This window comes from Homarus americanus, unplaced genomic scaffold (assembly GCF_018991925.1).
Source record: "Homarus americanus isolate GMGI-L3 unplaced genomic scaffold, GMGI_Hamer_2.0 scaffold48354, whole genome shotgun sequence".
In the NCBI taxonomy this organism is placed as follows: domain Eukaryota; kingdom Metazoa; phylum Arthropoda; class Malacostraca; order Decapoda; family Nephropidae; genus Homarus; species Homarus americanus.
In genome coordinates, this window is record NW_024723833.1 from 1,999,507 (window position 1) to 2,071,595 (window position 72,089).

The 72,089-nt window shown below is 38.8% G+C and overlaps 2 protein-coding genes across 4 annotated transcripts in view; one reads left to right on the forward strand and one right to left on the reverse strand.

Annotated features, from left to right (window-relative positions):
- Positions 1–593: 593 nt before the first annotated feature.
- Positions 594–35,061, forward strand: LOC121863727 (probable 18S rRNA (guanine-N(7))-methyltransferase). 2 transcript variants are annotated; one of them, XM_042362476.1, is made up of 7 exons: positions 594–680; positions 7,437–7,474; positions 8,519–8,697; positions 15,684–15,877; positions 22,413–22,541; positions 24,635–24,738; positions 33,283–35,061. In XM_042362476.1, exons 1-7 carry the CDS (start codon positions 642–644, stop codon positions 33,422–33,424), a joined length of 825 nt encoding a protein of 274 aa, XP_042218410.1. In that variant the 5' UTR covers positions 594–641; the 3' UTR covers positions 33,425–35,061. The 2 variants fall into 2 exon arrangements, with proteins under 2 accessions (XP_042218410.1, XP_042218411.1); XM_042362477.1 differs by lacking the exon at positions 594–680 and adding an exon at positions 1,890–1,947.
- Positions 35,062–45,304: 10,243 nt separating this feature from the next.
- The window catches only part of LOC121863731, a 36,548-nt gene continuing 9,763 nt past the window's right edge, over positions 45,305–72,089 (reverse strand). Inside the window, exons 2-9 of one of the 2 annotated variants that reach the window (XM_042362480.1) lie at positions 66,121–66,229; positions 57,315–57,564; positions 54,496–54,588; positions 54,211–54,270; positions 53,764–53,897; positions 53,213–53,339; positions 52,383–52,516; positions 45,305–45,473 (exon numbers count right to left, since the gene is read on the reverse strand). In XM_042362480.1, coding sequence (XP_042218414.1) covers positions 45,316–45,473; positions 52,383–52,516; positions 53,213–53,339; positions 53,764–53,897; positions 54,211–54,270; positions 54,496–54,588; positions 57,315–57,564; positions 66,121–66,172 — 1,008 coding nt within the window. In that variant the 5' untranslated portion in view covers positions 66,173–66,229 and the 3' untranslated portion in view covers positions 45,305–45,315. The remainder of the gene's footprint in view (positions 45,474–52,382; positions 52,517–53,212; positions 53,340–53,763; positions 53,898–54,210; positions 54,271–54,495; positions 54,589–57,314; positions 57,565–66,120; positions 66,230–72,089) is intronic. The other variant, XM_042362482.1, reaches the window with a different exon arrangement.

Sequence of the window (72,089 nt, forward strand, 5' to 3'; positions counted from 1 at the left end):
GGACTGTCAGTTTGTTGAAAATGTTCAAAGGAGGGCCACCAGACTGGTGCCTGCACTTCAGTACCTCAGCTACCCTGAGAGATTGAAGCGCCTGAACTTGCCTAGCTTATACTACAGACGGGCAAGTGGTGACCTAATTGAGGTGTATAAGCATCTCAAGGGGCACTACTCAGTCGAGTGTCCTTACTTGGAGCTGGCGGACGCTCGCCCCACAAGGGGTTACAGCTTGAAGATTGAAGAAGCTGCAAGTCCAGAAAACTGTGAGGGCAAACCTTTTCGGAGTGAGGGTTGTAAATTCTTGGAACAATCTACCAGAAAGTGTTGTGACGGCACCGAGCGGGTTCAGGTACATTCAGGAGCCGGTGCATGCCCAGTACTTGCCAACAATGCGTAACAGAGACGTGACCGATCGCCCAAGCGGCTAACGAGCCGATCAGTGGTGAAGAGGATAAAAGTAAAAGTTAAGGTGCTCTATTGTTTCCCTTTTTAATGTGTGATTTTATCAATATATATATATATATATATATATATATATATATATATATATACACTATATATATATTCGGTAATTCTAGTTTGTGATGCTGTCAAAAGCACTGTTAAAATAACTTGCACGTGTTATTGTTTACAATCTGAAGAACATGTCGAAAAGGCCAGAGCTACAGGCCCCTCCTGAAGTGGTGTGATGCTGACACTTTATATATATATATATATATGTGTGTGTGTGTGTGTGTGTGTGTGATAAGCTGTATTTTATTATTTTATTTGTTAGTTGTGAAGGGAAGCGGTCAACCCTAAATGCTACGAATTCAAAACTTTTGGATAATTGACCAAGTGTTTTCACTCATGGTCGCGTTACCTTATGGTACCAAACCCCATGTGGAGAGGCCGTAAGATTTACGTAGTGGATATTTTGCCGTGACCAGCAAAATTCGCACTAACGCTATTGGTAAAATTACATATTACATCAACCAAAGAATCTGATGAAAAAGGTATTATCTTATTTAGGACATAGCGCGCCAGAAAGTTATAAACGGAAACATTTAGTTCTCGCTATTCTGAGCATTTTGAACCCCAATTTATACCATTCGGAAATGGAAAATAGCGACTCAATTGAATTTAATTGATTTTACGTAGCTCTCGGTCCGCCTGTGAGATGTTAACGGCGCATCACGCATGCACAATTTTGTGACCAAAGATGTATTATTGATATCATCATCATGCAAATTTTTTTATTACCAATCACATTTGATTTATTCAAAGGAAGCAGCCTGGGTAATCCATTGACCAGTCTCACAATAGCCATGGTGGAGGTTGGTTGTCGTTTGTGCATCTATGATTATTTTAAGGGTATTATTGCGTTTATACACTGTTCATTCCTACCACTAATCTATTATCATATTCGAATAAGACGTCTAATTCTAAGATAATTTTCATATATTACATTACTGGGGGAAATGTATAATAACGGAGATAGCGTATCCAAAATTTTCTTTATTTTCTTCCATTAATCTTCCGCCATTATCGTCTGCCTCTCCTCCAACACTGCTGGTCTCTTGCGTCTCCTTCATAAATCATCACACGACCAATCAAAAGCGTTTTGTTTTTTAAACCAATTAAAATGATTTTGGGTTTAATTCGCGGTATATTTGGCCCAATCAAATTCGAGTTTTACTTTGGGTCTCATATTTCGAAATTCAAGTTCAGTAACTTCAGTTCCGATCATGGCAGTCTGCGATGGGTGTCACTTCAATCATATGGAGCTGATTGCGAGTTTTTGGGAAAAAGACGAAGAAACTGTAGCATTTTTTCGATCGCATGGTGTTCTTCCAACCTCAGTAAAGTGTACTAAGAGCAAGACTGAATGTAAATATCGCAAAGACCAACATATGTGACGTTATGTAAGAATCTCAGAATCCAATGGCGCACAAGAACCAGGCCAATAAGGTAAGAAATAGGTGATTCCATCATATAGTGAGATTCAGTTAGATTTGGTTTTTGTTTTTCTAGTGTTTTTTGGTGTATTTTGCCATGATTTTTTTCGGAAAACGTCCAATGAAAAAAAAATCGAAAAAAACCCGCTAATATCCCCCAGAAATGAAGGTCATATTCGGTCTAAACACACACAAATACAATCGAAAAATATATTTTTGACTTTCTAACAGAGAACGGTGTGACAATGCAAATTTACCATTTTAAGTTTATGGCCGAGTCTTACAAGAAAGATGATCATTCTATCCAGTTCTTACGTATCCCTGGTCCTTCCACTTCTAACTAAGGTATTGTACTTTCGAACGTAGCGCGCCGCAAAGTTTTTAACTACTGAAACATTTAGGTTAGTTTAAGCTAGGTCTACTGGGGGTTTGGGGTCGGAGCCCCCGGTTAGAGGTTAGGTTAGATGATTCGTTTTCGTTTTCTCTCCCACCCAAAAACCCCAATTTCCCAGGCTTTCCCCTGTTATTGTTGGGGTGGGGGGGCAAAAAATGAGCAATTTCCGCCAAAAATGAAGGTCAGATTCGTTTAAAACACACCAAAATACAGTGGGGTATGCTATAACGAATCTAATTGGTTCTAGAACCTTGTTCGTTATAGCATTCGTTCGTTATAGGATTAATCCGTTCCAGGCCCCCAAATACAACCACTTAACACTGAAAAATATAATATAAAATTGTAAAAATTGTAAAAAAAGTGCATAAATATCATTAATATTTGTAATAAAAAAACAATAAATTAGAAAAAAAAAAATTAAATAATGTTCATTGTAGGAGTTTCGTTCGTTATAGCATTCTCAATTTTATAGGTAAAACCGTTCGTTATAGGAATATTCGTAGTAGGATCCGTTCGTTATAGCATACCCCACTGTACACTGTAAAAACATATTGGTCAACTCCTTGGGACTCATGTTCTAAAGTTAAAATTTACCCATAATAAAAAATGTTTTTCTGATGCGATTGGTTCAAATCTGAAATTCGTTTTTATCGAAAACCACTCGTTTTGGATTTAGCCCCCCTCCCTCAACAGAAATTCTGTTATTTATGAAAAATAGGGGGTAAATGTTTACAATACAGCTATCACTAGAAGTTGTTTGTTGATTTACTTTATTTTTGCTATACTTATTATTTTGATTTTAAGTACCGGGTATATTAAAAGAAACGACAACTTTCTATTATAATTTTAAGTATTTTTTAGGATTTTTTTATTTATTCGGTCAGTTTTTACTTATGCACCGGTCTTTGTTTGAATATTAAAAATATGTTTTTCTGATGATATTTGATGAGTTTCTAACAAATTTGATATTCATTTCCGCCGAATATCTTTAATTTTTGCCCCCCCCAACAATAATGGGGGGAAAGCCTGTGAAATTTGGGGTTTTTGGGTGGGGGAGAAAATGAAAATGAATCATCTAACCTAACCTAACCCCTAATGTCTCGGTAGTTAAAATTTTGGGGCACGTCATGTCCGAAAGTACTATACCTTAATTGGAAGTGGAAGGACCAGGGATAAATACGAATTGGATAGAATGATCGTCTTTCTCGTAAAACTCAGCAATAAACTTAAAATACTCGTAGGAGCACAAATGACAACCATCCTCCACCACGGCCATTGTGAGACTGGTCAATGAAATTACCCAGGCTACTTCCTTTGAAAAAAGTCAAATGTGATTGTTAAGTCAAGTTCTATGCATTGTCATTTCCATTTCTGTGTTTAATATCATGTTAATAGTGTGTATAAAGAATTTAAACCAAATCACAGATTTCCTTTTGATGATAGCTGTTTTGTAACCTTTATGAAATAGAATGTGTTAAAAAATGGATATTTTTAAAATATATGTTACTTAACATTTGTGGTTATGAAGAACAGACCTAACCAACCTAATCGAACAAACTAACCTAACCTTACCTAACATTCTCACCGGGGACCTTCCGGTATATTAAACGGAAAGAACTTACTATGACATGGTGAAATTTAAGGCATTTTCTGGACATGAGATGATGCGGGCGTTTGCGGCGAAGTGAATTACTGTGATGGCAGGAAACGTCGAGCCACGGTGTTGAGGAAGCTATGAAGGATTATGCCAAACAAATTTCTTTCCAGTAGGAAAGCACAGGGATTTCCACAGTGTGGACAGTCTCTATCTAAAGGAATAATGCCGTGATCTTTAAACAATTGAAGGGTCTCGTTGTCTTTATCCCTAAATTCGCAAATTACGTCCATGTAAGACTGGCGACAACCTTCACACGACATGCTGAAAAACAAACTGCCCTGGACGCGGGCGAAGCGCCTCGGCTAAGCACGGCCTCGTTATCCCCCGGAAGACAAACTAGTGTGCGCCTCGTCGCCTAATTATCTGTGAAACGAGAAATTTGCACAATAAATGATAATCACATCAGAACTGACTGATGAAAATAATGTAAGAAAATAAATAGTAATAAAAACAACTCATCTGCGGGTTATTCCTATACAGTATATTAACAAAAAATAGTAGAAATAATAGTTCTATCGATTGCGTGTTCTGAATTCCCGGTACTCTGTGCTTGCTAACTTATACAATATAACCAAACTAAATCTTACCTAACCCCCTATCCAGGGGCCCTGACCCCGGATCCCCGGTGGACCCCCAGGCGCGCTATGTAATAACCCAAACGAACAAACAATTTGAGCAACAGTATAGGGACAACAGGTGCTCTAATTATATTCTTTTTAAAATTCAATAACATCCTTATTATCAATTTGTGACGGAAGTGTAATATAAGAAAATGATCATAGAAAAAAATAGTTCTATCGATTGAGTGTAGTAAATTTCCGGAATTCTTTGGTTGCTGTTTACTGCAATATTACCACGCTATTTAATTACCCGCCATTTTACTGGGAGTGCGCTCTGATTGGCTAAGTACTTTCGGTAAAATTATCGTTTCGGTCATCCAGCGAGTTTTAGGAATTTAAGTTTCGGAATCAGTAGTTTAAACAATTCTAAGACACTTTTCTTCTATAGCATTTCTTCCACTCATGATTACTTTCAGAGAAAATCACAAAAAGGAAAATTTTCATAGTTTCTCTAAGTTCTTGGAAGATGAAATTATGTTCTTCCAATGGTTTTTGATGTGCTTTGAACGAATCTGATCTCCATTTCTACTGCTATTTTATTGAGGTCTCCCCCCTTGTCTAAGTATTAATATTTCTTCTAATACCTACTATATATACAGTACCTGCTTTTATTGTACCATCAAAACCGTTTTATCGGAAATTATCATGTAAATAGATAAGAAATTACCATTGCAATAAATATATTTGCCAACTAAACATAATCCTGACAGCTCTGTCCTCTTGCTCAATCTTAATACTATACAACCCATGTTGTACTGCTTCCCCATTATACTTATGTTTTTCAATTCCACTGTAATTTATGTATATACTTATAATATAAATACAAAATAAATAAAAAATAATAAATAAATAAAAAAAATAAATATTGGAGTGATAACCGTGGTAACATTCTGAGATGTTCTTATTATCACCATGCTATTGTACTGTTCCAGATGATACAAAAGGTTACATAATACTTCTTTGAGATAAATGTATAGTATATATCAGGTGCCTACAGGAGAGCTCAGGTTCTCAACTGGCTCAACCATGTTAATATTGTTATTATTATCCACTCTGTATCTCTGTTTTTCTGGCTAATTAAACTGTTTCAATTCAATTCAATTCAATAATGGGGGACCCCCAGTGGGAACCAGTAGTTTTGAGTGGGGAAAAATCACCAAAAAGTAGTAATTTGCTATAGAAATGAAGGTCAATAATGCAAAACCTAACCAAACCTAACCCCACTCATTTGTAATGATACAAACGTCTGTGGAAAAAATTAACAAAATCAAGCAACTTCTGGTGGGTAGTGGCATTCTCAGACATTACCATATTTTTAAACTTTTTACTTTTATCCTCTTCACCACTGATCGACATCATTAGCTGCTTCGGCGATTGGTCATTATCTCTGTTATGGACTGATGGCAAGTACTGGGCATGGCTGGCTCCTGAATGTATCTGAACCTACTCCAGTGCTTGTCCAGTCTGGTCTTGAAAGAGTTCACACTCAGTGCCGTCACAACACACTCTGGCAGATTGTTTCAAGAGTTCACAACTCTCACTTCAAAATAGTTACCCCTCACAGTTTTCTGAACTTGCGGCTTCTTGAACATTAAGCTGTGACCCCTTGTGGGGCGAGCATCTGCCAGCTCCAGGTAAGGACACTCGACTAAGTAGTGCCCCTTGAGATGCTTATACACCTCAATTAGGCCACCCCTTGCCTGTCTGTAGTATGAGCTAGGCGATTGCAGGTGTTCTAATCTCTTAGGGTAGCTGAGGTGCCGAAGTGCTGGCACCAACCTGGTGACCCTCCTTTGGACATTTACAATCAACTGACAGTCCCTAGTGTATCTGGGGACCAGATGGGGTGACAGTACTCCAGACAGAAAAGCACTTCACTTTTGAAAATCGTTACAAGGGACAGACCATCTACATATCTGAACGACCTTCTTATAAGACCTAATAATTTAGTTGCCTAATTCACCTTGTTCTCACAATGACCCGAGAACTTCAGCTCATTGTCACCATACACACCTAGGTCCTTTTCACATTCAGTCTCAATTAATGTATTTTTTTTCGTCCCGTTGGGACATATGATACTCCTCCTTACCTTTGGTAGGTCCCAGGTGCAGCCTTTTACGCTTCGTGGCATTGAATCTCAGCAGCCATTTCTTCGACCATTCTTGAAGATCACAGAAATACTTCTGCAGCTCTTCACAATCTGCTTGGTTCTTAATTTCCTGAAATAACTTGGTATTATACGCAAACATTTGTATGGAGGAGTGTATACCTTCTGGCATGTCACTTAGGAAGCAAACAAACAACAGCGGGCCCAATACACTGTCCTGTGGTCCCCCTCATGGGTACACAGGACGATTTCATGCCATTAATCACCACACACTGCTTGCGATCATGGAGAAAGTCTCCGATCCATGCAAGAACATAAATAGAAGAACCTAACTCACCTATTGGGTAATTATTCCACAAACATTGGCATAATATCAAGCTCATTTGATGACGGATAAATCATATACGGTAATGTATTATTACAGGGGGTATGTGGCCTTTCGGAAAGTTTCCATTTTTTCCAAACGTCATCAAAGGATTTCGTGATTTTATGCTTGTTAAATGCAAGATTACGCAAGTTGGTTTTGCAGGCAAACAGCATTTATTGAAGAAATTGCATCAGTGCAGGGCAATACAGTACTGCACTGTACGTAGTTTATAACAGCGCTCACTATTATGAGCCACTGTAGGGAAAATATAGAAATGAAAAGTTGTTTCTTACCTTGCAATTATCAATGAAAGTTGTGACAGATTGAGTTGTAATGTTGTTTTTAATTTTCTTGCAGTATTATGGAGTTGATGAAGCTCGCAAATACACTCAAAAGTAAGTAACAATATGCTGTTATTGTATATTGTCTATTTTAAGCCATGTTAAAAGAAGAGTTTAACTCTGCATTTTAACCAAGATATTCATCAGAATAAAAAAAATCCTATGTTACAAGAATTACAATAATTTTTATTAGGGTGATGAAAATTCATTGGAATCATTGCATTGTTAACCCTTAAGCCCCGGGTTAGGGTGCTGCTGGCAGTACCCTAACCCGGGGTTAAATCGAGAAAAAAAATCAACATTTCCAAAAATAATAAAAAATAAATAAATCTAAAAAAGATGGTGGGAAAATAGGCGGATGTTCTGGAACATCACCCGGGGCCTAAGGGTTAGTGTCTGTTTAGTGAAGAAATTTGGTGGTATACAGTAATTTTATTTACCGGTAAAACAATAATGATTCCCAAGTTTCAAAATACAGTACTGTACAGTAGTACTGTATTGGTCAAGATAGGTATTTTTAAGTATTGTACAGTACAGTATAGGGACATACTATATGTGTTTACAAAGATGTTGCTAGTTTAAACTCAGTACGTATTTGTACACTCGCTCCAAAAGGTATCTTTACGGAGGGTTCTGATGAATTTCAGAATGAACACTGCAATTCCTGTTGTCTCAGTAGTACAGAACTGCATTGTCAAAATCTTTCGTTTATTGTGTCATATTGTATCACATAAAATCTTAGATACATTTTTGTCCAGAGCAAATGTACCTGTGCTCTAATTTTTGCACCTTCATTTGTTGTTGTTGTCTTTGAAACCTTCATGTTATCTTCCATAATTTTCCGTACTCTCTCAATGTTATAACAATTCTTTTTAGGATATTCCTGACAGATGCCATCAAGGCAAGGATTTGAAGATACCAGTGGATAGAGACCCTAAATTTGCCTCTAAAATATTGATTTAATCACTAATATGATAACCATAACCTGATGCTGCTCTGTACTCCATGAGAGACCTGTTTTATATAGACAAATATTAGATCCATGTAAAAATGCAATTACAGTAGATAATACTAAAAAGCATTTAATTCTATCAACAGTACTCGAGTGATTGAGGTCCAAGAAAAATGTACGGAGCGTGCACTAGAGTTGTTGGCCCTCCCAGATGACACTTGTGCCCTACTGCTGGATATAGGTTGTGGCTCAGGGCTCTCTGGTGAAACTATAACCGAACAAGGGCACATGTGGGTTGGCATGGATATATCTCCAGCTATGTTAGGTGAATTTGTTGGTTTTGTTGCATGAAGAATAATTTGTATTTGTAGTTAGTAGGTAGTAGGCAGCTATAAAACAGGGAGGTACTACCGCCTGGGAAGATATTGGAAGCATAATGTATTGTCTAATGGTAGACCCTGCTGCCATATGTGACCAAGTCCTGGGTTGGTGATCTGACTTTCTGCCCCATTTACACACAACTGCAGGGTGTCAATTGTTTCTCTTACTATTGACAACACAACATACATGCTGTATATTGTTTCTCACTCTCAATCTTTTTTTTTTAAATTATTAAAATTTTTCTATTATTAAAATTTTTATTTTTATTATAATTTGTATATATTTTTATTAATTGTTATTATTATTATTAATACAGTAAACCCTTGTTATTCGCGGGGTTTAGGTTCCAATGAATGGTGCAAATAGGCAAAACCAGGAATGGTAACTTATACGGTACTACCTTAGTGCACTACAGTGAGTTCTGCTATAACGCGTGTTTTGATAACGCGAATTTGCTCTAACGCGATTTATGAATTCGGAACAATATTTGTATAACGCGATCGCTTGTTTGCTATAACGCGATTTTTGCTTACTATTTCTCCAATTTTGTGGTATTAACTGTGAATATGGTAAAGAAGAATATCTCCAAAAAGCATTCTGATGATAGAATTCCCGGTGATTATCGTAAAAGAAAGGATATAACACTTGAAGAGAAGCTTGATGTTATCAACCTCAAAATCACCCTTCTCCCCCATCAAGTTACATTCATATTTTTTCAAGGTAAAGTGTTAAATTTACTGTATGATTTCATTATTAGATATGAATGTAACATTTATTTAGACTGTGCTATCCTTTGTGTTAGGCTAACTACTAAATTTTTTCGATTTCGAGTAATCTGCACCTAACCCTATTTTCTCCATAAGCCCTGTTATTTCTATTACGCGATTTTCTATAACACGATATTTTACAAGAACACAATTATCGCGTTATAGCAGAACTACCTGTACTGTACTGTATACCTATACCGTACCAAACAACCAACCAGCCGCGGCAACACTCATCCCCTCTTTTTACTTATCTAATAATTCAAATTTCATTGTCAGGGTCATCACTGACTTCTGCCTTTTACATTTCACTCCACTAGCATCACTAGCACTGACACAAGATAGTCTTTTAGGGGCCATTTCACACAGAAACACTAAAGTTTTGAGAGTACATACAACATGAGATGGTGCATCGCAGGCAATGGTTGAGCGCAAACAGAGGAAGAAGAGACACTTCTGGCACATGTGGTGACTCATTGTGCTGCGGGAAAAGGCTTACAAGCTAGCCACCATAGCAACCATCTGCTTACCACGAATGGCAAGGGTCTACTGTATTATTATTATTACTATTAGTATATTTTCGCCTTCTAGGTTCCGATGTGGGCTTTACCCTGTTAAAAAAAAAAGTCATCCTCTGTTAAAAGGGCAATGACTCGGGCTGTATTAGACATTACAATATTACTGTACTATATGCAAAACATCTTGTGTGTGTCTGCTAGACCAACTTGCACTGTTCCATAACTGAATAACCTGTTATAGTTTCCAGAAAATGTGTAGAGGTGTACAGTGTCTGATTTACTTCAGAAGATTTTATGTTAGAATTCTTCCTTGATTTTACTCTGTATTTAATGAAGTGATTAAACCAATGTGTACACTCTTCTTTTGCATGTACTTTACTTTACTGTACTGTACAATACTCGTAGTATCTGTGAGAGTTTGGCTGTTCTATATTCCTTGTACACCAAACCATATTTAACAGCCACTGTATTGTACAACTATTTGATTATGCTGGACAGTTAGTACAGGTTGTGTTATCGTATCTTTGATGGTGTAGCTCTTCCAAAACGTTGTTGCAGTCATATTGTTGTCCTTGTTCATAGCTTCAGCCATTTGCCTCATGGTATTCTTGAGATAATATCTCTTGCACAAGGCAATAACACCTTGATCTAGTGGCTGAATAAGTGAAGTCACGTTCGGAGGGAAGAAGGTCAAGTTTTCGTCATTATTCACACTGCACAGGTGTTTAGAGTGGCGAGATGCGTTGTCCACGCCTTCTTGTTTGATCGCCAAATTACTGAGGGTGTGAGAGGGTGGCGGGCAGCCGTCTAGCGTGCCCAGAGACGCGTCTGGTGGGAAACGTTAGGCGCAAAATTTAAAATATGATGCGCCTTGATTGACTCGCGCAAAATAGGAAAGATTCGTTTAAATTAAAACATTGTTCCTTAATTGTGGGTGTTGCTTTAAATCAATAATCTTAAATCGATTACCGTTAAATCGACGTTCTACTGTTCACTACGTACATTGAATATTTTATGTGGTGTTATTCACTAAATTTTGGTTTAAATTTGATTTTTTTTTTACAGGATTAACCCACCAAGGCACAGGTCACTGACCCACATCAGGGCATGGGGGCAAAAATATAATAATAATAATAATAATAATAATAATAATAATAATAATAATAATAATAATAATAATAAAAATAATAATAATCATACAGGTTGTACCTCTCTAGTCCGGCAACCTCGGGACCTGACCGGTGTCGGACCATGGAAATTTCCGGACCATGGGAATTCACCCTTTTCCTGGATAGATAGTGACTTGTGCTTATGCTTGGAAGCACTAGCACCATTTTCTCTGCTTCATGGTCTCTTTGAAGACATATTGAAGGGTTAAATGTCGTACAGTAGCTTCTCAAATTTCGCGAGTTTTTAATTCGACGTTTTCTATTTGAACACAAAAAAAACAACACATTTAAAAATTTTGACGGTGGAAACTCGAATTTCGACGGGTTTGAACGGCCCACCAACGTTCAGACGATGTGCACAATCGTGTAAACAACGTCATTTCTCTTAAGTACAAAAGATTCATTATTGTTTATTACTGAAAGTCTTTTTGATTGAATTAATGTTTGTGTGTGCAAAATGAGCAATACAATTCATTAATAATACGTAGAATATTAAAACACGAGGAAATGAGACAGCATTGTTTTCGTTGATTACACATAAAACTGAAGAAAATAAGACCCTGGTTGTAGCTGTAGTAAAATTAATATGGTTGTTTTAAGTAATGTTATTTAATGTTAATAAATGGAACAATAGAAGTAGCTAACGATAATGGTAAAGAAAAAAGAGTGATCATGTATGTAAGTGCGCACATGTGAAAACATATCGTCATTACTTTACATAAGAATATGAAAGCAACACTTATTTACTGTTCATATATATTTTAATTAATGTTTCTGAATTTGTTTTTATTGAATTAATGTTTGTGTGTGCAAAATTAACAATACAATTTATTAATAATACGTGGAATATGAAAACACACGATGAGACGAGACCGCTGCCTGCATTGTTTTTGTTAAAGCTTACAAAACCAGTGACTGATTGGTTCTACATATAAAACTGAAGAAAATAAGACCCTGATTGTAGCTGTAGTAAAATTAATGTAAAAAGATTAATATGGTTGTTTGAAGTACCTGTAATGTTATTTAATGTTAATAAATGGAACAATATAAGTAACTAACCATTAATGGTAAAAAAAAAGTGAGACTGCACGTATGTAAGTGCGCACATGTGAAAACATATCGTCATTACTCTACATAAGAATATGAAAGCAACACTTATTTACTGCTCATATATATTGAAGGGTTAAATGTTGTACTCTGTATAGACAAGCAGAGAGAGAGAGAGAGAGAGCAGCCGAACTGCTGGATGTAAACAAACCTTAATTTCCCGCGGCTTTGTTTTTTGGTTTTTTTACGGGGATTAGGCCACCCGGGCACAGGTCACTGACCCACATTGGGGCCTGAAGGGAAAAAATGTAATACTCCTGTAATAATAATAATAATAATTCAGATAAGTAAAAAAAAAAATAATAATAATAAATGGCTATCTACCTATTGGACAAACTAAAATCGTTCCGGACCACAGAATGCCGGACTAGAGAGGTACAACCTGTATTTATAAAAACTAATAATAATAATAATAATAATAAAATAAAGGACCACAAGCAAATACACACAAAAAAGATCAATGGTAAGTAACAATATATGTATGTTTTGTTGTCAATGAGAAACAATTGAGACCTGCAATTGTGTAAATGAGGCAGAAAGACAGATCAGCAACCTGGGACTTGGTCACAATTTTTGTGATGCTCTGGGGGTAATATATTTAGCCTTAGTTATGAAACCTCTTAGAAAGATTCATTAATACATACAATACTGTACAGGTTATCTCACATCACATCTAAAGTTTGTACAGGATAAATGGTGAAAATATAAAAGAATTTTATTTGTAAAGTTACTTTCTGGCTGGGTAGGTGAATGACATCTTGCTATTTGAAGCCTTCATCTAAAGCATTTCGTAATTTTTTTAATTCTTTAGATCTTCAGTTTTTCAAAATTGGTCCATTGTACTACTGGGCCTCCAATAATTGAAGGATAATGGTGAACTAACTCTTGATTTAAAATGCCCATTATTTAAGTATTTGTTTGGAAATACTGTACAGTATAGTATATGCACTGGGTAGCCCTAATCCATTGCTACCCAGGGCTCATCAATATTTGTACAGATCAATATATAATCTTTGACATTGAAAAATGAGTAAATTGAAAGAACATTTTACAATAGTTAGTCCCCACTTAACGCGGTCAATTGAACCCAGAGGGTCCCGCAAGTATGAAATCCGCATTAAGTGAACAACAGAACATATGGGATTAATTCCAATAGAAACCGGCCCGACCCCCAAACTCCACTTTTTGAAGGCACATACCTATGTTGTAGTAAAAATAACATCTTAATTTTATGATGGTACATGCACACAATTAATACTTAAGAGAAATACAGTCGCCAAGTTAATGTCCATTCAAATAATGGACTCAACTCCCTCCCCTCTCTCACACTACACTCGCTGGCTCTTCCCTCTCAGAGAAATTTTTGGGGGAAAACCACTAAATTTTAATAAATAATACCTCAAACTAAAGTTAGGATAATACAATTGACATTGCTGGATTCCTTGTAAGACCAGGAATATTTTGAATATAAATGTCATATATTTTGCACAAAAGATAACATAGTTACCTAGAGAAAAATTTTTATCTAAAATTTGTATGTTTAATGAAAAATATATGATGTTTATATTCAAAATGATCACCAAATTATAAGAATTCCAGCAATGTAAATTATATTCTGACCGGGTAATTTGTATGAATTTTATGAGCTAAAACAAATATCTTCAGTTAATAAAAAAAAAAATAATCTTCACAACACTATCTGTCAATCAAAGTACCCCACCTTGCCTCCCCCCCTCTTCCAACCGCGCGGTCAGTCCCAACCCTCCCCCCCACCCCCCACCAATCCTCCCTTCCAGGGTTTTTAACATTTAGTATTAAATAATACCTCAGATTAAAGTTAGGATAATATAATTGACATTGCTGGATTCCTTGTAAGACCAGGAATATTTTGAATATAAATGTCATATATTTTGCACAAAAGATAACATAGTTAATTTGAGAAAAATTTTTATCTAAAATTTGTATGTCTAATGCAAAAATATGATGTTTATATTCAAAATGATCATCAAATTATAAGAATTCCAGCAATGTAAATTATATTCAGACCGGATAATTTGTATGAATTTTATGAGCTAAAACAAATATCTTCAGTTAATAAAAAAAAAAATAATTCTTCACTGGGTAACAGATGGTCGGTCGGTCCCTCCCTCCCCCCCACCCCCCACCAACCGTCCCAAGGAGATGTGTGGGATAACCACTAAATTTTAATAAATAATACCTCAAACTAAAGTTAGGATAATATAATTGACATTGCTGGATTCCTTGTAAGACCAGGAATATTTTGAATATAAATGTCATATATTTTGCACAAAAGATAACATAGTTAATTTGAGAAAAATTTTTATCTAAAATTTGTATGTCTAATGCAAAAATATGATGTTTATATTCAAAATGATCACCAAATTATAAGAATTCCAGCAATGTAAATTATATTCTGGCCGGGTAATTTGTATGAATTTTATGAGCTAAAACAGGCAGTCAGGCAGGGTGGGGCAAATCTAAAAATAGCGTCTGGAGCCGGACACTCACCGCGTATATGTGGAAAAAATCCGTGTTAAGTGAAAGTTCAGCTCTGGCGAGGCACCGCATATATGATAAAACGCGTTAAGTGAAACCGCGTTAGGCGGGGTAATACTGTACTTTTTTGCTACATTAATAATAATTTCTAACCTATTGCCAGTCTTATGTATAATTCATTTACAATATACTGTTCAGTATAGTCAATAAGTCTTTTTGGTAAAAACCAGGTCCCTAGCAACCCAAAAATTGTCATTCAAAATTTGGAAATTTATTAAATGTTTAGAGACTTAGTTACTATATAAGTACATGCACTCTTTGGTCTTATAAGTTCTGCTAGGCCACAAACCCACAAAAGCTTTATCAACCGCCTTAGTTCAGTCCTCGAGTCTCAAGTTAAAATTCATCCTCTCTCTTCCCCTGCTGGAATTTAGAGTTCATTGTGTACTTTTCCTGATTCATAAGAGAAAGTTTCTATGCAAGGGGTAACAATGTTGAAAAAATTGCTTGATATAAATCAAGATTATTGGTGTATTGTTTTGTATATGAACAGAGAAGGAACTTTTAGTTTTGTTGTAAAGTACAATATATGTTTTGCTGCTTGTGTATCTTGAGATTTCTCACTTTCTTCAGTTTATTTTGATCTATGATTGTTTTAAATTTTATTTCATGTTTTGAATAAAATTTTTAATTGTGCATAATCATTTTCATATTGCCAATTTTTAAAGTGGTAGTTTGGATTATAAGCACATGGTAGACTTAAATTATAATAACATTAATGTATATTCAAAGTATATTCAAACATTTAAATCATTATGTATTAAATATTGACTAAGACAACTGTTGTACATGCAGGCACTGCCTTAGAAAGAGAAGTCGATGGTGACATAATGCTGGCAGATATAGGTCAGGGAGTTCCCTTTCGTGCTGGAATGTTTGATGGAGCCATCAGTATTTCAGCCGTCCAGTGGTTGTGTTATGCTGATACATCCAACCATAAACCTGCTAAGAGGCTCTACAAGCTCTTCATGACACTATTTGCAAGCTTGGTAAGACATGTACTAACTATACTGATATGTTTCTGGAAAATCATTGAATTCTGTTACATTTCTAAACTCTGGTTCTTACTGTCATTCCTTTAGTTAAATAAGAAACTGATGGATAATATGATAATTTGCTAGAGAGTGTACAGCAGTGCATATTTGTTCCTGTTTGTAAATTAAATGATGTGATGTTGGTATGGACATTTGTAATTGGAAACAAATGTAGAGTGAAAATTTGGGGTAAAGTTTATAGAGCTCGATAAATGGATCAAGTTAGGAATAAAGAAGTACTGTAGTATGAGAGATGAAATTAGTGACATTTAGTTGATAGTGGAAGTAATTGTGAGATGGTTTATACTGTACTTGAAGAGATCAAATTTAAGGCATATCAGTTCATGTAGTTAAAGAATAAGACTAAATGGTGTGCAGAGACAGACTGATGAAGTACTTGTTTGAGACAGGTAAAGGCCAAGCTTTATGTGCAGTTATGTGATAAAAGAAAAGGTCCACAGGAGCTGCCTTAAATATAGGGTTTGACATTACAGATACTTGATTTAGATGGGCTGTTAGTTCCTTATCAGGAGATTGTAGAATTGCTCCACATATGTCTGTCTGCCCAAACTTGCTATGAACAAGGCTTTTTTGTTTTTGGAACTTGTCATATACTGTACAGTGTACACTAAGGATGAGTAGAGGATGATGCACCTAAAAAATAATGGCTCTTTTCCTTTAGCCAAGTAGCTCTTATGTTATAGTGAGAACCTTTACGGGGATGCTACATAATTCTCAATTAGCCCCTAAAGTGTAATTCCACTGAATATATCAGTACAGTAAACCGTTTCAGTTTGAGTCATAAAATGTTAATACAGTGGTCCCTCGGTTAACGAACACAATGCGTTCCAGAAGGTCATTTGTTAACCGAAAATTTCGTTAATCGAAACCATTGTTTCATTGGGATTTTGGGAAATTGGTTCCAGCTCACCGAAAATTACATAAAAAGTAAAAAAAAAAGAAGAAATGCAGTAAAGTACATTTACTTTGAGGTGTGTATGTAGAAGGCTCCTGGTTGACGATGATGATGATGAGGGGAATTAGAAGTGGGGGTGGAAGAGAAATCACTCTACAGTATGCTTGATGCCGCCATTTCACCCATAACATTTTAAGTTCACTAGGTGTACTTCAAGATTATTTTCTTTAAATCAACACTGCACTGCACTATATATTGTCAATATGTTAAATAAATTTCAGAATGACCAATAATTGTACTGTAAAAACATAAAAATACTGTGTTCGAGAGACCCACAAGCAAGATGTTTCCTCCACTGAACAGAGATACAAACTGAGGCCTTGGTGGGTGAGTGAAGTGGCTGATGGGCACACCAAAAACTAGTTCCCTGTACTGCAATTATATTAAATAATTGTTAAAATGACAAAAAAATGTTAATATAAAACTTGGAAAATTATTGAATAGTACAACCTTCTTGATATTTATTCCAATTTTAACGAATGTAAGCCCTAGAACCGATTTCTGTATTGGCGGACTAATCTTCCAGCTGGTGAGCAAGCCAAAGCACGTCGAAACATTTTCGTAAGAATTTCGTTAACTGAATTTTTGTTCGTTAACCGAAATGAAGATTCTTATGGAAGGTAATTCGTTAACCGAAATTTCGTTAACCGTGGCGTTCGTTAACCGAGGGACCACTGTATAGTGATAATCCCCGTTACCCGGAACAATTAGCACAGAGCTCTTCCGGGGTGAGAGATTTCCGGCTAACCAGACTACTTTCTCAAACTCGGAAAAATTCCTTATCCCCGGTTCTTTTCCGGTTACTTATTGGGAAAAGTTTCCGAATGTCTAAACTAGACATCTTGCTCAGATGTCTGGGTGCTGGGGATATTTTCCTTGAGTCTAAACTACCGGAGTCCGTAAATGCAGTTCTAATTAAATTAGAAACTCCATTTCTTTACAATAATAATCCAGAATAGTTTATCTGAAAGTTTGGTTTAATAAATATATTTAAAAATTAAAAATCTATATGATATGGGCATGAATGAAGCTGTGTGTTACAGCAAAGACTGTTATTTTCCACTCCCATGGAGCTGTGGGGGATTAGTGGGTCTCGTGTAACTGACCTGACCTGATGCAATGTCAGGTGGAGGAAGGATGGGGGGTTAGTGGTCTCATATTACTGACCTGATGGAATGTCGGGTTACCCTTTCTTGGGTTGGGGATTTGTGAGTCTCATGACCTGAAGATATCTTGAATAAACACAAAACCTAAAGTATTTTTAGAGAGATTGTGATAAGTACGGATATACTGTAAGTATAAATGAGCAAAGTTGTATCCCTTCAACATTACATTACAACATTTTAAAATATGGAGTGAGAAAGCAGAAAGATGTGGGTAATTAGAGAGATGGAGTGGAAATGAGTGTTGCCAAGTGCTCCTCAACAGCTGATATTTAACTCACTACCATGCAGTCACACGCACACAAATTTGTCATACAATAAGACCTTCACTCCTCATGCTTGCTGTCTTAATTCTCTAGTTGGGTGTGTGTGTGTGATGTTTGGGTGTGTGTGGGTGGTGTAGGGGTGTAATGTGTGGGTAATGTTGGTGTGTGTAGCACAGTGTGGGTAATGTGGACTGAGAGTGGTGGAGGCGAACCTTATTGGTGGGTGAGAGGGGGAGGGTCGTGCGGTCAGGTTTCCCCCCCCCGTCTTCACTCAAGCGTGGCTAATTGTGATTGGTAGATGAATTTGATACCATAATGATTCTTAATAAATTGTAACCAAGTCCCATGTTGCTGATCTGACTTTCTGCCTCATTTACACACAATTGCAGGGTCTCAGTTGTTTCACTTACTATTGACAACACAACATACATACTGTAGTATATTGTTTCTCACTATTGATTTACTTTTTTGTTTTTTTGTTTATGGTTATTATTTTTATTTATATTTATTTTTTATTAGTTTGTTATTAATTATTATAATAATAGTTATTATTATTATTATTATTATTATTATTATTATTATTATTATTATTATTATTATTATTATTATTATTATTATTATTATTATTATTATTATATTTTCGCCCCCCAGTCCCTGATGTGGGACATGGACCTGTGCCCAGGTGGGCTAATCCCCGTAAAAAAAAAATAGATAAATAAAAATATTTTTATATGATATAACGATGGAATCCCATCCTTTTATATAAAAAAAATTAAAGACATGTTGATGCCGGAGTCAATAAAATCAGTTCTAATTTCGTTAGACACCATTTTTGTATCAAAATAATCCTGAATACTCTATCTAAAAGTTTGGTTAAAAAAAAAAGCTCTATATTATACGAGCATGAAGAGCTGTGTTACAGCAAAGAGTGTGGTATTTTGCAAGAGTAAACGATGCAGCTCATAGGAGCTGTAGTTATTTACACAAACACCACTGTACACATACTATTGTTCATACTGTAAACAATGATGTATACTACTGTATATATTGTACTCACCAGCAGATCCTGTCATCTTTAACCTAGAGTAGGCAGACACTTCACTCAGCTGACTGTAATAAATAACTGTAATCATGTCTTAACACTTATGATGGAGGTTGGGTGGGAGATTATTGGGTCATGTTACTAACCTGACCTGATGCAATGTCAGGTCACCCATTGTTGGGTGGGGATTAGAGGGTCTTATGACCTGAAGATGTCTTGAATGACATTATTTTTTACTTATGATGTGTCTTCATAGTACTCAAACTATCCAGCCAGGAGCGAACTCGTAACAATGGTTTTAAATTAGACAAATTTAGATTAAGGTGTGAAATAGGTAAACACTGGTTTGGAAATAGAGTAGTGGATGAATGGAACAAGTTACCAAACATCATTATTAACTCGAATACGATGGATAGCTTCAAGCATAGGTTGGATGGATATATGAGCAATAGGGGTTGGGTGTAAATGGGACTCCCCAGTATGCGCCAATAGGCCCACTGCAGTTTCCTCCATTCTTATGTTGTACTATACTGTATTGTATATGAAGGGTACAAGTATTAATAAGCACAGATTATTAATGTAATGTATCTTTACCAATTAATGAAAAACAAATAAACAATATTGTATCATGAATGAGGCAGTATTTACTGACAGTATTTATGGGTAAGGGGATGGGGGTGGCAGCGCGGCCCATTCCAATGGACTCTTCCCCCTCTCCCTTCCTCACAGCATTCATAAACTTCTATTTGTGTTAGAGAGATGAATTTGATATCATAATGATCCTGAATAAATTCTCTATAAGACATTTCCAGATTGATATCCTTAAATGACAAGCTGAATAATAAAGTAAAAATAAGTATTTTACTGTATATAAAGGGTACTGGTATTAATAAGCTCTAATTATTACAGTTTCTGTCGCCAAGTCTTTATGTAAAGAACTAAACAAAGATTTATTTGAAATACAGTTAACCCTCACTTTACGCGGTCCCACATTCCGCGTTTCCACGTTTACGCGGTGCCCTGCCGGAACCCAGGATGCTCACATTCCGCGGTGCGTGTACCCCTTTACGCGGAGAGCGGCTGGCGAGCCGCGCCATTTTTGGATCCAAACCTCCCGCCATCCGCCATGTTGTGTAAGCGGCGCGAACATGGTGCGCACAAGGTCGCCCAGTCATCAAAACATTACCAGTTCTTCACCCGCCACCCACCACAGCCGGCCCAAGTCAGTGATAGTGATAATTATGGTGAGGATATGGACTTATATGGACTTTGGGGAGTTTGACAAAGAGGCCCTGCAAGCCTCTGTGGTGGATAGTGATACAATTGATACAAGTGACACAGGTGAGGGCCAATAATCTGCCCTCTGCCTCGGAACCAACCGCCCATCCCCGTGTGCCCAGCCATTTTTTCTACTAATGTAAGTGTTAAAAAACCTAATATTATTGATATTTCTCTTAATTATTAATTGTGTGTGCATACCATCATAAAGTTAAGATAATATTTTTACTACAACATAGTTGTGTGTCGTCAAAAAGTGGAGTTTGGGGATCGGCCCGGACTCCATTTCAATTAATCCCATATGTTATGTTATTCACTTTACGCGTTTCTCACTTTACGCGGGACCCTCCGGGTTACATTAACCGCGTAAAGTGAGGGTTAACTGTACTCCTTAAAATTTGATACTATAATATCCTGACTAATGGGGTTAGTTATACAGACTTTTCCCTGTGAAAAAGCCATAATTTTGAGCAGAATATTACTGCAGTAATTTTGTACTGAATGTACAATGCTAAAGGACTAAAAAAAATTATTGCTTGTGCAAACTATGAGATATACTCAAATTAATTGGTATCTTGCAAGGATTTCAGCAATGCAAGTTATATTCTGTGAAGTTAAATCTGTGACATTTTATAAGAGAAAACTTAAATTAATTCATCCCATTAATCATTATCACCACCATCTGCCCTCCCTGCTGGCTGGGGGGAGGGGGGTGTTGACAGCCAGGAGGGGAGATTAATGCTATGTCATTGTCAGGGACTCGGGATTATAAAAGGCAGAGAGTTTTAATTTTTTTGCTTATAAAATCCACTGACTTGACTTAGCAGAATCTAACTTGCATTCCTAGAAATCTTGCAAGACAGCAATTAATTTGAGTATAAACAGCCCATAGTTTGTACTACATGTATACAGTACATAAAATTTTTAGTAATTAACTTAGTACTGTATATTTGAGTACAGATTGTGATAATTTATGCGGTTGTTCATCATTTGTGGTTGCAGTTGCGAAGCTTCGTGACATCACTTGTGTATGCGTCGCCATATGCCCTCGCTTATTCGCTGATCAGTTGTCTAAGTTGTCTCAGAAAATTATAAAGTAAAATGTTAATGTGTGTGCTGTGTGTCTTGACATGTCACCTCACCACCTGACTGTCACCTTACCCTTTGCCTCGTTAGCTCAGCTCGGAATTACATTGCTTTAATACTGTATTATTTTACTTTTTTTAGTATTGTATGTACATTAAAGAAATATTTGTTTGCACAGTAATTATATATAGACCCAGAGCAGAAAAATCCAGCGTTACCCAAGAGTTTGGTCTTCCCATCCACACATCAACCATGTGAGGATGCAGCTGAACATGATGCAATCTTTCATAATGTCAGGAACCCTTGTCCCCAGGCCCTGAGCAGAAAAGTTTGGAGTGATTTTCTTGCAATTTTCTCAGATTTTCCGGTAATTGCACATTATTTCACAAAAGATATTTACTCCTAGACCCAGAAATAATTTTTTTTTTTTTTACAGATTTCCCTTTTTTTTCTTCAGAAAATGCTCCTGATTTTCAACCTTGTAATTTGTTCCCAAACCTGGAATTTATGGAATTTTCCGGAAAAATTCTGGGCAAATTTAAATTCCGGCTATTGGTGAATTTCAGGTCTGAGGGATTCCTGCTAATGGAGATATTACTGTATTATATTTACTCCTTTAACTGAGAGGAAAGGTATTGCTGCTCAAATAATTTTGTTGGTTGTTTGTGTTTTTTACCAGTCTCGAGGAAGCCGAGCTGTGTTCCAGTTCTATCCTGAGAATGACTCTCAGGTGGAACTGATCGTCTCACAAGCCATGCGTGCAGGATTTACTGGGGGTCTTGTGGTGGACTACCCAAACTCTTCAAAGGTAACCTACATTTTTATGTATTTGTTTTTTTTTCTTGCATTTTTATTTCTTTGGGACTTTCTTAAGGAAAGAGAATATTGTAGCTGAACAAATTATAGTTTTAATCATGAATAAGATGAGAATAGAGAGGAAAGGAAGGCATTTCTCCATTTATTTCCCCCTTCTTGAGTGAGAGAGAGGAAAATGTTGCAGTACTGTATCTCTGCCTTCATACCCTCTTTCTTCTCATTCTCTTGAGATGATAAGAATTGGAAAGAGGAGAGAAAACTAGAAAGGAGGAGAGAGAGAGAGAGTAAATCTTGTTCTGTGTGTGTGAGAGAGCACACACATGCCTGTGGTTGCATGTATTTGTGAAATGAACTGTTGTGTCAATCATATAAGTACTGTACTGTAAACAGAGACTCAGCTGATGCACCCAGGGAGGCATGTGATTGATTGTGTTTCTCACACATTCACTAAACATTTTCCATGGATTTTTTTTTGCTTGCATATTTGTAACTAAATACTTTCCAATTTTGCATAATAAATCTCATGAAAATATAATTAATTTTTGGGGGTTTACATGAATTTAAGGATAATAGTTTGAGGCTCAAAACATAACCTCTTACTGTATATAGGTGCCACTGATCTACAGTTTTCAGAATACTGTACCTATATTTACAACCCATAGGGTCTGTCAGAACTGACCCGTGTGGAGAAGATGGAAATGTACTGAAACATTAGCACAGTATGCACACCACTTGTAGTTTAGGCAGGATATTATCAGTGCCTCTAGTTGTAAAAAATTACTGATACAGTATTATTAAAAGATTGTTAACTCTATGTACTGTATACAGTAAACTAAATGCAGTATACTGTAGTATACACTTTTTTAATAACATTGGATATCCATTCTGTTTATTGAGAGAGAAGATATGGTAGGATCTATCCACTTTACAGAAAACATGTACCAAGTACTTTACCCTGCATTAGCAAATTTACATTTTTAAGTTATTTTATTTTCCTTTTATGGGGATTCCCCTGGTTAAACAAGTAGACCACTTTTGAAATCCTCTATCCTTTGAGGCATTTATTATATACAGCTCCTCCCCGACTTATGACCTACTCGACTTACGACCACCTGGACATAGACTGCCTCGGTCGTACCAAAATTTTGTCAAATTACGTATTTTCGAGTCCCAACATCAGTGATTGCGCTGTGTACTAACAAAATTATCATTTGTAATTCACTTTAAAATGGCTGGCAAGCTGAAAAGTGAGAGTTTTGTGGTGCTGAGAAGAAAAAGAGACACCCATTTTAGATTTTCTATGTATTATTTAAGCATTTTCGGTTTACGACCATTTCGACTTACGACCTGGATGTGGGTTCCTAACCCCGTCGTAAGTTGGGGAGGAGCTGTATATTTCTATAAACTCTTCTGTCTTTGTCTTCATGTTCCCATAAAAATGGCAGAAATAATACTAGTGGATTTTAAATGCTCAATATATCTAATACACATACTGTAGTAACAACTGGTTGTATGCTGACATGGATTGTGTGGCATTCAGTAGTCAATCAGGTTAGTTCTTGTACTTCCCATGATGGATTAGGTGGTCAGTTGACTCCAAGTTGGGTACAGCATTACAGTACTTGGAGCGTGTTAGGATCAACTTCCTCTTAATTCTAGCTGGTTTGATTACTGAACCACCCAAGATCAGGTTTAAGTTCAGAAAAGTAAGATTGTTCCAGAAATCTTATTCTTTAAATGACCCATGATCAAGTGACCCCAGTACCCTCCCTCCTCTGTGGTGGCTGAGTGGGCAGGAACTGAGGTGGCTAGTCCAAGAGTGTTGAATTCTTGCTGAGCTAAAACAAAGCAATCAATTAATGAGTGTGCTTAGTAGCAGTGAAAACTCTCCCTCTACGGGGAACTGCGATACTAAGTATCTCCTTTTGAAGAATTCAGTATGGTTGGGAACTGTGATTTATTTTATTTTTAGATTGGGACTAATATTAAGCCTCTTATAACCTGGGTTTTGCCCCCTATAGACTTGTTGACCATACCTGGTCCCAGTTCTATTGTGAAAGCCTTAAGTACATTTGATTTTGACAGGCTAAGAAGATATATTTGGTGCTGATGACTGGAGGAGGGGGTCCACTACCCAGTGGTCTACAAGGTGATGGTGGCAATAACAATCAAGCTCTTTACCAGCGCAGGTGGGTTACTCAATGTATTTGTGTGACAGTTGTCATGCATTAGATTTGATGATGTTAGATATTTACAAAGGAAGAATGAGTAAATGTAGAAGTTGTTTAAAATGTTAGAAGTACAGTACTGTACCTACTGTACATTGGTAGTGAAATATTTGAAGAATATCTTCAGCATACCATCTTACTCTGGATTTTGTAAATTTTAAGACATCATTATTTATTGATATGTTCATTAATGGTTGTGCCACTTACTTGAGTATCCAGTATATCATTAGCCATAATCCACTTTTGTGGACCATACAATTTCATCCACATAATCCGGTCCTTGAGCATCTTGTTATATCCCTTCTAGATAATCCTGTACTAAAATCCATCACTTTGTTTACACATTATTCTTCATAACTTTATTAACACACATACTCTTTATATGTTAATTTTGCACCAGTATTTTACCTCACGTACAACCCTAAAACCTTTTATAGTCAACTAGGAGTATTCTGATACTAATGAAACTGCTGGACTGATTTTTCTTGAAGCATGGAGGGTGTTCAGGTTGAGAGTTTGGAACATCTTATAGTGTGTTAGTAATATTATATCTTAATAAGGAAGGATTGTTTACAAAATATATTGTACTGTAAACTTTTCTTAAGTGGAGGTCTAACTTTCATACTTAGCTTGGTAAAACTTGACATACGGTACAGGCAGTCTCCGAGTTACGAACAGGTTATGTTCCTGTACCTTGTTAATAAATTGGAATAGTGTTAATTCCATAGTTTAGGTTTGGTTAAAACACATCCCTACCCATACAGAACAGCAATGATATACCCGGTACCATACCTACCAAATAATGTAAATACTGTAAATATAGTGAGGTTAAAAATACAGTCCTACGCCGGTGAACGTCCTAGATACGTTCTTGGAAACGTGACGTTAACCGAAATGGACGTTGTCCGATCATCACATAAACTTTGTATTTATACTTACGTGTATGTGGAATACTATATACGTACATATACACTTTTACTCTTAAATCACTACTGTAATGTGATACAGGTGATTAATTTTTATCTCTTGTGCAAAATACATGACGTTTATATTAAAATTATTCACTGTTTTACAAGGATTCCAGCAACGCTGGGCAGTTGGGGGAGAGAGAGGGAGGGAGGGAGGGAGCGAGCGAGGGGGCGTGGGGGGAGGGGAGGTAGTACGTTTGACAGTTGGCACCGGCCCAAGGTCTAATGCATGTACCTGTATATTTATCAGTTCTTAAGTGACTAAGCTTCTCTCTTATAAAAAGCCAGTGACATGACCTGGGTGAATATAATTAACATTGCTGGGATTCTTGTAAGATACTGATTTATTTGAATATAAACATGCAGTAATTCGCACTAGACATAACAATTTTAGTACCGTAATCAAATTAGTATATGTGCACTCCAGCTTTGCACTAAGGTCATTTATTTCTTTTACGTATATTTTAGTATGGTGTGTGCATGTAAATGGATGAAAATAAATGAAGAAATTTATGTAAATCTACCCAAAAATACAGTTGAAAAAATTTATATTATAAATGTACTACAGTATTGTACTACATTGTTTATATCTTGAGCAAAATATATGACGCTTATATTTAAATTAATCTCTGTCTTGCATGGATTTCAGCAATGCAAATTATATTATCCTAACTTTAGTCTGAGATATTATATAAAATAAACATAAAGAAATCACCAATCTTTTATCTTGAACACGAGGGTGGCAGGAAGAGGGGGGGGGGGACAGAATGTCTGGCGTTTGTTGGTTTTTTTTATTTGACATAAGATTTGACAGTTGGCGCTGAAGGCCTGCCTGCGTGTTTATTTATCATTACTTAAGAGTGGCTTAGCTCTTCTCATAATTTGCCACCCAAACGACCTGGGTGAATATAACTTACATTGGTGGGATTCTTGTAAGATAGTAATTTATTTGAATACCTGTATAAACAAGCTATATTTGCAATAGACATAACAATTTTAGTACCGTAATCATTTAGTACATGTACAATACAGGTTTGCACTTCGGTCCATTGTTACTGTACAATATTGACTAAATTCACTAGATAACGTACGCCTGGCAGCACAATCTATAAGAATACGCGATGCATACGTGACTGTGCCCGCTCTAGGGCCATTTAGGTTCGCTACGTCCCATTATTTGATTTTTTTTTTTTCAATTTAAATTTTAATTGTTTATTCCTTGATAGAGGAAGCGGGATCCTAGTGCTGTCACTTGGTACCCCTGTACCATAACACCAGAAGCAACTGGCCAGTGTCACAAGTATATACAGTACAGTAGGGGGCAGTGAAATTTTGCTCAAAGCTGCACTCTTCAGGCATTGTTCCTTATACATATCTAAGACTCCATGCCAAATTTGAAGCTGATATGTCGAGGTTTAGTCTGCCGCATTTTCTACTGAAATTTTTAAATTTACCTACAGTACTAGCCAAACAGCCGCTGTTCACAGAACCGGACAAGACTCCCTACACTGGCTGCCGCTTGTGACCGATACTTGATTAGTGATTATGCTGGAGCTGCCATTGCTACTGCCACCTTAACTGACTATGGCATTATCACAAAGGATGACAAGAGTCAGGTTATTGGACCACATAAGCTGCGGGATGCGAGACAAAAATACCGATTTAAGAGGCAAGAAATTGAGATGGCTAGTTTAGATAATTTGACGTCTCTCTATTTTGATGGTAAGAAGACCGCCACTCGTGTGATGATAAAGAATGAGAAGACCGAGAAATGGAGTTCGAGGATGATGGTGAAAGATCATTATGTCATCATGGTTGAGCCTGGCAATGAATATCTCACACATGTGACTCCCAAGACTGGACACGGAAAGCAGATTGCCAAAACTATTCACGAGTTTCTGGTGGAGAAAAATCTAACCCAGCAGCCCATTGTGTGTGTTGGTTGTGATGGAACCAATGTAAATGTAGGATCAGAAAATGGAGTCATTCATCATCTTGAAATGTTACTTGGTCACCCGCTCCATTATTTCATATGTCAGCTTCACGGAAATGAGCTGCCTTTCCGCGCAGTTTTTTATCACTATGATGGTAAACCAAGTGGTCCTGAGCATTGGCGTGGTCCCATTGGAAAGCAGATCAAGGAGTCTTTGTCTGAGCTTCCAGTTGTCGCCTTCCAGCCAGTCAGTTTCCCTGATTTCCCTGTGTTTAATGATGAAGTGGAGAAAGATCTGTCCTGGGATCAGAAATACCTGTATAGGATTTGTAAAGGAGTTATCACAGGTGTTGTTGAAGATGACTTGGCTGCTATTGAGCCAGGTCCTCCCTGTGTGTCAAGGTGGAACACCTTATGGAGTAGAATCCTCAGGCTGTATGTAGCAACATCAAGACCCAGCCATGAGTTGAAAAGAATTGTCATTACAATAATAAAGTTCAGTGCTCCAATGTGGTTTTACATCAAGATACACCCTTACGTAACACACGGCTCAAGGAACGTATTCCAGTCCCTGCTATATATGAAACACCTGAATAGTGAGGAGGAGACGATAGTGAAGAAGGCTGTCCAGAGAAATGCATACTTCGCCCACACAGATCAACTTCTTCTTGGTATGTGTGCAGATGAGGACATGACTGTTAGAGAAAAAGCTGTCTCAATGATAAGAAAAATTAGAGAGGAGAATCAGCAAAAGGAAGAATGCACTGGCAGATCTGAAGAGGAGGAGGAAGATTCTGATGCTGCTGTTGACGAGAATTTGTTAAACTATACTGATGAGGAGGGTAAAGATGGAGATGGGAATGAGGATGTGCCTCCTGTAGTCAACATGAGAAAGGTGGTGACTCCGAAACTAAAGTGGCAAGCAAAAAACTATCATTCCATGATTAACTGGAGGAATGAACTCAAGACTGAGCCTCCTTACATTGCTTCTCTGTCAAATCTACAGGTTAATGACATTCTTGAGACACCATTAGTGGTGCCCAAGTGGCCAAACAGCACTCAGGCGGTCGAGAGAGGCATAAAAGTGATGACTGAAGCTTGCACTGAAGTGACGGGATACGAATCGAGAGATGGATATATTAGGCAAAGATTATTGTCTCGGAAAATGATGCCAAGGTTCCGCACAAAAAAAAATTTCAATATGAACTTGTAATGATTTTCTATACGGCGTACCTGTAAAATAAAATGTGAATTAAATCGATGTCACCCATGTAAAATTTATCATTATCCTGGAAAACATTAAATGACACCTAATTTTTGGTATACACTAAAAGTTGACAAATAGTCGTTCACGATGCGGCAGGGTAAGTATGCATGAAATGGCATGAAATTTTGCACAGGTGTTTGTTACAGCCATACAAACGATGCCTGAAAAGTGCAGCCTGCAACTCAAATAAAAGTGTTTTTTCCCTGCCCCCTACAGTACAGTACAATCATCCCTTGGTTATCGCGTCTAATTGGGACCCCGCCGAGTGCGTGACAACAAAAAACGCGATAATGAAAGTACAGAACCTATGGGATTTATTCTAATTGGTTCCAGGCACCCAAGACCCAACCCCAAGTTTCCCATTTTACGACCATTTAGACACACTAAATATATATATAATGTTATGGTAAATATCATAAACACACATAGGCATGGTTAGGTTTATTACAAAGTGATGAAAAGGGTACGCTTAATACTGTAGTCCACAAAACATGTAGCTATGCTTTTTTTATTTGGTCCCCCATTATACGAGTCCGTTTTCTCTCACATCAGGATACCTGAGTCCTCCGTTTTCTCTCTTAATCTTAGAGTGCACCAGAAACCTCGCTATTCCATAGTAATGACACTGAATTTGAAATTGCAACCCCAATTGCAACTGGGGTTGCAATTGTTGAGGCAACTAGATATGTATGATTACAGCAAATGTGTTATTGTCAATTTGTAGGTGAAAGATTTTATCCTCAATAGATCTAGGTTAACATTACACTTGGAGGCAAATACTTAAAAAAAGCCTAAGGAAGGAAGCATATTCCTTTAACACATAATTATCTGACCAGTATGGGGAGGATCATTGTGTCTCCGTCAGGGGGTCGTGGAGTGGTGGTCCAGCAGGCGTCACGGAAGTTTTTTTGGGGGAGGGGGGGGGGCACGGTCGTATATGTGATCGGACGTTGTTCGGTTGGACGTTAACCGGCGCATGACTGTATACAGGTGCTCCCCGACTTACGACGGGGTTAGGGGCCCAAATCCAGGTTGTAAGTCCGATTGGTCGTAAGTCCGACATAGATAAAAAAACAAAATATTTTGTTTTTCAATAATTAAAACAAAAATAAAATAAAAAATCTACAATGAAATACAGTACAGTAAAAGTAATAAATAATGAGGAATGGATACAGTGTGACTGAGCACTTACCTTTAATGTAGTCAGCTGAATGCACACGGGGCCCCCATAATTTTCTAATTATACATGGAGACTACATTAACTGGAAGAAGCAGAGGAGGAGACAGGGCTGGGTGGGTCATCAATGTCGCTTTCTTCAGACAGGTTTATGGACTGTGGAAACTTGCTGGTTGAAGGTATTGGATCATCTTGAGGGAGTGAAGAGGCAGCACTGGTGGGGCGTGAGGAGACAGCACTGGGGGACTTCTTAAAATAGATGTCCAATTTAGACTGCACAGTTTGTTTTTTCTTTTCATTATAAATTTCTCTAGCAAGCAAGTGCATCTTGGATCATTCTGTCAACTTTGGCATAACGCTCATAATTTTGATCCATGCCATCAAACATTTGCATTCCTTTATTAATTGTAGCAAATGCCTCTGCCATTTGTTTCACTGAAAACTTTTTGGGGAGGTGCAGGTTGTTCTTCTACATTTTGTCTCTCTTCTTCCTCTGCAATATTCTGTGCATCTAGTTCAATAAGATCCTCGTTACTGAGCTCTTCTGCTACACTTTCAACCAACTGTTCAATATCTTCAATATCAATTTCTAACTCCAGCTGTTTACCTAACTCCACTATCTTGTTACTAATATCCGAAATAACTTCATTTTCATTAAATCCTTTGAAACTGTTCACATATCTTTTCAGGATTTTCTTCCATATTCCATTCATGCAATGTTTTGTAACCTGATCCCATGCTGCACTAATTTTCTTTATACATGACAAAACATTGTACTCCTTCCAAAACTCTCTTGAGCATTTTCTCACCTTCAGTAGCAGCAACAGCCTGAGCGAAGGTCGTACGTAAATGATACGCTTTAAAGGCAGCAATAGCACCTTGGTCCATGGGTTGGATGACAGAGGTAGTGTTTGGTGGAATGTACACTACCTTAACATCAGGGTGCATGTCGTCCAGGTGTGGTGGGTGTCCCGGAGCATTATCCAAAATCAGCAAAATCTTGAATGGAATCCATTGTTGCAGACAATACTCCTTGGCTCGTGGAATGAAACAAGTCATGAACCAATCCTCAAACAGTGCTAAGGTCATCCAGGCTTCTTATTACTGCGATAAAACATTGACAGTGTGTGCTTGCTGACATGTTTAAAAGCCCTGGGGTTCTCTGAATAATAGATCATGAAGGGCTTTAGCTTGATACCAGCAACATTGCCCCCCAACAGAAGTGTAATTCTGTCCTTGAATGCCTTGAATCCTGGCATTGTTTTCGCCTCTTTGTGGATGTATGTCCGCTCAGGCATGCGCTTCCACAATAATCCAGTCTCATCCACATTGAATATTTGCTGAGGCAAATAATTCCCTTCCACAATCACTTCATCTAACTCCTCCTTAAAAGCTTCGGCAGCACCAACATCGGCACTAGCTGCCTCTCCACTCACCTTAACCTTGTGTAGACTGTAGTGTTTTTTAAATCTATCAAACCACCCATGACTTCCTGTAAAGGTTTGATCACATTCATCTCCTGCCTGCTCCTTCAGGCTTTGGAACAGGCCTCTTGCTTTAGCCTGTATGGTTAGAAGGCTTAAGGGTACACGCTTCTGTATCTGGTCTTCTATCCATATCACCAATAATTTTTCCATATCGTGAATAGGACCTTGTCATTTCTTCGAAATTATAGTTCCCTTTATAGGTGTTGTTCCTTTCACTACATCACTACATCAGAATAGTGGATATGGTCGAGTGTGAGAAACCTAGGTCGCGTGAGATTGTTGCTACAGTTTTTCCATTCTCATGCTGTGTTATTATCTTCATTTTTATCTCAAAAGTAATTGCCTGTCTCCTTTTCTTTGGAGCACCACCAGCACTCTCACTTTTACGCTTTCCAGTCATTATAAAGTCAATTAAATACGATAATAACGAAAGTTTACAGCGCGATGAGCATAGGATACGATAGCCAAACACCAACTAAGCGCTCCACTGAGTGAGTGTACCCACGCGGCGACCCGGGCCGTGCCACGCTCTCGCCCGGGACAGAAACGTTTCGGTATAGAAAATGCGCGCGTCATTTGAAAATATTTTTGGTCACGACTGCCGCGGTCGTATGTCCCGACGGTCGTAAGATCAGAGCAGGTCGTAAGTACCGATGGACGTAAGTTGAAGCAGTCGTAAGTAGGGGAGCACCTGTAAAACAATGTATAAAATGAAAACAATGTATATAATGGGATTTATTTACAGAGATTTATGATGAATACTGTATATTGAGATCCCATTCGTAAGTGTGGGTGTTTGTTAGTCGGCATTCGTAACTCGGGGACTGCCTGTACGTACTGTATATGTTGTGATACCGTGAAATCTTGAATCTTATTTATATGAAGATTGAATAACCAGTGTATTATGGCACATATTGGTTGTCTCCCCTGGGTGGTCACAAACTTTTCATTGTCTATAGAGTTTAGTATACAGTACAGTACCAGGAACTTTTATTTTACATTGTAGTTAATCACATGGACAAATTTTATCACATCTCACATTGGGTAAGAAACTTCGCCCATCAAGTTGTCTCTCACTTTAAGTTAAGTTTCTCGAGAATCATTCAATTCTTTGCCATCATGAGACAATGTGACAAGATTTATCCAAACATTTTGCCTCAGCCTATATTTTAACATAAGGTATTCCACAAAAATTTGTATTAACTCTGTATATTGTACAGTATACCACCATTCACCAGTAGATTAAGTACTGAACACCTAATTCAAGTTTCTCTTTCAAAAATCAGGTCACAGTTGATGGTCAAATTTGGTAATGGGAGTACAGTACTGTACTGTATATAATACTGGTGGTGTGTGGTGATGGGTTGTATGAAGTAACAGGGATAAACTGGATGGATATACAATACAGTACTGTATTTGGGCTTGTGTAAAGGGACCATCAAAGCAGAGCACATCTGTTCAAGCAATTAAAAGACAGAATGAATGAAAGGAATATCTGTCTTGCTCTTGATTCATGCTACACTATGTAGCAGTGGAAAGAGGCTTGCAAGATTTAAAGAAAAATGATTGGGGGTATACCCTAGATTTAACATGACGAATTTTAAAGCAGTTAAATAATGTCATGGTTTAATAATATCTCAGTAATGAAGAAATTATGATTTTTATTATTTCAGGGAACGTATGAAGCAGATTCGCAGTGGTCGTCAACCAAAACGGGCATGGATCATGCAAAAAAAAGAACGACGGAGAAAGCAGGGGAAGGAGGTGCGACTTGACTCAAAATATTCTGGTCGGAAAAGAAGTGACAAATTCTAGTGTGCGTATGTAAGTAGATGTGTTATACAGTAAGCCCTTGCTATTTGCAGGGTTTAGGTTCCAAGGAATGGCACAAATTGGCAAAACTGTGAATAGCAACTTATACTACATTAGTGCACTACTGTACAGTATACCTATACAGTGTACTGTATTAGAAACTAAAGTCACCAACGCTACTCTCTTTTGTATGTGGATGTTTGGAGCTTGATGAAGTGTACTGTACAGTAGAATGAAGTATGGTTACTGAAGCATACGGAGAGCATCAGGATCACTGTTGGAAGAGGGTGATGCAGTGGTGGCTGGTGGAGACTGGAGAGGCGGGTGGTGGAGCGGTGGCAACAGTTGACGAGTAGGTGAGGGAGATGAATCAGCTGGGCGAGCAGCTGGTTCTTTCTTGAAAACATCGTGATTGGGAGTTGTTTCCTCTTGGCTTTGAAGTCTCTAAACATTTTACTCCACTAACATCATTAGCACTGACACTGGGCAGTCTCTTAGGGGACATTTCACACAGAAACACTTAAATTTTCAGTATACAACACAAGAGATGCTGTGTTGCAGGCAATGGTTGAGTGCAAACTGTGAGGAGATGCTGCGGGCGTGTGGGGGTGAGTCGTTGCACTGTGGGCAGGTTAGTAAGCTAGCCACCATCTGCTTACCGCGAAGTCGAAATCGCGAATCGCAAACCCGGAAAATAACAAGGGTTTACTGTACCTGTATACTGAATATATATATGTTTGATACTCCTTATTTACAGTAAACTGTCATATTTATAAATAAGAGTAATGTTCAGATAATACTTTATTACACTTAAGATTAAAAGTAGAAGGGAATTGGTATGTAAGAGTGAAGGGAATTGGTGAACATTATTGTTCAGAAGCTGCCATGCTGTTATAGTCACACATTACTTTGACTTGATGGAGACTCTTTGGCAGTCATACTATAAAAACTGCAAAATTAATTCCACTTCTCGGCATTATTTTTAGATAAGCTTGTTCTCCCTGTATAGTAAGCAAGAGTTATAGATAAGATTTTTTCTTCTTGTAAGTTGATTAAATTAATATTGATTAAAAAAAAATTGTAAAACACAGGAGTCCATATTTGAGGGGAATATTTAAGTTAATTCAGTATCCATAATATTTATTAAAAATTCAGCTGCAGGACAATGATATTTACAATATTAAAGAGACTGTAGTTCATATTGTTTTACCTTAATAATGAAACTGCTGTATCATGGAAACCTTACACACAGGTAAGACATTCAGTATAATTAGTTTTTTGTGCACAGATATCTTACCAGTTCCATGACAAACAAACACGGAAATACAATTGTTCTGTCATAGATTAAAATAAACAAAATTATCGAGGGGTTACCTGCAACTATTCTCTGGAATACTTTGAGACAAGCCTCAAGGATAATGATAGGAAAAAATTGTTGTCTATTTCTATATACAGTACAGTACAGTATATACTAACTATATAAAGTGTCGCTCCCTAAATACTACAAATGTTATGTTTTGGATTGATTTTTGTGTTTAAATTTCATGAAATACTGTATTATGAACTCAATTATTCTGTGTTAATGTTGAAGACTACTTGAAACTAGATTTCAGATAATAAATTTAACCTGTGAATATATATTATATTGTTTTATTGGTAACTGAAAATAGTCATACAGAATGTCTGAATGTATTTACAAAAGTCTGATGGGTGTTTTATTGCAGAGTGAAATAACAGATGCGTATATTAATGGGAATTATATACAATACAGGACTCATATTTTTCTGTAATTTTAACAGAAGTCTATTTTTGGCAAATAAGGGAACATTTCATCTAAACACATGCTAGAAACAGGGCTAAACTCTCTTTTGCTTGTGTGACTAGAATGTCAAGAATTTTCTCTGCCAGGTTCTATTCCCTGTACATGTGGTGTGTGATCAAGAAAAATCGTTAGAGTGAGAGAATGGGTTGAGATATAATCTGGGTCCTTGTCTTCATTTTTACAAATTGCATTTTTAGATTTTCTTGGTATTTCACTTGTCATCTTGGGTAGTGGTTAGATCATTTTGAATTTTCTGATCTGTGTATGTAGCTTCTTGATATGACAAATGTCAACTGGTACACTCTTCATCTGTCTCTGGCCCTTGCTGGGGGATTGAGCAGTTGCAGGTCATGAACTGTCCTCACTCCTTAATTATTTGTCACTTGAAGCTTATTTCCACCTATGTGTAGCTGGGTTCTGTATTTATGATTTATTGTAAGAAGCATTACATTATAAATGAGGGATTGGACCTGAAATCCCATTTTATACCAAAGACTGGAAAGAAGAACTCTGATACCACCATCCTCCTTGGGTTATAACTTACAGGTTGGTAAGTTGTAAGCACAATTCTTCCTCTGACCGAGGGTACTGCAGGGGAGCTGGGTTGATCACTAGTTAATGCATAACTGGGTTCTAAAATCAGAAAGCTTAAAAGAGATATTTATGATTTGCCCTTTTCAATCTTGGTAATAAAATTTGATTATATGATCAATCCTTCATAGGCAGTATACATAAATTCAAGGTGATCTTTTGTTGAATCTTGTAAAAAGGTTGAGTAGGAATGATTTTCAGATATAAAAATATATGTGTTAATAGATTCCATTGTGTCTATATACAGTACTAACAACTTGTTTTGCCTACACAAATGACTACAATTTGATATTACATTGGCACTCCAACATGCTTTTGTATTTAATTTTATACAAGTTATATACAGGTACATATTAAATTTTATAATTTGGTACCAGTTTTGAGCAACCTATAAATGTGTGCACCTTAGCTAGTGGTATTTCTCCAGTAAACCCCATGGTTATGCTGACTAGCGGTAATCATAGGGGTGGAGTAGTGAAGCAACTGTTTATAAGTACAGTACCTTTACTTAAGTAGCTTTTTTGAGGATCTACAGTACTTTCTATAAAGTTAATTTATTTTGAAGTACTCTTACTCCAACATAAGTACAATTTACAAAAAATTCTCTTACTTTAACTTAGTACATACTTTAACTTAGTACAGTGTTGCCAAAATATGTAGAGTATGAAGTACTTTCTTGTATAAAGAGAAAGATGATAAGCATATGTGATAACATGACATGGTTAATTCTGTTAAATATATCAGCGAAAGAGTATGGTATAAGTTGTTACTATGAGTCGTTGTAGCAAAAAGCAGGGTTTGTGTTAGGGGAAGAGCAATGTTTGTGGGTTTAGGAAAGACAGAGAATGTGTGGATCAAGAGTTTGCATAATAGTACATTAATGATGTATGAAATATTGAAGATTTATGGGGTAAATTGGAAACTTTTGAATGTTGTCCAAATTTTGACATGGAAAAGAGAACATACAGTACAGTATATTGGAGTGTGATGCAGAAAGGGAAATTAATTCTTCATAATAGTTGAACATGCATGGCAGTTTTACATTTTATTGTAAGAGAGATGGAAGTAACTGACAGTAGTAGAGAGAAGTGTTAGTTTAGTAAGTAGTAATATGGGATATACTTGGGAGGTGAGTCAGGTGACACTGTTTTATTAAATGATTCAGGAATAATCACAAATATTAGTGAGTGAGGAGGGAAGAGTGTTTTAAAGGAAATTATTAATAAATGTGAAGGAAAGCAAGTGATGAAACTATGCAGAGAAAGGAGACTATGATCAATTAATATTACCTTGAATGAATATAGAATAGAGGAAATGTAGTGTTTCAGATATCTTGGAATGGATGTATCAGCATGTGGAGTGATGAGTGATGAACTGACCCACAGTGTTACTAAAGTAAGTGATGGATTGATAAATGTATATATAAAGAGATAACTGTGTCAAAGAAGGCAAAGATAGGGATGTATGCGAGACATGATGAACAGATATTTGCTACTTTCTGCTTTTTTAATACTTGAGTAGCGAGTTTTATATGCTAATATAAGTACAATATTAATGAAGAGTACTTTTACTTTACTTTTTTTTATATATTGTACTCAAGTAACAAACCACAGTACTGTACTTTACACACCTCTGAAGGTAGTCCATAGATCACCCTTTCTCCCATGTCAGTTTTTGCTAGTACTGTACAAGATTAGAGGCCACTATTTGCTGTAAGACTTGGGAGTGTGATGAGCAGCACATTCTTTTCACTCACCAGACAGTGTTGTAAACCAGTTTCATGGTTGTCATTAACACTAAAGACAGACAAGTCTGTCAGACTCTTCTAGTTTAGAAATAAGTTAAGCACAGTTCATGCCTCCTTGGTACATGGGTTGGATTGGGCCATTTGAGACTTATGTTGTATAAGATATACTGTATACATTTGATTTATTCCCCTTACATCAATTTGTGACTGTTTACGTATGTAACAACTTATTGATGGTGTGGTAGTTAGAGGGATTTGTCCTACTTGGTGCCCAGGATAACCAATTCCCAAGGCTTTAGTCCAGTCCATTGTTCTTAACAGTTATTTTCTGGCAGATAGGGTCCAGCCCAAAGTTTCTAAGATATCTATGAGCAAAGTATAGGGTAGTATTACAGGTAAAAGTTTCTTTGGCATATCTGATTGTTTAGGCAGGGGGTAATGTACAAACACACAACACCCATTTTATGATGAGGTTAGCAATAAATCACACCTTGGGATTCATTAGGCTTGGAAATAATAATTTGCATTAAGAAATGTTGTGTACTTCTCACTTTGGCAATATCCTTGGACAGACTCTTGTTTCAATGAAATCATCATCATATTTGTTTTAGGGCAATTTTCCCCACTAGCATAGGATAGCCATTGATTATTATCTAATGGCAGCTCTCCGTGCTATGCAGTGTCTTGCAGCGTCTGAAAGCAATAGGAAATTTTCCATTTCCTTAATTTGTATTACTGAACACTCCACCAATGTGCAACTCTGTTTTTCATGTAAGAGCAGCTTCAAGGCTCTTTTCAGATAGCACCAAAGAAAGGTAAGTAAAGGTTTCATTACCTTCTATTTACATTGTTCTCATTGACACATAATAGCCTCAACTCAGTTCATTTACAGTTTAACATTATATACTGCAGCTAGTTTGTTTCATATGTTGTGATTGATTTGCTATAAGTATCTTACTTTTAATTTGTTAGTCATCTGAAGGGCCCTCTTCATTTCATATGAGCCTGGTGTGGATCTGAATTTGTGCTGTCGGTCACTTGATGCTCTGAATACAGCAGTTAGTTTCATAACTTGGTCATGTTCATTTGAGTGTAGGTGTGAAGATTCTCCGGTTCAGGTTGGGTTGGGTGACTGCATCCTGAGCTCTGTCTTTAAATTCAGTGGAGTTGGCAAGACACCCAATATTATTCCTATGATTTTGGGTTACTTTTGTGTTTATGTTGTGTTATTCCTTTTCCCTGTTTTAAATTGAGAAATTTGCCTTGGGTCTAGTAGTTGTATACACTGTTTCGGTGAATTTAGGGGAACAAATAGTGTATCCTGACTCAATATGTTTCCAAAAAATGGAAACTGTTTCATCATGCAGTCCAGTTGTGTGACCAGGGTAAAGGTGAAGCTTAGTAGGGATCCACCTTGGCTTCTCTGCCTTCAGGGATAGGTGGTGGTGCCTTAAGTGACAAGAAATTTTTCACTAGTGACCAATTGTACCTCTCATAGCTTAAGCACTGATCAGACAACTCCACTTACTGTATAGTCAACAGAGTTGAAAACCCAGGCTCTGGATTCCTGATAAGTCTGACTGTTGTTAAATAGACTTATCTGTTTAGCTAACGATTCCACGGTTAAATTTCAATTCAATGTCTTTTAAGGGAACCTTTTGACAATATTTGTTTTGTATTGGTTAGATCTTTCTCATTTTTTTTAAATATGTATCTTTACTCTGATTGTACATATACAAAGTTTTGGCTTGTTTGAGAAATAAATGAAGTTGTAAAAAAAAAAAATTAAATTTGATTATAGAAAGCCATACTGTACTGTACTGTACTGTACTGTACTGTACTTTCTGCTTCATTTGCAAACTCGTGTCCAGCTCAAAACACATTGTTGGAGACCCATCGCCAAGGAACTGCACTGGGATGATGCTCCAGGGTAGTGGCCATACCCAATAAATCTGCAAGAATTATTAATAGCTTTGAAGGTAATAGGTGGCCCATGAAGAGCCCTCATGAGTCTAATGTGGTCCCCCTGGCCTCAAAAGTGCCCCCACCCCTGTTTTAGGGCACACCATGACCTCTTAATCACTCATTTTAAGCAGCAGTTGTCACAGTACTCTTCAAACTACCTCCAGTTGTTATGGCCTTGAGGATTTCTGGGGAAACTCTGTAAGTATAGGTGCACATAGTCATGGGTTTCTTATCATTGGTCGTTTTATGAAACAAGTTCATTTTGTTTTCCTTATTTGAGTGAAAAGTTTACTAACAAAAATACTCTATGATGGCTAAACTCATATGTATGAATTTTAAATTTATGTAACATACTTAATCCTAAACTGTTCTACATAAACATGAGAAAAAGACAGCCTGAGTATATTAGACATTATTAACCACTTTAATATAACCTGCACCGTAATTATACTAAATTAACTTTCAAGAACAGTGATAGAGGGTTGAGTCAACATAAATGAATGCATCTAGCAGGTGTACCCTGTAACTGTTTTTTCAATTTGTCTTCTTCATCACTGCTCTATTGAATCCATGCACGCCTGAGCAAATACAAGAGGCCTTGAGCCAGATAGCTGTACTGCCTGGATGGTATAATGCATAGTACACTATGTGAGCCAGTAGTCCACACATGTATAAGCAGATTTAGCAGAAAACGGTGCCTGTGGATATATGTTATTGTTTAGTAAAAAGAAGACTATAGGCAGTTTATAGAAAATTTGTGCATATTCTTAATTGTGTAACTTGGTAAAGTATAGTGTAGGAGGATGGATGGCTGTTGGCAAATCAAGTTAAGCTTGATGCAGTGTGAAAAAAAATTAAATTGTGGTGAAGAGAAATTTGTAAAACCTGAATTATGTATTATTTGGGGTATTATTTTTGCTGGCATCTCGTGAAGTAATCTAATCCTCTAATATAGTAATGTGTATAGTATTGAATTACTTCTTTAGCACATATACACACCGAAATGTTAAATATGATTAATGGTAAAGCAACAATTGAATAAATATGAACAATTAAATAAAAAAATTTGGATGCAAAAATAAATAAAATAAATAAATAATCATATTTTTTACAATATGGCCAAGTACTGTAGGCGTCATTAATTTTAAGGATACTGAGATGGAATACAAAAAGTGAAACACAAGCATTAAAGACATGTAAGATGTGTAACAATGCCTCATCTCTTACTGTACTTATTTATCTTTGTCACTTCACAGATTACTAGCCATTCCATCAGCAATTTATCTCTCACGGTATGCTGGTATTGAACGAGACACTCACAGGCTCTTGACTATACCTGAACATGTGCTAATAGTGGTCTAAATTGTAATGTACCAATTAAGGTCTTAATGTCTTGCAACATTCATTGATAGATTAGTCCACTTGGTCACAACCATCACCCAAAAAAGAATTCCAAATTTGACAATTTCTATTGCTCATAGGTTCTTTTAGCTTGAACCCTCATTCTTTAATGGAGCAACAGCTAATTTTCATACAGATATAGTCCGAAACCGACATCCCATTAACCGCCGATTCACATAATCGATAATTACACATTGCGGAAATACCCTGCAGTTTTATGATATCCCAGAGAGTCGAAGATCAGGAGAGGAAGCAGAGCTGTTGAATTTGATGTATGTGGCGTGGTGTGAATTTCTGCACTAATGGGCCTCTACATGCTACCTCTGACTCATTCCCGCCCCAGTAATTTAAGCTACACTTACCTGTGTATCCGACTTTGTGTTTTTTCATTATTTCAACCGTGTTATGCAACATGCCCCAGTGATAGTTTTCCAGCTGTTCCCTTAGGGAAGATTGATGTGATGTGATATGTATACAAGAGGGTACGGATCAAAGTAAAGACAGAGTCGGAATCAAAAGCAATTCTAGACTGTCTCTCCTATCCTAAATACAGGTAAATAACAGCCTCAATTTATGCTTATACTCCTTATTCAATACTTACTTGTTTTGTTTTATATGTCTGCTTTATTTTCACTTAACAGTGCAGCATAGATATATCAAGGGTAGATGAGTTTTGGGGGGATGGCCGGTTCCTAACCCCCTGAATTTGTTATAACCACATTCACTAACCAACGACTTTTCTCGGTCCCTATATCCCACAGTTATTGGGGTATGCCTGAATACAATACTATACTGTATGTACAAATTTGTTTAAGTCTAAATAATGCCCCACTGAGGCCAGTCCCCTCAAAAAGTATCATTAGAGTTTCTGTCACTACAGTTTGAAAATGCCACACGTACGTTTATTATGATCCTCGTGTATCATCGAAGTTTATGCCTGCTCACCGGCACGCAAATAAACGAGGTGGGGGGTAGGATTGAGGAGGGAGTCATCCTTGTATGGCATATTAGAGTACTGTACTTCAATTTAATGTTAAAGCCCATTAAGCTTATATTAATGTATGTATTATTGAGAAAACGTATACACTCATTCATGCACAAAGGCTACGTATGTAGAACTACCAACCGTTCAGAAACAGGTCGAGTAACATTGCTCAGAAAGCCTAGAATCACATCGACCCCTATACAACGATACTTTTTGGGGAGACTGTACAAACACATTTAATGTTTAATCCTAATATTTTGTTATGATATAAACTTGGTATGTGAGGTGTTTAAGTGCTGGCACCAAGTATAATAGCCTTTTTTGGGATATTCGACCACTAGGCACTCAGATGCTGAATTGAACCACACCTGAAAAAGAGTTCCTCATGCATGAAAATCACTTTCACTAGGGCACAAGTAAGCTGGACCAAAAGAAAACAATTTTAACAAAGGTAAGAAGCTCTGATTGCCATATTGCAATGTTCCAAAGGTATCCACATATAGCACTCTCAAAGAAAGCAAGCATGTAGTACAAGATGAATCGACCTAGCGAAGCCGCCCAATTTGCTCATTGCGAGGGTGATCGTCACCCCAACGCATTATTAGGGACCCATACAGACCTGAAGAGACAAGTTATATACTGTACACCCGAAGCTGGTGCATCATAAGTGGATATATGTTACAAAGGACCTGTGGATGAGTGTAACTTAGGAACTGATGGATGAGTTACTTAGGAGAGGATGGATGAGTGTTACTTAAGGCCTGGTGGACTACCATTACTTGGGACCTGGTGGATGAGTGTTACTTAGGACTTAGAAGAAATGAGTATTATTTGGGCCCTTGACAGGATGAGTTACATTGGTACCTGATGGATGAGTGCTATCGGGGATGTGGTGGATGTTGATTTAGGACCTTAGTGGATGAGTGTTCTGTGGACTTGGGGGGATGAGGTTACTGGGGACCTGATGGATGAGTGTTACTAGACCTGGGGATGAGGTTATTGGGGATCTGTGGATGAATGTTACTGGGGACCTGGTGGATGAGTGTTACTAGGACCTGGGGGATGAGGCATTGGGGATCTGTGATTACATTAGGGCCCTGGGGGTGAATGCTACTGGGGGATCTAAGATGAATGTTACTGGGGATCTGTGGATGAGTAAGCTACTAGACCTGGGGGGATGAGTGTTACTAGGACCTGGGGGATGAATGCTACTGGGGGATCTGTGGATGAGTGTTACTTTGGGGATCTGGTGGGATGAGTGTTACTAGGGACCTGGGGATGAGTACATTGGGGATCTGGTGGATGAGTAAGCATTAGGGGATCTGGGGGATGAGGTTATTAGGACCTGGGGATGAGTGTGTTACTGGGGATCTGTGGATGAGTGTTATTGGGGACTTGGGGGGATGAGTGTTACTAGGGAATCTAGGATGAATGCTATCAGATCTGGTGGATGAGTGTTACTGGGGATCTGTGATGAGTGTTACTAGGGACTGTATGGAGTGTTACTGGGATCTGGTGGATGAGTGTTATTTAGGATCTGGGGATGAGTGTTACTAGGACCTGGGGGATGAGGCATTTAGGAACGGGGATGAATGCTACTGTATCTGGTGGATGAGTGTTATCAGATTCTGTGGATGAGTGTTACTAGGACCTGGGGGATTATGTTACTGTATCTGGTGGATGAGTGTTATTGTGATTCCAGATGATGTGTTATCAGACCTGTATAATTAACATTGGGGATCTGTGGATGATTGTTACTAGGACCTAGGATGAGTATCAGATCTGTGGATGAATGTTATCAGATCAGATGAGTGTTACTAGGGACCTGGGGGGATGAGGTTACCAGGACTGGGGGGATGAGTGTTACTGGGGATCTGGTGGTGGATGAGTGTTATTAGGGACCTGGGGATGAGGTTACTAGGGACCTGGGGGATGAGTGTTACTGGGGATCTGGTGGATGAGTGTTACTAGGACCTGGGGGGATGAGTGTACATGGGAGATCTGTGGATGAGTGTTACTAGGACCTGGGGGATGAGGGCATTGGGGGATCTGGTGGATGAGTGTTACTAGGACCTGGGGGATGAGTGTTACTGGGGGACCTGGTGGATGAATACATTGTGACCCAGGATGAGTGTCAGGGACCTGGGAATAGAGGCGGCTTGGGGATCTGGTGATGAGGTTACTGTGACTGTGATGAGTGTTACTAGGGACCTGGGGGGATGAGTGCCACTGGGACCAGTGATGATGTTACTAGGACCTGGGTGAGGGAGTGTTACTAGGGACCTGGGGGATGAGTGTTACTGGGGATCTGGTGGATGAATGTTACTGGGGATCTGGTGGATGAGTGTTACTAGGGACCTGGGCGATGAGTGTTACTGGGGATCTGGTGGATGAATGTTGCTTAGGACCTGATGGATGAGTTAGTGGGACCATGTTGGACGAGTATTACTGGGGACCCGGTAATGTGTGCTCTTAATTAGCAAAAAAATATTTATATAAAAGATATATATGGGAGTTATGCGTGTTTAGTTTTTTTAATAGAACCTAAAATAATAGCAGTATAAATTATTATGTTAAACTATAGCATTTGTACTGTATATGTTCGTAACTATTTTTATGAAGTTGTAGCCGAGTTTTATACGACTATTCAACACCAAGGCGGCGATAAGATATATCTACCCCATTTAGAGAAAAAAAAGTTTTATCTCGGTCTCTTATCTCTTTAACCTCAATCCTCGCTGTGACGAGTGTGGGGATATCTATTGCTCTAAACTAGTTGGGAAAATAGGACATTTCCTTGCTGCCCGAGGGTGTTGTCTTGCTTGATATTCCATAACTGGATGATTTTTTTTTACCGAATGTTGCATAATTGTTAGGGTAATACCCCGGTAATTAGCTAAGGTTATAAGATTATATTACTAAAACATCTCAACAAAAACTAGCTGGTTAATAATAATTTTATCACAGTCTAGTGTCCTAAATAATGTGGAACATAAAATTGACCTGTAACAGTAAGTGGGTGACATACTGACGCTCCTTGACACAAGACTGATTGATCAGATGATCTTAAAACCTTGTTCATGACCTTGTACTTTGACACACTACTGAGTTAATAGGCTACACATAGTTATAGAAATGTTATACAGCATACTGTACAAGGTGTGCTTTCTAGATGCAGACTTAAAAAATTACCAGCTGATACCATATTTCACACCAAGATTTATATTAATTCTAAAAATTAAAATTTCGAGAAATATGAAATACTGTAAGTGATTAGTATTGAATATTTAGGAAAACACAGTCCTATTATTTTTAGTTCAGTAATTATAATTTTATGCACCACTTTTCATTGTCGTTTTATATGTGAACATTAGTGCTCAAGTCTAACGAAGACTTACATACCTGGCTGCTGTGATGCCGTTAGAGTTGAGTAAGGTGATGAGGTGCCAGGCGGTGTTGAGGAGCCAGTGAGCGCCCACGATGAGGTACACCCAACCACCCCACGCGGTATCCACCATGCTGTACCCTATCACCCGGGACCCTGTCGTACGTCAATACAGTAAAGTTTTGTCCCTTTTACTTTCGGAACTCAACCTAGTTTTTTTTTATCCCAACCAGTTTTAATCAAATTTATCCCCAACTCAGCTAATCTAACCTACTCTTACATTATCCTAACCAAACCTGCCTAGCGTTGAAATAACCCCCCTTTTTTTTACGGGGATTAGCCCACCCAGGCACAGGTCACAGACCCACATTGGGGCCTGGGGGGCGAAAATGTAATAATATTAATAATAATAATAATAATAATAATAATAATAATAATAATAATAATAATAATAATAATAATAATTCATAGTAAATGAAATTTATAATAAAATAAAAACAAAATTGAAAATAAAATAATAATAATAATAATAATAATAATAATAATACTAAAGAACCACAAAGAAATGATAAAAGAGATCAAAAGTGAGAAACAATATCCAGTTTGTATGTTGTGTTGTCAATAGTAAGAGAAACAATTGAGACCCTGCAATTGTGTGTAAATGAGGCAGAAAGTCAGATCAGCAACCTGGGACTTGGTCACAATTTTCGTGATGCCACATGACAGCAGCAGGGTCTACCATTAGACAACACATTATGCTTCCAATATTTTCCCTGGCGGTAGTACCGTAGTGGATTTCTCCCCTACAAACGCTGTTTGTCGCTGAGTAGCCGACCCCGCGAATCCCCAGTGTATGCCTCGTGGTCTGGGTAAACCAGCGCCGCCATACATCACGGAGGTCAACTACTAAGCCACGCCTACCCCCGCTATTTAAGACCTGACCTCGTGGTGCCCTCCCTCTTCTTCTAGCTACAGCCGCAGCAAGCTACACCACCTCCTCCGCCGCTGCCTGGCGGCCCTCGCTCCCGCCGGCGAGCATGGCGACCCACAAGCTGGTCCTCCTCTGAGCACCCTCACCAACCAGCTCTCTCTACATCACACTTGTAACCACGCTGCCACTTGCCAGCACCAAGCTGCATTGTACATCCAATACAACATGTATACAGAGAGCACATTGTGAGTTTCCTTCCTCCATCCCATCCTGAGTGTGAACCCAAACTACTCATAACCCCGCAAATGGTGACCCCCGGAGATTCGCACTCACACAGGATGGAGGAGAAACCGATCACGCTCCCAGTCTTCAAGCAATATGGAAGACTGGCTTATCCACCCAGAAGCAGCTCTCATCGGCTCTACAGCTACTGTCTCTACACCGCAGGTTAGACACCCTAGAGCAGCTCTGCGACTCTAAGCAGACAGCCGCTCCTCTTCCTGCCCCAAGCACCACGTCCTACCGACCCCAGCACACCCGTCCTGCCTCAGACGCCGCCCCCGGCCCAGCAGTACCCCCTGCCGCTCCTCCTGATGCAGCCCCTGCTCCCGACGCGGCCCATGCGCCTGAGTGTGGACCCACACACCCCTCTTTTCTCCCTCAGGTACTCCCTGCTACTTTCCTGCACCCTGCTGCTGTCGTGGACCCAGCTGCTGTCACGAGCCCTCATCCGCTTCTGCTGACGCAGTCCCTGCTCCTGACCCAGGCCCACACACCCCAGCAGGAGCATCTGATGACTCTGTACCTGCCGTGAGGGAAGCACAACATTCATCGTCTCCACACACCCTTTTTCTCCCTCTCTACTCCCACAGATATTGTGTATCTAGACAGTTGTCTCCTCTAGCGGCCGGCTCATCCATGCCCTCGCCGTTATTGCTCACATGTGGCATGCATTGCCCGTTCTGCCTCACATGTGCCATGCACCCCTGCAGACAACAAGTCTCCTACACCGCCTGGAGGGAAGGAGGGAGTATTGTAGTGGATTTCTCCCCTACAAATGCTGTTTGTCGCTGAGTAGCCGACCCCGCGAATTCCCCAGTGTGTGCCTCGTGGTCTGGGTCAACCAGCGCCGCCATATATCACGGAGGTCAACTACTAAGCCACGCCTACTCCCGCTATTTAAGACCTGACCTCGTGGTGCCCTCCCTCTTCTTCTAGCTACAGCCGCAGCAAGCTACACCTCCTCCTCCGCCGCTGCCTGGCGGCCCTCGCTCCCGCCGGTGAGCATGGCGACCCACAAGCTGTCCTCTGAGCATCCTCACCAACCAGCTCTCTCTACATCACGCTTGTAACCACGCTGCCACTTCCTAGCACCAAGCTGCATTGTACATCCAATACAACATGTATACAGAGCACATTGTGAGTTTCCTTCCTCCATCCCATCCTGAGTTTGAACCAAACCACCCATAACCCCACAGTACCTACTTGTTTGGTAGCTGCCTACTACCTACTACCATACTCTCTGTATGATCAAATTTAACATAACTTGAGTTAAACCTTATACTGTATTACGTGGTCAAACCAATTCATCTAATGTTACCGTCAGTTTTGGGGAAAAGTCAAGGTTATTGAAAATTGGAGTTGATTTCTGAGTTGCAGAAAACATTGATTTGTTTACGTGCACAAGTGTTCGCCACGGGAAATTTTACGAAATTTACATTGTCGACAGGACAACTTTAACGACATTAACACAGACGTCTTTTGTGTGGTATTACAAACACCTATGGCTAGACAGACACCTCACGAAATTGAACTATAAATAGCTACGAATTTTCAATGTTAAGATACAAGAACCATCTAGATATTGAGAAAACGTGAGGATGTATTCCATGTATCTGTATGTTAGATGTACATAGATTATACCTAAAGTATGAATATTCAACAAATGCAGTAGATATACAGTGTGTAGTAGGCAGCTATCAAACAGGTACTAGCCCCTGGGAAGTTATATGGCATATGGCACCACAAAAATTGTGACTAAGTCCCAGGTTGCTGATCTGACTTTCTGCCTCATTTACACACAACTGCAGAGTTTCAATTGTTTCTCTTACTATGACGACACAACATACTGTACATATATCATTTCCCACTTGTTTTTTTATTTATTTTTTATTTGTGGCTCTTTATTATTATTATTATTATTATTATTATTATTATTATTATTATTATTATTATTATTATTATTATTAATTTTTATAAGTATTATTAATATTTTCTTTTAATATAATTGTTATTTATTTTCATTAATTTTATTATTATTATTATTATTATTATTATTATTATTATTATTATTATTATTATTATTATTATTATTATTATTATTATTTTCGACCCCAGGCCTTGATGTGGATCATTATAAAATGACCTTTGCCCGGGTGAGCTAGTGCCCGTAAAAAAGATGCACAGCTGGGTATTGGAACACGTCATATAGGGTTATGATCCGTATGTAAACAGTGTAGCTGGTGCACAATACAGTGTTAAAGCAGTGAAAACAGTGAGTTTCGGTGCAAATATAGATATTTCTTAAAATTAGGTGACTACTGTATAACTGAAAGTAAATCATGGAATTGCACCAAGAAAAAATAACTATATAGTAATAACCACGTTACTGATATGCAAGGAAGAGTGTGCCGTGTTTGGGTGCAACAGTGCCTTAGAGTAGTCTTAATTAACGTGAAAAATGCAGTGATATGTGAACAACATCGTAGTGGATAGAAAGTTCGAAATTAAAATATAATTTATTGGGTTGTGATCCCGCCAAACATTTCCAGGATCTGAAACCAAGTGCCATACCTGATAAAACTACCAGTTATCAGTAGTTCAAGGATTTCTAATGCTGAAATACGCAATGCTGAGAATAGTCTTCTAAAAAATAAAGGTTGGTATGATTCTGTATTAGATAACATATTTAAAAACAAAATAAAGGTTTTGGCTGCAACCTTAGGCAGATATTTACAAGTGCGGCTGAAGTGTTTCTTGGAATGTTTTTTTTTTTAATAAAAGAGTTGTGTTGTTTTGGTAGAAACATGAAGATCATGTTCTTTACCATAACCTATTATGCCTTCTAACCAAACCTAGCTTGCCATTAATCCCTAGGCACCAAACCTAACCTTCCTTAGATGGCACTTTAAATAATTGAAGTATCTTAATAGATAACAGAATTGAAGGTAAATTTTCATTCCTTTGCCACTAAATGTAATCGAAGATGAAACTTTTTCCTATGGTTTTTGATGTTATGAACGAATTTGACCTTCATTTCTGGCGCAAATTAATAGTTTCTGAGATAAGCCTCCTCTCATCTCAGAATCTAAAGATTTGCTATAAAAGTCAAGGTAAAAGGCGTTTAAAACACATAAAAAACCATCGCAAAAACAGTTTTGATTCTAACCTAACCTAATCGACCAATACTGACAATCTCACCTAACCTATCTTAACCGGGGGCTCCACAGTCGTTCCATATTCTGGGTGTACCGCCACATACGATTACACATAATAAAATGTTAAATATCTCGCTTATACGTAATTTGCGCCAGAAATGCCATTGAAGAAAAGTGTCGTAGAATTGAAAAAAACACTGATTCAACTAAAAATTCCCGAGATTCGTTTAGTGGCTACAAGTGAAATAATGTCGAATTATAATGCTTAGAATGAAAAAGCTGACTTTCAGAGAATGTATTTTAATACAGACAGTTCCTGCCTTGCGAAAGGATTTTGTCCTTGAAGCCAAGTGGGTTTAAAGTTAGAGTTAGATGAGGATGCATGCTCTTTCTAACACTATATATCTAAGTAGTAGTGAAGGAATTGAAGTGGATGGTAAAGTAATATAAAATATTCGATATGCACATGATACTGCTCTTATTACAGATACTGAAGAAACACTAAAAAAAAAGGCAAACAATTTAGAGGAAACAGGTGTAAAATATGGACTTAGAATGACTACTGTAAAGATAGAAGTAATGGTGATTTCCAAAGAGAAAGTAAACCCTAAAATAAAAATTATGTTAGACAACAGGAACTTAAACAGGTAGAATTTTATTTTTATTTTGGAAAACAATATAAACTGTGATGGTAAAGTGGAAAATAAATTAAGAGAATAATAGCTCAAGCAAAAATGCATTTAATAATCATTGAGATTTGTTAAAAGGGGCAAAAAGTTTTAGTGTGGCATCACGTCCTTTCAGAAGACTTAACAGTTAACGCATCGCTTACTTTAGCTGCTTATACTCTAACTATTATGATTATTATTTTTATAAATATTAATACAATACTACTACTACTACAGTACTACTTCTATTAATAGTAAAAACAATTAGACTTGGCACTTCCGTTACTTTTAACACATTATTACTGTAAAGAATTAAGGTAACGTTCTTCATGGCAGTAACCTATTCCTCATCTGTTACCGTTACCTTTGAAGACAAAATTTCTTAGCCTTTAAAATGATCTTGTAAGAAACCAAGACTTGTACTTGGTGCTTTAATATTTTTGACAGTTGAAGCACCTAAATAAAAAAACAGCAACAACAGCCTTACATGTCAGCATCAATCAAAATAATATGATCATTATTCTTTGGTAATGATAATCAGATATACATTTAAAAGTACCAGAGCATCAATCAAGCAATTAATCAGTCTCGGAATTATGAAGGACCGGTAGCTTACCTGTCTCCTTAGCTCGAATTGATGAGGATAATATTTATGATTTGCGTTATCATGGATTTGTGTTATCAGGGTGATAATGGTCCAGATTTTTGACGCCGCATCTCTTACGAAACACTTAAGTATTTGATAGTTTGTATAAAAAAGGGATGTCGAGAGCAGGGTACCGAATAAATGCCTGGATTTCTGATGCAAGATGTGTGGTGATTGGCAGGCTTTCTGCCTAACTCGTATAAAAAAGAGCTGGATTTGAATACTAATAGAATGCGACATGGTATAATATCCAAAGTTTGGATTCACAGAAATTTGCATGATAAATATCCTACGTAATTGGTGATATTAATTAAAATGTACAGTATTTACACGTTTCCCTCAAGATTACGCACATTAATAAAGGTACATTAATTTCGTCTCTTAAATGAACTTAACTGGTTAAGATATAAACTTCGGTTAATTCCAATGCTGCTTTTCGATACTATTTCACGTTGTAGCTTAAATTAAGTGAATTTTGACATCGTTTACTAGGATTGTACATCGTACGCAACCTTGAAAATCTGAACCCTCGACTTACGATGAGATCAAGATATATATATATATATATATATATATATATATATATATATATATATATATATATATATATATATATATATATATATATATATATATACAGTAAATAATAAATTATGACTATTTTGCATATAAAGTAATATAAAAACTAAACTTACCAAAGAAAATTATTACAAGACGGCTATAACTTTTTTACCCGAATTGGAAACGGGCATTGTTGTTATCGATTTTATTTATTTATTTATTTATTTTTATTTATTTTTTGTTTTGTTTTTAGGCCAAGCTGTTGTCGTTACTGCACAAGACAGTCACGGCATGGTTAAGGATGTCTTTAACGTACCAAATATTCCATGATCTTTCTCCCATTTATACCCAGGGGAACTTGCTGAACATACATGAAGACTTACCGGTAACTTACCATGAGACTTACCGATATTACCCCAAATAATTTTTTTTTTACGGGGATTAGCCCACCCGGGCACAGGTCACTGACCCACATCGGGGCCCGGGGGGCGAAAATGTAATAAGGATAATAATTCATAGTAAATAAACTTTATAATAAAAAGTAAAATAAAATATTAATGGTAATAATAATAATAATAACAACACTGTGATAATAATAATAAATAAAGAAATACAAGAATGAAAAAAAATAGTGAGAAACGCTGTATGAATGTTGCGTTGTCATGTAAGAGAAACAATTGAGACCCTACAATTGCCTTGAAAACTTACCGATAACACACTAGAAGACTTAACGATAATACCTATAAACATATACCGATACTAGATTGGAAAACATATCGATAATACACATGGAGCTGCCGATAAAGACACGTGACGACTTACCGATAAAGAAGAAGTGAGCGATGTACAGTATGAGCGTTGCAAACAGGTTCACCCTGCCTTGCCTAGAGCTGGCGTTCCTCTGGTTACGGAAGTGCTCTGGGTGTTGTAGACGCTGTAGCCGCTTCACTATTACTCTGTACAAGGAAGTAAGGGTGACCCATGACTTTTAGTATATACATAAGGAGAGGGGGCAAGAGGGCGTGTAAAAAAACTGTTTAACCAATGACGTCACGTTTGTTTACCATTCTGGGAGATCGTCGAAAATGAGGACCATAACAGTCAGTGTAATGATATATTTCATGTTGATAAATAACTCAAATATCGAACTTGAGAGTGTACTTATTATATATCCTACCGTGCATCAAAATAGGGTAACGCGCGTATCTCTCACAACTGCGTTTACGGTTCAGTCCACAGCCCAGAAAAAATGTGAAAAGGTTGTTTTCCAGTGTGAGTGTGTGACCCTACCAAACATTGCAGGTGGGTAGACTGGTTTTCTCCTTTAATGACACTGGACAATAAAGATTATAACAAAGAACAGACCAAGTCTGATAATTCGTGAATTGATAAAAAATGGTGACACTACACATCGACGGTCTACCATAATGCCTCATGATAAACAAACAATACGTCATCAAATCTGCCAATATTGTTTGGGATACGCTTATGCATCTACAATCCTTATGCATTCTCTATGTCTGCTTCTCTGTCTCTCAAAATTCAACCCTCTCTCATTCGTTCCTTTCTACCTTATCCTTTCCTCGCTCCTTTCCTCACCTTTCCGTTCGTCTCTCCCTCTCTTTCACTACCAGTGTCCCAGAGATACTCACATGTAGAAGGTGACACACTGGGCCATCTTAGACAGGAGGAATATCATCCTGAACACGGTCCAGAACTGTATGGGATTCTGAGGCTGTAACGAACACTGGGGGCCGCACCTCACCTGGTTCTGGGGGCCTGCGGGGAAGGTTTCCGTAGGTCAGATAAGGTTTGGTTAGGTTAGATTTGGTTTTGCACATGATAGACTAGGTTTGGCTTGGCTAGGTTAGTTTAGGTTTTGTTCTGAACACATTATGTTGGTTAGGCTTGGTTAAGGTGGGTTAGGTTAGATTAGTCTAAGTTTGGTTAGATTTGTAAATTTAAATTTTGGTTAGCCTTGGCTTCGCAACACTGAACTAAGTAAGCTAGCTTAGTTAGGGAGACGTTCAGTTTGGGAGGTGACGGTAGTGATAGAATTTCTTCATTAGAAAAGGTGTTCAATGGTGTAAGACTGCAGGTGTTCACTGAATTGGGCGCTAAGTTGAGATGGTGTTCAGACATTAAACATTCTCGATATACTTCAGTTTGTTTACTAATTACTGGGTGTGCGAATAAGACTTGCCATTGATGGTTTCGGACCAGTCAGTTGAGCGACCCCAGACGTCATCTCGCAGCAGCAGACAGAGTGTTGGTCCGTCTCCCAGGAACACTTCAAACAGCCGCAGGACGCCCACTGTCACCATCTCGTCCACGTATCTGTTGTAGTCAAGTCAGTTGTTTATCTCTCTCTGTATTTATTGTTCTCTTTTTCATCCAGCTTCCATTATCACCATCTCGTCTATTTTAAGGTTACAATGTCCTTCTCAACTACAGTACGGTACATTTTCTCTGTATTTTATGTCATTTAGTTTTAATATTTTACGCTGGCAGCTACGATTTTGCCTACCAATTTTTTCCGTTACCTCTTTTCTGTTGCATTTACTGTACGATGTATAAAATTATAGGATATTCAGGGTATTAAAGATTCACTTTCTCAAAATAATCTAAACACAGTCGCGAGTCAACCCACCTAATGCCGTCCTCCCAGTTGTCTTTCTCCCCCATGCCGAACCTCCACGCCCGTACAAACCTGTGGGTGAGGCACATGTGTGTGTAAGGTAACTGCAGCTTAAGTGGATACGGTACTGGTGTTCCAGCAGTTGTATAACAGGGTGGCAGAATTTCAACAATGTTATAGTTTAAGGAACCTGAAAGTGTCTGGTATGTTAAAGGGGAGGGGGGGGGGAGAAGCTGGTGTGAAGAGGGTAGTAAGTAAAGAGGTGAAGGGGGGACCTACCTGGTGGAGGGAATTTACCTGATGAGGGGGCTGAAGGGGAGGAAGACGATGTTGATGATCCACCCCAGGGAGCTGTCCTCACCATCCTCTTCCATCGCCTCGCGGTAGTGGCTGACACACACAGAAAACATTACCATTACATTCATCATAAACATACGTGGTGCCCGTGATAGAGGGAGGATTAATACGTTCAACAACTACGAAGACAAAATAGAAATCCTCGTTCTTCTTTTGTTTCTTCCTGATTGACTTTATCTCGATAAGAATAACTTTACACACACAAAGATTCATAAATGCACACATTTTAAGTAAACACGTAATTAGTATAATTTGCTGTGTTTTTTAATGGCAAATTAGTAGTACATTTATATCATTAATTCTTAAGTGGAAAAGAACCACCGGTGATGAAATATAATATAGTAAAGAAGGTAAATCGCACAGCGGCACATAACCATATAACATACATACATATATTCATACAAACATACATACATACAAATCGCTTTAGCTTGTTCTTGAGTCCACGACCTAAAGTCCCTGGTACAGGAGGTACTGTTCAGTATTGATAAAGACGTCCAATACGCAAGTTCACACGTCTATTACACAAGTCCAAACGCCTGCTATATAAGTCCAGAGGTCTATTAAGTGCAAACGCCTGCTACATAAGTCCAGAGGTCTATTAAGTCCAAACGCCTGCTACATAAGTCCAGAGGTCTATTAAGTCCAAACGGCTGCTACATAAGTCCAGAGATCTATTAAGTCCAAACGCCTGCTACATAAGTCCAGAGGTCTATTAAGTCCAAACGCCTGCTATATGTCATATTAAGCCAAACGTCCTGCAGATAAGTCCAGAGGTCTATTAAGTCCAAACGCCTGCTACATAAGTCCAGAGGTCTATTAAGTCAAACGCCTGCTACATAAGTCCAGGGTCTAAGTCAAACGCCTGCTACATAAGTCCAGAGGTCTATTAAGTCCAAACGCCCTGCTACATAAGTCCAGAGGTCTATCCAAACGCCTGCTACATAAGTCCTGGGGGTCTAAACCAAACGCCTGCTACATAAGTCAGAGGTCTATTAAGCCAAACGCCTGCTACATAAGTCCAGAGGTCTATTAAGTCAAACGCCTGCTACATAAGTCCTGAGGTCTATTAAGCCAAACGCCTGCTACATAAGTCCAGTGGTCTATTGTCCAACGCCTGCCACATAAGTCCAGAGGTCTATTAAACGCCTGCTACGCCAAAACGCCTGCTACATGAGTCCAGTGGTCTATTAAGTCCAAACGCCTGCTACATAAGTCCAGAGGTCTATTAAGTCAAACGCCTGCTACATAAGTCCAGAGGTCTATTAAGTCAAACGCCTGCTACATAAGTCCAGAGGTCTATTAAGTCCAAACGCCTGCTACATAAGTCCAGAGGTCTATTAAGTCAAACGCCTGCTACATAAGTCCAGAGGTCTATTAAGTCCTGACGTTAGCTATTTACTGATTAAGTTCCAGACTTCAGCTATACTAGTCCAGACTTCAGCTATACTAGTCCAGACTTCAGCTATACTAGTCCAGACTTCAGCTATACTAGTCCAGACTTCAGCTATACTAGTCCAGACTTCAGCTATACTCGTCCAGACTTCAGCTATACTAGTCCAGACTTCAGCTATGCTAGTCCAGACTTCGGCTATACTAGTTCAGACTTCAGCTATACTAGTCCAGACTTCAGCTATATTAGTGCAGACTTTAGTTATACTAGTCCAGACTTCAGCTATACTAGTCCAGACTTCAGCTATACTAGTCCAGACTTCAGCTATACTAGCTCAGACTTCTGCTATATTAGTGCAGACTTCAGTTATACTAGTTCAGACTTCAGCTATACTAGTCTAGGCGTCAGGTATACTAGTTCAGACTTCAGCTATACTAGTCCAGATTTCATCTATAATAGTCCATACGTCAGCTATACCAGTCAAGACTTCAGCTATACAAGTCCAGATTTCAGCTGTACTAGTCCAGACTTCAGCTATACTAGTCCAGACTTCAGCTATACTAGTTCAGACTTCAGCTATACTAGTCCAGACTTCAGCTATACTAGTCCAGACGTCAGCTATACTAGTCCAGACTTCAGCTATACTAGTCCAGACTTCAGCTATACTAGTCCAGACGTCAGCTATACTACTCCAGATGTCAGCTATACTAGTCCAGACGTCAGCTATACAAGTTCAGACTTCAGCTATACTAGTCCAGACTTCAGTTATACTAGTCCAGACGTCAGCTATACTAGTCCAGACGTCAGCTATAGTAGTCCAGACGTCAGCTATACTAGTTCAGACTTCAGCTATACTAGTCCAGACTTCAGTTATACTAGTCCAGACGTCAGCTATACTAGTCCAGACGTCAGTTATACCAGTCCAGACGTCAGCTATACTAGTCCAGACTTCAGCTATACTAGTTCAGTCTTCATCTAATAAGTCCAGACGTCAGCTATACTAGTCCAGACGTCAGCTCAGACGTCAGCTATACAAGTCCAGACGTCAGCTATACAAGTCAGACGTCCAGTCCAGACGTCAGCTATACTAGTCCAGACGTCAGCTATACAAGTTCAGACGTCAGCTATACCAGTCCAGACGTCAGCTATACTAGTCCAGACGTCAGCTATACAAGTTCAGACGTCAGCTATCAAGTCCAGACGTCAGCTATACTAGTCCAGACGTCAGCTATACCAGTGCAGACGTCAGCTATACAAGTCCAGAGGTCAGCTATACTAGTCCAGACGTCAGCTATACCAGTCCAGACGTCAGCTATACAAGTCCAGAGGTGTACTGTATAGTACAGGTGTAGAGGCCGGGACTCACTACTGAAGGTTCTTGAGGCCGGCCATAATGTGTGGGACGAGGAAGAAGAAGATGTAGAGGCCACAGTTGGGGGGTCGGTCGTCGCCCAGGCTGTACTTCTCCACGATGATGCTGATCTGGATGCCGTAGCCCAGCAGGTAGGAGATCGACACTATCGCCATCCACAAGCCCTCCAGCCATGTGTACTGGGGCGGCATCGATGTCTCTGTTGACGACGACGCGCGGGAAGGTTGCATAGCTCTGCCGTTACCTGTCCATACAAACACCTTTTATGTGGTTAGATGTGTGTGTGTGTGTGTGTGTGTTTACTGTATTAATTCATAGCCGAGACATATATTTACTGATAATCCCCTTCCGTTAAGTGTGGGGGCTAGTGGATTGTCCATTTCTCTCTGTTGATTTTTTTAGTTACACATAAACAACGCCAAGATACTTTCATTTAATTATTGTAAAGGTTGAAATTTGATTGTTAAGAACCATACATATACGGGTATTGTTTCTAGGGAACATCTCTGAAAAGTCAAAGTTGCGAAAAACTATAAAAAACTTGTGTCTTTTGGGGGATAACACTAAGACTAATACCATTAATAAAGGGAAGCGATTACCTGTCCCAACGTGGCGAAAACATTTCCCGAACTGAAACTAAATGTGAGAAACTTCGGGTGTTTATGGGACAATGGAGTGAAGTTCGCGGTTCATGGTGAAAAGCAGATTATTCTTGTTAATACACAAGTGCCACTGGTGTAGTACCTCACACACCTCACCTAACGAGGATACTATAATATTTACAATACTTATACTGTACTTTTCTTTAGAAGGGTAAGGGGTGATTTAGTAGAAGTTTATAAGTATTTCAAAGGGCAAATGTACACATATCTGGAGGTAGCGGATGGTCGCCCCACTAGACTATACTGCCTCTACTTATAGAAGTTTTCAGTACAGAAAACCGACAGAACTACCGTGTGTTCTTTGGTGTAAGAGTTGTGCAGTGTTGGAATAACCTGCCAGAGAATGTTGTGACGGCACCGAGTGTGAGCTCCTTGACCAACGCTGAAACCTGTTGGGGTACATTCAAGACTCCGGATACACCCAGTACTTGACAACAGTGAGTGACGGAGAACTGACTGACCCAATACAATACTTTGTGAATACCTATCAGTCAAGAGTTGTCTTTGTGTAGGTGTGTCGGTATGTGTTTTGTTCCGGGTGATCTCCCAAACTATATAACATACTGATGTCATTAACCTCAACAAAAAGACTTGACATTGTTGAAATGACAAACAGAATGGCACGGGGAGGGGTGAGAGGCACTGGGGGGAGACGACAGAAACACCGTTACCATCCAGAGGACGTCACCTGCGCCCGTTAAATCAACATATAAAAACAATATATACCTCTGAGGAGAACTTGCATTACTCATTTGGGTATGGGGGGGGCTTCCGTGCTGAATAAAATCGTCTGACGTTAGCCAAACTGTTAAAAGTGTCGTCCCGTAGTAAGGGGGTTATAGGATGTCTTATTGATAACACAGAAAGGCGCAGGGATAATGGGAGAGGCGCGGTGGGTAGTGTACTCGTAGGTCGTGGCCCCTAGTGCTCCCGTTAGTGACCAAGGAAAATGGCCGCCTTGGATAGTTGTGTCTTGGGGGAAGAGGAGCGTGGTGTGAGGAAAGACGACCTACTGGCCACTCTGTTAAGGCAGCTGGGGCAGTTGAGGAGTGAGCTTGACACTCTAAAGGGGGAAAATAAAGCCCTCAGGACTGAACTCCTTCAGGTAGGTGTCCTGCCTAGCAGGACACCTGCGAAGGAGGAGCAGGCGTGGAGAGTGGTTGTCTCCAAGGGGACTAGGGTCAGACTCAGGAAAGCTGACCAGGGTGTGGAGTGTAGTAACCCCTACCAGGTGCTGGACGAAGCTGGCGAGGAAGAGAAGAGGCAGGACGGTATGGAGCAAGGAGAGGAAAGGGCAGTTGTACAAACCCTGCCCACAGGTAAGGTCGTGGTAGTTGGGGACAGCCAGGTGAGGTTTTTAGATAGGACTTTTTGTGTAAGAGATAGGAAACGTAGGACTAGGGTGTGTTTTCCTGGGACTGGGATAGGGCATGTAGCTGAGAGGATAGATAGGGTTTTGTCAGGGTTGGGTACCAAGCCAGTAGTGTGTCTTAGTGTGGGAGGTAACGACATAGGAAAGGTTAGGAGTGAGGAACTTTTCAAGAGGTATAGGGAGGCGCTGGGGAAGATTAGAGAGAGGGGAGGGATCCCGATAATATGTGGTGTCTTGCCTAGAAGAGGGGTTGGTCGTGAATGGCTGTCCAGGGCAATTGCTATAAATTGACGACTGGAAAAACATTGTGCAAACAATAGTTGGGCACTCATTGATAACTGGCAACGATTCTATGGCAATGACTACCTGTACAGTCGTGACGGAGTACACTTGTCTCGTGCGGGGATAAAGACGTCTGCATCCCTGAAGCGTGAAATTGTTACTCCAAAGGGGGGGTTTCGCCAGTAGAGAGAGGTCTGGGTAAGTGGGAGTCAAAAAACAAGCTGGTCCTGGGAAGTAAAATTGGTTACTCAGGACAAGGGGTAAAACAGGACCAGGGAAGGGTAGGTTTAAATGTATACTATACAAACAGTAGGAGCGTTCGAAATAAAATAGACTTGCTGAGAGCGGTTGTATGTACCGAGAATGTAGACGTCATAGCAATCACCGAAACTTGGATGAATCTGGCGAGCAAAATTTTTTTATCAGAGTACCACATAGAAGGGTACAACCTTTTTCACAAGGACAGGGAAGGTAGGAAGGGGGGAGGGGTCGCACTCTTCGTCAAGGATACATTAAAATGTTGTATTAATAATTCAATAAAGGGTGAAATAGGAACCGAGTCTGTATGGGTAGAAATCACGGAAGGAAGAGAAAAACTAATTATGGGAGTGATTTACAGGCCCCCAAGTCTTGGGAAAGAAGCAGCTCAGCCCATATGGCAGGAAATGAGTAGGGCAGCAAAATATAACAACCTGTGCATTATGGGGGATTTCAACTTCAGAAATATTGACTGGGACAACATTGTAGGTGACTATGAATCTGAAGACTTCCTAGATGCAGTACAGGACAATTTTTTGAAACAACTAATTACAGAACCTACTAGAGGTGACAATATATTAGACCTAGTATTAACAAATAAAGAAAATATTATCAGAGATATCACAGTAGGGGAAGAACTAGGTAACAGTGATCACAGAGAAATCAGGTTCACCCTAAATTGGGAAACGAAAAGCAATGACAATATGGTCAGAGTCCCAAACTTTCGGTTGGCGGATTATCAGGGGTTAAGAAGGTACCTAGGTGAGGTCACCTGGGAACAGTCACCAGTCAGTCACCAGTAGGAAGGGGTGAGGTCATAGATGACACAACAATTGATTATGACCATAATATACTGTATTCACTAGTATACTACATAAAGCACAAGAACAGAATATACCATACAGAAAAATTAGGTCAAATAAGAATGAGCCAAGGTGGATGACCAGAAAACTTAAACATGACATCGGAATAAAGAAAGGAATATATAAGAAATTAAAGGGAGTGGAGGAGCAGCTCAGAGACTATGAAATCAAAATAGCAAGAGAATCCAAGGCGAATCCCAAGGGATTTTTCCAGGTATATAGAACAAAGGTCAAGGACAAAGTTGGGCCTTTAAAGTCAGGGAGGGGAGAAGTGATAAATGGCAGTGAAGAAATAAGCAAAGCATTGAACAGCTACTTATCAGTTTTTACAGGAAATTCACTATGAAATTCCAGAGGTGGAACTGATATTTAAGGGAAAGGGAGAAGAGAAATTAAATATTATCACTATCAGAAAAGAGGATGGTCTTAAGAAAATAAATAAACTAAAGAAGACAAAATCCCCAGGGCCTGATGAAATTTTCCCTCAAGTCTTGAAAGAGTGTAGGGAACAGATTAGCGGACCTCTAGTAAACATATTTACAAAATCATTAGACACCGGAGTTGTAACAGACTTTTGGAAACAGGCAAATGTAGTACCCATATTCAAAAAGGGAGACAGAGCATCAGTGTCAAATTACCAGCCGATCAGTTTGACGTCAGTAGTGGGGAAATTTCTTGAATCAATGATAGCAGATAACATCCGATCACATTTAGAGAAAAGCAAATTAATCTACGACTCTCAACATGGGTTTACAAAGGGAAAATCTTGTCTAACAAATCTGCTGACATTTTTTAGGAAAGTCTTCGAGGTAGTAGATAATGACGAAAATTACGATGTTATTTACTTAGACTTTAGCAAAGCATTTGACAGAGTGCCGCATCAGAGGCTTCTGAGAAAAATTAAGGCTCATGGTATCGAGGGGAAAGTTTTAAATTGGATAAAATCATGTCTCACCGATAGAACGCAGAGGGTCAGCGTAGATGGTGTTAAATCGGAGTGGGGTCGTGTAACCAGTGGGGTTCCCCAGGGCTCAGTACTAGGCCCACTCTTGTTCATAATGTACATAAACGATCTAGATACTGGGATCAGCAGTGACATAAGCAAGTTTGCGGATGACACCAAAATAGGGCGGCAGATTAATTCAGGGCAGGATGCATATGCATTATAGGAGGATCTAAATAAACTGCAGGGGTGGTCTGAAAAATGGCAAATGAAATTCAACACCAGCAAGTGCAGCGTACTTAATATTGGAAGAACAAATACTGTCAATGTATACAGCCTTAACAACATCAAACTAGAGAAGTCGACTTGTGAAAGAGACCTAGGGGTACTTGTAAGCCTGGACCTACAACCTAGAAAACAGTGCGTTAATGTTCGAAATAAGGCAAACAGAGTATTGGGTTTTATATCTAGAAGTGTAAGTAATAAGAGTGCAGAGGTCTTATTGCAACTATATCTTGCGCTAGTCAGGCTGCACCTCGATTATGCGGTTCAGTTCTGGTGGCCTTATTATAGAATGGATATCAATTCACTAGAGTCGGTGCAGCGAAGAATGACGAAAATGATTCCGGGACTTAGAAACCTTCCATATCAGGATAGTTAAAGAAACTAAAGTTGCATTCCTTAGAAAGACGAAGAGTGCGGGGAGATATGATAAAAGTATTCAAGTGGGTGATAGGACTCGGAACAACGGATTCAAGTTGGATAAGTTTAGGTTTAGGAGGGAGATAGGAAGGAACTGGTTTACAAATAGGGTGGTGGACGAGTGGAACAAGCTTAGCAACTTTGTAGTAAGTGCTGGAACGCTGGAAAGTTTCAAAGGGAGACTGGATAGATTCATGGATGATAGAGAGTGGTAGTAACTCTCGACAGGAGCTGCCATGTACATGCCAACCGGCCTATTGCAGACTCCTTATTTTCTTATGTTCTTACGTTCACCCAACCAGTTATCGCTGCTCTGCCCGTTCGTCAACATCACCACCGTCATCCTCACACACGAAGGCCCATGTCTCTTGCTCAATTAAGGTTTAATTACAATCACTGCACCGATGAAAACACCTTTTTAATCAACAATGGCATCGATAGTTTGAGGCTACATTGGACGCGACCTTAGCCAAAAATAACTTTAACTTTAAAAGGACTCGAATCTACTATAGGAGTATACGTTCAGTCGGAATAGCGCCATTAAGAGAACTCAAATCTACATCCCAAGATTAGACATATATTGTTTCTCACTTTTGATATATATTTTTTTATTTTATATTTATTTGTGGTTCTTTATTATTATTATTATTATTATTATTATTATTATTATTATTATTATTATTATTATTATTATTATTATTATTATTATTATTATTATTATTATTATTATTATATTTTCTCCCCCAGGCCCCGATGTGAGTCAGTGACCTGTGCCTGGGTGGGCTAATCCCCGTATAAAAAAAGGCACGTCTGGTTTGTAAGGCTTGTGATCCTTCCCGCTACTGAGGGATCATAAACTATATCTCATCCCACCAGCTGATTATCTCACTCAGCTGATGATCTCTGCCCGGGATTTAGATAAAGGTTCATCGTTTTAGTGCAGTTTGGACCACGGATTATGTTTTTTATTGTTATTTATAAAGTGATGAGGAAGAAAGAAAGAGTTCAGTCCACACGTCTTCGAGAATTCACAGACCCGAAGCTTGAGAGTGAGCTAGTAGAGTTCAATGAGGGAGATGAACACAGGGGTTTTGATATTTTACCCTTTCGCTGCGTTTCCCACACTTGCCATTTTATTCTGGCCACCGCCAGGCGATTTTATTCAGCTTAGGGTAACCTCCCGCAACCAAAGGGTTAAGAAAAGGGTTAGAGAAGAGAGGGGGTAGTTTTGGTTGTGTATGTGCTTGAGGAGTCAGTCCAGATTCAACCTTGCAGCCTGGCAGCAAGTCCACGCCGTCGCCGTGCTGTGGGTGTGATCAAGGAGGACAACGCGGGGTGAAGGCGACCCAGCAACAATATTTCGAGTTTCTGTTTTTGTTCAGTGTTGATGGCGGCTTTTGTTGGTGTCTGAATGGTCGTGTGGATGAGGTTTCTATGTTTCTGTTCTCTGATTAGTGGAAGCTTACCTGTCGCTATTCTCTGCTTGGTTGAAGTTTCCCTGTAATTAAATTCACTGATTGGTTGAAGCTTGCCTGTCATTATTCTTTGATTGGTTGAAGCTTGCCTGTCATTATTTTTTGATTGGTTGGGATTTCCATGCCCTCATTCTGTCTATAAAATAAATCATTGGTCTTTTATAGTGAATTCATCAAGGATGTTATCATAGATAAGTGTTATCTTGGGCGTGATATATTGTGGTGTGGTAGAGTGATTCTCAGCCACGTGCACAGCGCGACTCAAGTACCAAGATACTGCACAGTCGAGGCGCCGCTCTAGGGGATGTTGCTTCACAGTGTTATGCATTATGGTCCATTTTATTTTGGTTTATTCCGTATTTTATGTAAACTTCAACTGGGCTACAGAATTGAGATACAGGAACTGAATTTAGTATCGGTTTGTAGTCGGTAGTGGTATGTTTTCCTGCCCGCCTTGGAAATACCACGATGGTGACTGATTTCCAGCGATACCAGGGGAAGGCAAGGAGGTGGTGACGTCAGCTGCCCATCCCCAGTGCACTGAGGCAGATGGTGACACAGTACATAAGGTTGTACTAAATTGTTTGGTCCATCTGTCAGAGGATCACTACTTACGACGGCATTCTTGAAGGTCACTTTTTTATGTTGGGTATAATAGTTAAGTGGTTTATTGTTATATGTAGGAGTAAGGAATAGTATTAGTCTCTTAGTAGGTCACTGGACTGTGATCTACTGACTAACCTCAGTCCAGGAAGGAGAGACACGTTTATATGTGTAACCCAACTGGCGGAGTCACTCTCCCTCACCCTGCAGTCGTTAAGTTGTTGAGTTGTATGAAACTTATCGTTATTAGTTCTTCTAACGGCTACAGAGCCATTGTTAGTTATTTTCACTAGTGAAAAACTTGTGGAATTAAATATAAACTAAAATAATGTGAGTATTGTAGGTAGGAAACACTGCAGGAACGTGATGTGGAAGAAGAATGAACAATTATGAACAGACCGAGAAAAATCACCAGACCTTTGTTGACATCACGTTCAGGCTTACCAGTACAGTAGTTGACTTCAGTACGAGGCACGAGTCTGTCTTTTGAAATAATAATCCGTCAAGAATTTAATAAAGGTGGGAAGGAAGGATGGATGTAGGTGTGTGGAAATATTCTCTAGCCATGAAGCTCGACCTCAGGAGCAGTAGTGGGTGATGAAGAACACACTACAGAGGTCTTTGACAGGTCTTGATCCTGCACTATATTCACGTTAACTCGAACAATGAGAACGAAACAAGTCGCTTTATGTTATGATGGCGCCATAAACTCACCGTCGTATTCATGTTTATTTTCCTTAGTGTCATCAGGATATTATTGTTTTTATTTTACACATTATAGGAACATTCATAATAACATGCATCAGGCATCTACTCTACATAATAAGACATTGTTTATTGTTTTCGCTGAACATATAATTTATCCTAGAAGGTTATTTCGGGACAAGGTAAAAAAATAGGACCTGTGGTTTCGTTTTGACCCAATCTAATATAATCTGAACTGACGTGACAAGCTAATATGACCTAACGATAAGCTAATCTAATAGAACCGAATCTAACCTAACCTAACTATAACCCAACCTAACCGTGGCTAACCTAACATAATTTGATCTAACCTTACCTGACCTAACCTAAATCCAACCTAACTTGACCTAACCTAACTTAACTTGTCGTAACCTTACCTGACCTAACCTAACTTAACTTGACGTAACGTAACCTAACCTAGCCTAGCCTAACCTAACCTAACCTAACCGTGGCTAACCTAACATAATTTGATCTAACCTTACCTGACCTAACCTAAATCCAACCTAACTTAACTTGTCGTAACCTTACCTGACCTAACCTAACTTAACTTGTCGTAACCTTGCCTGACCTAACCTAACTTAACTTGACGTAACCTAGCCTAGCCTAGCCTAGCCTAACCTAACCTAACCTGAGCTAACCTAACCTAATTTTATCTAACCTTCACTGACCTAACCTAAATCCAACCTAACTTAACTTGTCGTAACCTTACCTGACCTAACCTAACTTAACTTGCCGTAACCTTACCTGACCTAACCTAACTTAACTTGACGTAACGTAACCTAACTTAACCTAGCCTAACCTAAACTGAGCTAACCTAACCTAAAAGACCTTATCCAGATAATACAGTAGGTGGTGCCGAAATGAGTGAACACCGTAACAGAACACGAGGACCTCACCTGACTTGGGTTGGTGGTGGACGTAATCGTCACCCTCACGTCTGTATGGCATGGTCGTGGCGACGCTCAACTGCTCCTATTGCGGTGGCACTGGTGATAAGGCGTCCTACTGTAGTAATAACACAACTTTGAATCAACTTTCACTTATTTTCTACCCTTCTCTCCCTCACTCTTGCACTTTCTCTCCGTTTCACAATATAAACATCCGGAAAACTCGTGATGGAGTCAGGGCTCTACTTTAGTTGTGTAATCTGGTGAGAAGCAACAACAGGGTCCGCAGTACACAGTGGTAAAGGCGCTACTGCTCAACACCACACTCACCAGCAGCAGTTGTTGGTATATACTGTACACGGAACATACTGATTACCACCCGATAACAGTACTCACATGGCAGCGGATCCATGAATGTTAAAACTTTGTTTTTGCCTGATATCAGAATCTTATCAGACTTACTCATCAATATTCTATGTCTTTTATTCGCATAATACTAACGAATACCAATGGTCTTATACATGAAGATTTTCAAGTTACCATCATCAGTTGCCCGCGAGGGACGGTGGAGCCCCCTATGAGTACAGCTGAACACTTCAAGTCCTGACGTTATCACTCTCCAACCAATTATCTAATGACTCGTTGCACACCAATCAGATGATCAGTTGCAAACCATGTTGTCCGTATATTAAGAGCACGTTGCTTTTAAAAGGAAACTGTTGTTAATTAAACCAGAAGTTGTAATAACGTGAGGTTTGAAAGAATGTTTGTAACCATTATGATAATTATTTGTTATTTTATGTAAGTAATATGGTAAAATGATTTAGAAATACACGAACAATACCGGATAAGTATTGCAGGTGACGTTCTGCTCCCATTAATTGGTTGCTTCCTCCCCCCGTCGCTGTGTACTGTCGCCCAATCTACGCAGTACTGTGTGGCTGTTGGCAGCTGGAGGGCGGGTCGTTTTGAAGCTGCCTTTTTCACACTTGTACTGAATTTTGGAAGTCTAACTTCTTCTTTTTTTTTCAGCCAATATCTGTTCGTTTTAAAATGTAGCTAAGTCTTCCACCATTTGAAAAAAAAAAAACAGACAGTTCCACTCTTTTTCACTTTCCCTTACAAGGTCTGGCCTCGATGACATCTTAATGTCTGGAGTGTTTTCTGTATAACCCCGACGAAGCTTCATAATATTTTTCGTCACAGTTGTACATCTTTATATACTTGATATTTTCTAACACAACGTACAGCTAATTGAAAATGTCCACTGAAGAGAACGTTTGTAGTCGCCCAGTTTATATCTGCTGACGTTTTTTAGGAAAGTCTTTGAGGTAGTAGATAATGACGAAAATTACGATGTTATTTACTTAGACTTTAGCAAAGCATTTGACAGAGTACCGCATCAGAGGCTTCTGAGAAAAGTTAAGGCTCATGGTATCGAGGGGAAAGTTTTAAATTGGATAAAATCATGGCTCACAGATAGAACGCAGAGGGTCAGCGTAGAAGGTGTTACATCTGAGTGGGGCTGTGTAACCAGTGGGGTTCCCCAGGGGTCAGTACTAGGCCCACTCTTGTTCATAATCTACATAAACGATCTAGATACTGGGATCAGCAGTGACATAAGCAAGTTTGCGGATGACACCAAAATAGGGCGGCAGATTAATTCAGGGCAGAATGCAAATGCACTACAGGAGGATTTAAATGAACTGCAGGAGTGGTCTGAAAAATGGCAAATGAAATTCAACACCAGCAAGTGCAGCGTACTTAATATTGGAAAAACAAATACTGTCAATGTATACAGCCTTAACAACATCAACCTAGAGAAGTCGACTTGTGAAAGAGACTTAGGGGTACTTGTAAGCCCGGATCTACGGCCTAAAAAACAGTGCGTTAATGTTCGAAATAAGGCAAACAGAGTATTAGGTTTTATATCTAGAAGTGTAAGTAATAAGAGTGCAGAGGTCTTATTGTAACTATATCTTGCGCTAGTCAGGCCGCACCTCGATTATGCGGCTCAGTTCTGGTGTCCTTATTATAGAATGGATATCAATTCACTGGAGTCGGTGCAGCGAAGAATGACTAAAATGATTCCGGGACTTAGAAACCTACCATATCAAGATAGGTTAAAGAAACTAAACTTGCATTCCCTAGAAAGACGAAGAATGCGGGGAGATATGATAGAAGTATTTAAGTGGGTAAAAGGAATCAATAAAAGGGATATAGATAAAGTTCTTATAATATCCGAGCAGGAAAGGACTCGTTGCAACGGATTTAAGTTGGATAAGTTTAGGTTTAGGAGGGAGATTGGAAGGAACTGGTTCACAATTAGGGTGGTGGACGAGTGGAACAAACTTATCAACTTTGTATTAAGTGCTGGAACGCTGGAAAGTTTCAAAAGGAGGCTAGATAGATTCATGGATGATAGAGAGTGGTAGTAACTCTCGACAGGAGCTGCCATGCACAGGCCAACCGGCCTATTGCAGACTCCATATTTTTCTTATGTTCTTATGTTCTTATATAGGAGATTGTCTTGAGTGTTGTGTATACTGTAAGCACCTCAATGGTCACTAAGTCAAATGTACAGTACATAATTATCAGTAATTAGTTGATGGCCACTACACTAGAGGCCACAGTCCCAAGTACAAGAAGTTACTAACACACAACTCTGCCACAGTCAACGTCCTTAGAATATAAGTTGTGAACTTGTGAAATTATCTACGTAGTGATTGTCGACCAAGGACCCAGTGTGAGTTGTTTCATTAACCAGGCGACCACCAGCATTTAGCACACGTTGTGGTATATTCAGGAGCCAGTGTGCATAACCTGCACCTTACCGAGTGTAGGTGTGAGGTGAGATGATTAATTCCTCCTGGGACCTTAGGCCTAGGTAATGATACCAACCAAACTTTTTCCCCTTTTAATTCTCACAAATGTTTAAAAAAACTCAGATGTTGCTACTGCTGCCTTTCATATTTCTGTAAACATTAAACCATTACAGGTGTTCGACATCTTTATCAATGCTGTCTCGTGTTACCCCGAGTCGAGTTTTTACACAGCAGGTTCCACCACCAGACTTAAGGCGGCGGCACACTGGGCACTTTCCTCCCGGCCGTTTTTGCTGGCCGCTTGATTGATTGATACGTTTATTGAGATACAAAAAACATTAATACATCTCAAAGGGTTATGAAGTGACATAAGTCATCCCCACCCCAGTCCAGGATTGTCCCTCTCAGGACTCACATAAATCCCTAATATTTCATATAATCAGTTATAGTACATAGTTATATTCTAGTGCTGGCTGCTGGCAGCAAGATTTCGGCTGTTGCGAGAAATGAACAACTGTTTGGCGGCGAGCTTTGCTGGCTGGGTTAGTGCTATAATGAGCTTCATATTAAGTGTTGAAATTTTAAGTAAAAATTGAAGTTAATCGTAAAACAATAACAAGTTAAAATATAACACAAAAAACGGTGAAATAATTCTATTGATGTGTCACTTTAAAACTTCTTCAGTATTATTAAATCATTATTCAGGGTCCTCTTTGACCAGCCAGCCACCGCCACTTTTAAAGAAACTTCACGACGCACCCATTGTCTTTTAGCTTTTGCAGACGCCTCACTTGCTTCAGCAATTGAAGAACTATAGCATTATCCTGCAAGGCCTCAACTGTAGTAACTGGATCCATGGCGAACCCGTCGAGACGCTTTGTTGTTGTTTTCGTTGCGTTGGGCAGACGTGCCAACAAAACATCCCAGTGTGACGCAAAACGTCTCTTTGTTTTGCTGGCCGGACCGTGTTTGCCCAACATGTTGGGAGAAGAGCCCAGTGTGCCGCCGCCTTTACAGAACACCCAGATGTTTCGTCCTCCTCACAAGAAGTTAAGCGATGATATTATCATGCATAGATATAAGAACAAGATACAGATGGTAATGTTACGACCCGCCTCCTTTCACAGCTTACCTAGCTTCCATGACTGGTTACCAGCGGCTAGGGTTGTATGTACAGAGCAGTAGATATCTCACAAGAGTTGTCGAATTATCACTGGCTGTCCCGCTAGTCTCCGATAATTCCCCGACGATCGGTATCAGTGTACAGACAAACAACAGGCCGGTAGATTTCCACCGGGTTACGGAAACACTTTTGTGCACTGTAGTCTTTAATAAACAGTAATTCTTCACAACACTGTAACAGGGTAATGGCTTCACAGCTTGACTCCGCACTTGGAATATATAGTTATCACACTACCAGTGTACAACTCCTTAGTCTTCTCACTTTATATTAATCACAACAATTCCACAATACTTGCACAACAATTAAACATAAGAACATAAGAAAATAAGGAGTCTGCAATAGGCCGGTTGGCCTGTGCATGGCAGCTCCTGTCGAGAGTTACTACCACTCTCTATCATCCATGAATCTATCTAGCCTCCTTTTAAAACTTTCCAGCGTTCCAGCACTTACTACAAAGTTGCTAAGCTTGTTCCACTCGTACACCACCCTAATTGTGAACCAGTTCCTTCCTATCTCCCTCCTAAACCTAAACTTATCCAACTTGAATCCGTTGCTCCGAGTCCAATCCTGCTCGGATATTATAAGAACTTTATCTATATCCCCTTTATTGATTCCTTTCACCCATTTAAATACTTCTATCATATCTCCCCGCACTCTTCATCTTTGTAGGGAATGCAAGTTTAGCTTCTTTAACCTATCTTGATATGGTAGGTTTCTAAGTCCTGGAGTAATTTTCGTGATTCTTCGCTGCACCGACTCCAGTGAATTGATATCCATTCTATAATAAAGGCACCAGAACTGAACCGCATAATCGAGGTGTGGCCTGACTAGCGCAAGATATAGTTGCAATAAGACCTCTTCACTCTTATTACTTACACTTCTAGATATAAAACCTAATACTCTGTTTGCCTTATTTCGAACATTAACGCACTGTTTTCTAGGCCGTAGGTCCGGGCTTACAGGTACCCCTAAGTCTCTTTCACAAGTCGACTTCTCTAGGTTGATGTTGTTAAGGCTGTATACATTGACAGTATTTGTTTTTCCAATATTAAGTACGCTGCACTTGCTGGTGTTGAATTTCATTTGCCATTTTTCAGACCACTCCTGCAGTTTATTTAAATCCTCCTGTAGTGCATTTGTATTCTGCCCTGAATTAATCTGCCGCCCTATTTTGGTGTCATCCGCAAACTTGCTTATGTCACTGCTGATCCCAGTATCTAGATCGTTTATGTAGATTATGAACAAGAGTGGGCCTAGTACTGACCCCTGGGGAACCCCACTGGTTACACAGCCCCACTCAGATTTAACACCATCTACGCTGACCCTCTGCGTTCTATCGGTGAGCCATGATTTTATCCAATTTAAACTTTCCCCTCGATACCATGAGCCTTAACTTTTCTCAGAAGCCTCTGATGCGGTACTCTGTCAAATGCTTTGCTAAAGTCGAAGTAAATAACATCATAATTTTCGTCATTATCTACTACCTCGAAGACTTTCCTAAAAAACGTCAGCAGATTTGTTCGACAAGATTTCCCTTTGTAAACCCGTGTTGAGAGTCGTAGATTAATTTGCTTTTCTCTAAATGCGATCGGATGAAATCTGCTATAATTGATTCAAGAAATTTCCCCACTACTGACGTCAAACTGATCGGCCGGTAATTTGACGCTGATGCTCTGTCCCTCTTTTTGAATATGGGTACTACATTTGCCTGTTTCCACAAGTCTGGCACAACTCCCGTGTCAAATGATTTCGTAAATAAATTTACGAGGGGTCCGCTAATATGTTCCCTACACTCTTTCAAGACTTGAAGGAAAATTTCATCCGGCCCTGGGGATTTTGTCTTCTTTAATTTATTTATCCTCATAAGAACATCCTCTTTTCTGATAGTGATATTCTTTAATTTCTCTTCTTCCTTTCCCCTAAATATCAGTTCCACCTCTGGAATTTCCTGGCGAATTTCTTCTGTGAAA

What these genes read in the sequence shown, in the direction of transcription:
- LOC121863727 (XM_042362476.1), top strand. Translation starts at nt 642, where the DNA reads ATGTCGAAAAGGCCAGAGCTACAGGCCCCTCCTGAAGTG. An exon ending in GCTCGCAAATACACTCAAAA is followed by an intron (nt 7,475 to 8,518) that starts GTAAGTAACAAT and finishes TTCTATCAACAG; the next exon opens with TACTCGAGTGATTGAGGTCC. An exon ending in CAAGCTCTTTACCAGCGCAG is followed by an intron (nt 24,739 to 33,282) that starts GTGGGTTACTCA and finishes TTATTATTTCAG; the next exon opens with GGAACGTATGAAGCAGATTC.